At 52.1% G+C, this 61297-nt stretch overlaps 2 protein-coding genes across 3 annotated transcripts in view; one reads left to right on the top strand and one right to left on the bottom strand.

Annotated features, from left to right (window-relative positions):
• Nucleotides 1–1918: 1918 nt before the first annotated feature.
• LOC117876233 (integrin alpha-D-like) lies at nt 1919–40431 on the bottom strand. Its single transcript, XM_034768179.1, has 30 exons — nt 40218–40431; nt 26361–26475; nt 26113–26216; nt 25822–25886; nt 25035–25149; nt 24443–24573; nt 24046–24191; nt 23454–23607; nt 21724–21874; nt 21275–21348; nt 20769–20898; nt 20396–20544; nt 18808–18948; nt 15923–16129; nt 15428–15558; nt 10237–10394; nt 9917–10071; nt 9631–9762; nt 8962–9035; nt 6927–7068; nt 6493–6606; nt 5637–5716; nt 5317–5391; nt 5088–5166; nt 3996–4103; nt 3659–3742; nt 3371–3484; nt 3066–3158; nt 2779–2889; nt 1919–2316 (listed from the first exon to the last, which is right to left on the bottom strand). The coding sequence occupies exons 1-30, from the start codon at nt 40252–40254 to the stop codon at nt 2194–2196; spliced, it is 3492 nt and encodes a 1163-aa protein (XP_034624070.1). The 5' UTR covers nt 40255–40431; the 3' UTR covers nt 1919–2193.
• A 12569-nt stretch (nt 40432–53000) lies between these two features.
• Nucleotides 53001–61297, top strand: part of LOC117876234 (integrin alpha-D-like) — a 116145-nt gene continuing 107848 nt past the window's right edge. The window contains exons 1-8 of one of the 2 annotated variants that reach the window (XM_034768181.1): nt 53001–53509; nt 58783–58897; nt 59047–59150; nt 59359–59423; nt 60141–60255; nt 60552–60682; nt 60902–61047; nt 61144–61294. In XM_034768181.1, coding sequence (XP_034624072.1) covers nt 53473–53509; nt 58783–58897; nt 59047–59150; nt 59359–59423; nt 60141–60255; nt 60552–60682; nt 60902–61047; nt 61144–61294 — 864 coding nt within the window. In that variant the 5' untranslated portion in view covers nt 53001–53472. The remainder of the gene's footprint in view (nt 53510–58782; nt 58898–59046; nt 59151–59358; nt 59424–60140; nt 60256–60551; nt 60683–60901; nt 61048–61143; nt 61295–61297) is intronic. The other variant, XM_034768180.1, reaches the window with a different exon arrangement.

The raw sequence follows: 61297 nt of genomic DNA, 5'->3' as shown, positions 1-61297 counted from the left end.
TGATAAATGCAAAGTAATGCACATTGGAAAACATAATCCTAGCTATACATATACAACGATGGGGTCTAGATTAGCTATTACCACTCAAGAAAGACATCTTGGAGTCATTGTGGATAGTTCTCTGAAATCATCCACTCAATGTGCAGCGGCAGTAAAAAAACGAACAGAATGTTGGGAATCATCAAGAAAGGGATAGATAAGACAGAAAATATCATATTGCCTCTATATAAATCCATGGTACCTTGAATACTGTGTGCAGATGTGGTTGCCCCATCTAAAAAAAGATATTTTGGAATTGGAAAAGGTTCAGAAAAGGGCAACAAAAATGATTGGAGTATAGAACAGCTTCCGGATGAGGCGAGATTAATAAGACTGGGACTTTTCAGCTTGGAAAAGAGGCGACTAAGCGGGGATACGAAAGGTCTATAGTCAAGAAAGGGATAGATAAGACAGAAAAAAAAAAAAAAAAATTACTCCTTCTCATAGTACAAGAACAATGGGCCACCAAATGAAAGTAATAGGTAACAAGTATAAACAAACACAAGAAAGCATTTTTTCATGCAACGCACTGTCAACCTCTGGAACTCCTTGCCAGAGGATGTTGTGAAGGCCAAGACTATAACGGGGTTCAAAAGGGAGCTAGATAGATTCATGAAGGATAGATCCATCAATGGCTATTAGCCAGGATGGGCAGGAATGGTATCCCTAGCTTCTGTTGCCAGAAGCTGGGAATGGGCGACAGGGGATGGATCACTTGATGATTATCTGTTCTGTTCATTCCCTCTGGGGCACCTGCCATTGGCCACTGTCGGAGGACAGGATACTGGGCTAGATGGACCTTTGGCCTGACCCAGTAGGGCTGTTTTTATGTTCTTATGTTCTCTGAACCCTCTCCAAGATAGCAACATCTTTCTTGAACTTTAGGCACCAGAACTGGACACCGCATTCCAACAGCAGTCGCACCGGTGCCAAACACAGAGGGACTAGAACCTCTTTACTCCTCCTTGAGATTCCTGTTTATGCATCTGTGACAAACCAGGGTACAATCCAGGCTAATGAGCAGCCGTGTCACCCCTGCCCTGCAGCCTTGGGTGCCTCACAAAGCCTTGGTGAAACAGCTCCCACCTGGACCGCTCACAAACAACCTAAGAACATACAGTTCACACCCTGAGTGTCTGTGTGTAACTGCAGCCTGCCAGCCACACCTGGGTTACATCAGGCTCTCACCAGCCGTGGTTATACAGCAGGGTGACCCCAACACACCCCCAGTGTTAGATTTCAACTTACTCATTGAATCCATGGCGAGACGTGGTGATCAGGCACGATTCTCCCCTGGGATCCTATTCGTGACATCAGATGTTAGAAGAAAAAATCAGGTTGACCCAAAAGGCAGATTTGAGTATGAGCTTCTTTATTGCAATACTTGTTCCCCTCGACCCAATTGTCGAGTAAGCACCGAATTAGTTACAGTACATTCTTTTTGTCTAAGTTAGTATGTACATGCCTACATCCGCTACAACACCTCCAAAACCCTTATTAAGTAATAATTCTGTTATCTATTGTGCACAGCATTACTCATATTACACAGACATTTTTTACCTTGAAAATACATTTCTTTGCAACAATCTGTTGCCACAAATCTCCCTGGTCAGCAATTCTCAGGGGGGGGAGAAAGGGGTCATAAGCCAGGGCCGGTTTATATAGCTGGAAAAGGAAGGGACGGGGAAATAACACTTCTTTTACCTTCTTTACACAAAGGGCATTATTCGACTGCTACATTTCTCATGCAGCTGCATTCTTCTAAATTCTTACAAGCCCCGGGGAAAAAATGGCAACTTATTTATTAAACATAAAAACTACAGCCTACATGTGCCTTTGTTCCCTAATGCCATGTCAGCACATTAGCAGCTTCCCATGTCAGCACATTAGCAGCTTCCCATGTCTGTTAGTTAACCCTAACATAGCCCAACAAATGGAACTTCAACGTTCTCCATAAGAATTATAAAAATATCAAGAGAATTCTTCCAAGCCTAATTTGAATATCGACTGGCTCTAGTTGGCACTAGGACGTGTTTTGTTGGTGGGAGGGTGGCCAGTGACCAATTTTTCTGCATCTTGGAGGTGGCAACATAATGAGGTGGGGGTGAAGCAGCCCAGATGGAGGTGAAGCTGGGGGCGTTGGCGCATGGGGGGCTATTGTTTGGGGGCATCGGAAGCAGGGGGGTTTCCAGGGGCAGCGCTCTGGGTCGGGCCAGGCCCCTCACCCTCCACACCATCCTCCATCATCTGCTTGTACTGGCGCTTGAAGAAGCCGAGCTGGAAGGAGACAGAGGGGAGATGGTGAGAACCAGAAAGAGACAGGCTCATGGTGGTGGAGTGGGAGGGACGGGCTGTGGGAACCCACGAAGGAAAAACCGTTGTATCTCCACCACCAGCTGGGAGAGCCACAGGCCACGCCCCCAGGGTGATGGGCTGTGGAGGAGGGGTCCATTACCCAGGGGTGGCTCTAGCTTTTTTGCTGCCCCAAGCACGGCAGGCAGGCTGCCTTCGGCGGCATGCCTGCGGGTGGTCCCAGGTCCCATGGATTCGACGTACCCGCCGCCGAATTGCCACCAAATCAGCGGGACCGGTGGACCTCCCGCAGGCATGCCGACGAAGGCATTCTGACTGCCGCCCTCGCAGGGACCGTCAGGGCGCCCCCTATGGCTTGCTGCCCCAGGCACGCGCTTGGAGCACTGGTGCCTGGAGCCGCCGCTGCCATTACCCAGCCCCACTCACCTTGTAGAGGGCTGCGGTGATGAGAGCCAGCAGGACCAGGCCCCCCACGCTGCTCCCCACAATGATGGGCAGGTAATTATAGGCCTCATAGCGCTCCACCACCGTCTGCACCTGGGGGAGAGGAGCTGTGAGATGGGGACCCAGGAGTCCTGGCACCATCACCCTCCCCTGCTCTAACACACCAGACCCCACTTTTCCCAGAGCTGGGGCAGGACCCAGGAGTCCTGGCTCCCAGCTCTAACCACTGGCCGATGCTCTCTCTATCCCGGGCACAGTCACTCTGGTACCTGGCGCTGGACGAATCCCTCCTTCTGGGTGTATTTCTTCTCCTCGTATTCAATCCGGGCCTCACTCACCAGACTCACTTTCTGCTGCTGAGTCTAGAACAGAAAAATTCACTGTCCCTGACTGGAAACTACACAAACCAGCCTGGAGCGTCAGCCCAGAGGGACCCAGAGCAATTTACAGGCCATTCACACAGGGATCCCTTGCCTGGAACTGATATGCAGCCAGCTCTGGGGTGAGGCATGGGGGCAGTTCACATGGGAAGCATCTCTCGCCTGGTGCTGGGAGGCAGAGGCATCTCTCATACCTGGGAGACCCACTGGAAGCCGATCCCTCCTTTTATCATGAACTCCAGCGGCTGCTGCATTTCCAGGGAGGCGATTTTGCACTCGATCTTCTTACAGGTGGCCACGGAGCAGTCCTGGGGGTGGAAGGATATCGCCGGGTGAGGCAGGGGGCGTGCAGGGGCTCAGCATGGCCATGAGGGTCTGTGTCTGTCTATAGCAGGAGTCCCTTCCCCAGCCCAGCCCCCCACTCACTGTCTGTGTTAGTGGAGGGGAAGGGGCTGCTGGGATCCACACCAGCCTGTACTCACCAGCAGGGGGCGCTCGCTCATTTGTGTCACAAAGTTCTTTGAACCAGACATTTCAGCCTCACTGATGCACTGAGCCAGCTGGGGCTGGAGAGGGAGAGAGACACGGTATTAACGGGAGCGGGAAGGGGATACGGGGCCTTTCCCCTCTAGGGGGCACCGGATACAATCCAGCACCAGGGCAGGGGACAGGCTGGCTGTGGGGGAGGTCGGGGGAGAGGGTTGGGGGAACATGTGGCGTATCCCCCCCCAGGCAGCCTGTTCCAGCAGGGGGCGCTGTAGGGCAGAGCAGGTGTCACTGGGCCCATCTCACACACACAAGGGAGGGAGAGGCAGGTACCTTGGAGGGGACGACCTCAGAGGCGTCCCACACCCGGACCCCGCTCAGCTCTACGGGGAACTGGAACGTGACCGAGATGGGGACGCTTCGCTGCCGCAGGTTCTTGACCTGAAAGAAACAGACTCACCATAGGGCACTGCAGGAAGAGAACCCAGGAGCTCTGATCCCCAGATCCCGCTCTGACCCTCAGACCCACTTCCCTGCCAGAGCTGGGGATAGAACCCAGGAGTCCTGGCTCCCTGCCCATCCCCACCCCTCCTTGCTCTAACCCACTAGATCCCATTCAGGCAGTTCTGCCTCTGGGGAGGGGCTCTGGTGATGTACACATGGGGATCCCTCGCCTGGTGTTGGGTGGCGCTAGGGTTGCCAGGCTTCTGTTTTTTGGCTTAAATGCCTGGTCGAAAAGAGACCCTGGTAGTTTGGCAATGCAGTGGGGGACCAGGGCTAAGGCAGGCTCCCTGCCTGCCCTAGCTCTGTGCGGCTCCTGGAAGCGGCCGCCAGGTCCCTATAGCCCCTAAACACATGGATGGCCAGGGAGGCTCCATGCACTGCCTCCGCCCCAAGGTCCGCCTTCACAGCTCCCATTGGCCGGGAACAGTGACCAATGGGAGCTCCGGGGGTGGCACCTGTAGGCACGATGGCTGCACATGGAGTCTCCCTGGCTGCCCATTCATGTAGGAGCTGCAGAGAGCTGGTGGCCGCTTTTGAGAGCGCCGTTGGGATCCTGAACCCCTCTACACAACCCACCCCTCTGCCCCAGCCCTGAGCCCCCTCCGGTATCCCAAACACCTCATCCCCAGCTCTACCTCAGATCCTGCACCCCCCAGCCAGAGCCCTCATCCCCTCCCACACCCCAACCCCCTGACCCAGCCCAGTGAAAGAGAGTGAGGGTGGGGGAGAGCGAGTGATGGAGGGAAAGGGGATGGGATGAGTAGGGGCGGGGCCTCAGGGCTGGGCAGGGGTGTTCAGTTTTGTGCAAGTAGAAATTGGCAATCCTAGGGGGCTCTCGTACCTGGGAGACCCATTGGAAGCTGCTCTGAGACCCCTCCTTGTCCCTTCTCCCCCCCCCACACTATGTGCCACCTGCCTCACCTCGTACCGATGTGTCACTGGCACGCTTGTCCCTTCCTCCTTGGTGGAGAAGTTGACGTACTTGGTCGACTCCTCATGGCTGGGGGAGGAAAAGGATGGAAGGAAGGAGAGAGATGAGAGTGTGATGGATGGGGCTGGAGAGTGGCGGTGGGTGGGGGCACTGTGGTGCAGGGAGCGGGGATGGGGCCCAGTAGGGGACGCTCTCCCCTCTGTCTCCACACTGACCTACCTGGTGAGGATGATGAAGATGCCGTACTTGACTGGCAGGTGAATCATACGCTCGGTGATGGGGCCGCCATTGTCACTGGGGGGAGGGGAGGGCAAAGGAGAGAGATGTAAGGGGACGCAGGCAGATAACTGTGCAGGGAGGCTGCACCACAGGCCACAGCCCTGCTCCGTGCACAGCCCCCTCCCACTACCCCCATCCCAGTGGTGGATTAGCCAATGGGGCACATGCCCAGGGGCCCCAGCCAATTGGGGGCCCCCGGAAAAATGGGAGCCCCTGCGCCCTGACCTGCTCTGCCTGCCTGGCTCTCCCTGCACCCTCACCTGCCGGCGGTGGCCATGATCTGCAGCCTGTCCCCCAGGTCGGCCTCAGGGGAGACGTCGAAGGTGGCGACGAAGACGGCCTGGAAAACACAGGTGCGGTGAGAGTCAGGGTCTGCGGAACTGCCAGAGACTGCGGGGATGGGGCAGACACAGGGGATCAGAGGGACTGTTGTATGAACTTAGATGGAATAAATGGGTCCAGGGAGGCAAAGGTGTTAACACGACCCTGTCCCTGTCCACAGACAGCGCTCATCCGGTTTGGGATCCAGAGACCTCAACCCACTCTGTGCCATGGCAACACCCCATTATCCATCCTTTTAAGGACCCCAAAGGGGTGAGGGAACAGCCCCTCCCCTCTCTCCCCCAGTGAGGCCTGATTTCCAGCCCCGCAAGTCTGGCCCTTGGTTTGCAGCCCCGGAGTGACCTCAGGGCTCTGTTTGCACTGACTCGCTGGGCTCCCCGGGCGCTTTCCCCAGCACATCTCTTGTCATGGGCTGGGCTGACCCCAGGGAACTGTCCGTCTCTGCTCCCAGCTGGGCTCACACTAGGGTTACCAACTTTCTCATTCCACAAAAACCGAACACCCTTGCGCCGCCCCAGCTCCGAGGCCCCTCCCCTACCCCACCCCTTCTCTGAGGCCCCGCCCCCACTCACTCCATCCCCCCTCCCTCAGTGACTCGCTCTCCCCCACCCTCACTCAGTTTCACTGGGCTGGGGCACGGGGTTGGGTGAGGACACAAGCTGGGCATGTGGGCTCTGGGGTGGGGCTAGAAAAGAGGAGTTCAGGGTGTGGGAGAGGGCTCAGGGCTGGGGCATGGTCTTGAGTTGTGGGAGGATGTCCAAGGCCCATCCCTACCTCAGCTCCACTCCAGAAGATGGGGTGGTTGATGTGGCAGGTGCTGTTCCTTTGAGTCTGTTCCTCGGAGCTCACGGCCGAGCTGCACTTAATGGCCATGGCCCTCCTGTTAGACTGAGCACAGGGACCAGCCAATGAGAGACGCAGCCCACAGCACCCCTGCCAAGCCCCCATCCGTTCACCACAGCTTAGCACCCTGGCGAGCACCCTGCCTGCTCCCTGCAACTCAGCACCCCTGGCGAGTCCCCCACCTGCTCCCTGCAGCCCGGCGCCCCCACCAAGCCCTCTGCCCGCTCTCTAAAGATCAGCACCCCTCACGAGCCCCCAGCCCACTCCGTGTAGCAGAGCACCTCCTGCTTAGCTCCCTGTACACTCCCTGCAGCATGGCGCCCCCTGCAGAGCCTGCCCCTCATGCCCGGTGTACGTTGGGGTACCTGGAGCAGCAGGACCCGGCGGTAGGACAGCGCGGCCGGGTAGAAGAACTGCACCGTGGCGCTGTAGGAATTCTCCCCGCGGTTCTGGATGGAGACGGTGGTGCTGAGTTCAGGGGTGACCCCCACCACCAGGGTGCTCAAGCTAAGGGGGGAGAAAGGGGTGAGTTTCCTCAAGGCAGCTCCCTGGCCGCTCTGTGAACTTCTAGCAGTGCCCAGCCGGGGAGCCCAGCACTGTGACCTTCCAGGGGTGCATCTTCCTCACAGCAGTGCACCCTGTGACCCTACACTCCATATTCTTTATAAAGATAATGTTGTGATATGAATATGGCATAACTAAGTTGTATTTTATGCAAGATGGGTCATGTGCAGTATCATTGGAAAGGTGATGATTTACTGCATGTGATTGCCCTATTTGTATGCATGTATCATTTCTGTATCTGAAGTTAGGAATATTGACTATGTAACAATTACAAGTGGGTTTGCACCTGGGGAATGCCCACCAGCGAAAATGCAATCAGTCTGGCTGGTTAGTCAATGGGTCATTAGAGAGAATGTTACCGTAATATTGGGTTCACCTAGCTGAGAGCTAATAACAGCCAGCCAGGGATAAGGAAGAGTTGCTTTATTTTGCAGAAGAAAGGAGAGCTTTGCACCTTGGTACAAAGACTTTGTTTTACACATATTTTACAGATTTTTTACACACATTTAGACAAAGGCCCTTGCCGTGTTAACACTTGATTGGTGGTTGTCAGACCCGTGCTTTTGCTATCTGGTTAATGAAAACCGGCTTGGGACCAGCTTCAACTACCTTAAGGCCTTGAAAGGGAAGACAGTTGAAAAGTTCAGGCTACTGTGTACTTGAGGTGTTTGCTTCCCCCTGATGGCCGCTGGCTGACATAACGGCTGCTAGCTGTTAAGGGGGGGTCACTAGTAACTTTCACAAGAACAATAGGACTTTGAAGATGCTAATCTCCCACCTTCCTGGAAAGTCTTCTTGAGGATTTATGGCTGCTTTGACACTGCAGGGTCATGTGATCATGTCTCCTGGTACTGGACTCCATCTTGGACTGCTAGTATTTTTCCACAAATAGGGCATGGGGATCAAACAGAGAAACAAAGGATTCCCACCACATGTAAGTCCTATGTAAGGCAGGGAAGTGAGTTAATCAGGGCCAGATCTCCACTGAATCCTCGCTCAAGATGACTACTGAAAATATCTAAGACTGATTTGAGAAAGAAAGGACTGGACCCAGGCTAGGAGGTGTCTGGCCTGTGAAAGGAATATCTGGGGTTCTAAACTGCAAGCAAGAGCGGTTTGTCTACAAGAAACTCTGCAACCTGCTTAAAACAACGCTTAGGGTGAGAAATTACTACTTGTAGCCAGTTTCTTTCGTGTATTAAGCTTAGTCTGCATGTCTGTTTATTTGTTCAGTAATCTGCTTTGATCTGTTTGCTATCCTTTATAATCACTTAAAATCTATCCTTTGTAGTTGTTAAACTTGTGTTTGTTTTTTCTAAACCAGTTTGTGCAATTCATAACTGGGGGGCAAAAAGCTGTGCATATCATCCTCCCCATTGAGGGAGGGGGCGATTTTCATGAGCTTACGCTGTACAGTTTTCTGTGCAGTGCAAGACAATACCATTTTGGGTTTACACTTCTGAGGTTGTGTACTTGAGTGCTGGGCTATTCCTGAGCTGGGTCTTCCCAGGCAGAGCTGGTTTCAGTGTCTGTGTCTTTCTGCAGCTGGGTGTGTCCCCACCTGGGTGTGTGCTGGAGGAGGCTTGAGGGCCTGGCCCACCAGAACAGTATAAAGGAGCCCAAGCTGGTGGAACCAGCTGGCTCAGTGGTACCCCAGTACATCAGGGGAAAGCCCGGAGCGGGGGGAGGGGCAACCCTTCACACCCCCCCACCCAGGATCCATCAGAACTGGAAATCTGACAAGATCTCCAGCTGGATGTTGAAGATCCGAGGTGTGATCAAGCCAGACGCATCCCACCGTGGTAGGCGTTTTGGGGGCAGGATTCAGTCACTTACCCAGAGAAATTGAAGGAGATTTCTAACTGGTCATCACAGCGGCCATCCATGCCACAGTCCTTCTGAAACGGGAGCTGGGGGGGAGACGCAGGAGAGCAGGATCAGAGTGGGTGGGGAGGGGGCTGCAGCACCACCTGCCGAAGCGACACTGCAGGGACCCAGGGACCCTCCTGTTACCCCAGCACCTGCCAGTCCCTTGCACAGGGGGACAGCTAAGCCTATCATCAGTCCCCCCCACCCCCAGACAAACTCTTCCTCCTCACCCTCTGCCCAGCAGCGATTTCACACTTATAGTGGTGCCATGGCTGGAGGACTGGCTGGCTCAGGGGGATGGGGACCAGGACATGGAGTCTGTCCCCTCTAGGGGACCCTGGCCAAAATAAGTATTGAAAATTGTCCAGCAAAAATCATTTTTTTTAGCCAAAATATTTTGTGTTTTGGACAGAAATTTTGGGAGCTTTGAGGAGAGGTTGGAGTGTTCCCAGGGAGGACAGATGCCAAGGCAAACTCAGCATCCATCTTTGTTGCCCTCTAGTGGCTGCACTGAGTACAGGGGTTTGGGAGGCTGCTGTTGCCACTTAATTTTCCAGACTCTTGTTTTCAAACCCCGCGGTCACTGGTTCGATCCCTGCAGCAGACCCACTGCGGGGCCTGGCTCTGGCACCTTACCGAGCCTGCAGACACCGGCGCAGAGTCCTCGCTCAGGATGGGTCTGAGGCGGCTGGCAGCAGTGATGGGCTCCCCCGTCAGGCTGTAGTTGAGGTGCAGGGTGATGGGGGTCACGGTGTCCTCTGGGCAGAGCTGGGGAAACAGAGAGACACTTCGGTCCCCTGACGGAAAAGGGGGACTGGGGGTTGTGTGGGACCCAGAGAGAGATTTGTTCTCTGGGTGATTTGGGAGCAAGGGGCAGACACAGTGGGAGGGAAAAGAGCCAGGACCCCCCACACACACTCACAGGTAACGTTATCCGATACGTCTCACATCTCTTCTCGATGCCGAGCCGCAGCTCCCTGCTCAGGACGGGGCCGGTGGAGTCGAAGGCGGCTCGGATCTTCGTCCGCCCGGGGTCCAGGGCGAGGCTGTACTGGATGATGCTGGAGATCCTGTCGCCTACGGGGGAGGGGAAACGAGGGACAGAGAGACACTGAGACCGGGAACCTCAAGGGGAAATGGGACACGGGGCCTTTCCCCTCTTGGGGGCGCTGGTTCCGATCGATCCCCGGGGCAGGGGACTGGCTCGGGGGGGAGGCGAGCCAGTGGTGGGTTTGGTCTGACCTAGGCTGTCCATGGTGCTCTTAGTGACGGTGAAGCAGACCTCTGCCCTGCTGGCCTCTGTGTTGAGCTGCTCTTGCCCCTGGCAGTCGAAGGCCGAGGTGGGGATCGTGGAGGGCTGGAAGCTGATGGAGACCCCGACTCTGAGCACCGGCCGGGACCTGCCATGTGGGGAATAGAACCATCACCCAGCTGCTCTCTGCAATGGGGCCAGGCCCCCTCCCTCCCCAGAGCCTCCCACCCAGCCTGGATGTGCTCACAGCACCCTAGGGAGATTGGTTATGGACATGCAGCTCTGCTAGAGGAGATGCTGCGGGGCAGAGAAGGGAGCAGCAGAGTGGTCATTGTGCCATTCTCCAGCGGGGGCAGCAGTCACACTCAAACAGTATACTATGGTCTTGTCTACACTATAGTGTTTTTTTTTCTACAAAAGGCAGCTTTTGTCCACAAAACAGTGGAGGTTTACACAGTAGAATGCGACTTTTGGCGATAAAACTCTCCTGTTTTGCCAACAACATAAAACCACCTCAACGAGAGTCATGGTGCTTTTTGCGGCAAAGTTTTGTTGACAAAGTGCCAGTTTAAAGACTGTGTTTGGTTATGTCGCTATAATTTGCCTCCCGGAGGTTTCCCACAATGCCCTTCCTGATAGGGTGACCAGGTATCCAGTTTTTGACTGGAACAACTGGTGGAAAAAGGATCCTGGTGGCTCCGGTCAGCACTGCCGACCGGGCCGTTATAGTCCAGTTGGCAGTACTGCAGCTTTAAGGCAGGCTAGTCCCTACCTGTCCTAGGTGGGGGGCCACGGGGCTCTGTGCAGTGCCTCTGCCCCGAGCCCCAGCTCCAGCATTGCTGAGGGGGCAGTGCCTGCGGGCGAGAGCGGCATGGGGAGCCTGCTAGCCCCGCTCACCTAGGAACCAGACCTGCTTCTTGTTTCTGAGCAGGAGCTGCCCAAGGTAAGTCCACACCCCAGCCCCTGCCCCCCCCAACCCGGAACCACTGCTTGTACCCCAAACCCCTCATCAACAGCTCAACCCCAGAGCTAGCAAACTCAGCCCAGAGCCCTCATCCCCTCCTGCACGCCAACCCTCTGCCTCAACCCACAGACCCCTCCCTCACTCCTAATCCCTCGACCCAACCCCCCAGCCTGGAGCCCCCTCCTGCACCCCAAACCTCTCATCCCCAGCCCCACCTCAGAGCCCATACCTGAGCCACAGCCCTCACCCCTTAACCCCCTCACACAGCCCAACTCCCTGCCCCAGCCCGGAGCCCCCTTCTGCATCCTGAACCCCTCATTTCTGGCCCCACCCTGGAGCCCGCACTCCCAGTTAAAACCCTCACCCCCTCCCGCACCCCAACCCCTGCCCCACCCCAGTGAAAGTCAGTGAGGGTGGAGGAGAGTGAGACACTGAGGGAGGGGGAATGTAGTGATGGGTGGTGGGGGCTGCGGTGAAGGTGCAGGTGTTTGGTTCCGTGCGACTAGAAAGTTGTGAACTCTACGTCCTGACTGCTCTAATCAGCAGTTCGAACCCCGCTGCTCTGCGGCCACCTAAACAAGCATCCACCCTCCTCCTTTAAAGGCCCAGGAATTTTTGAAGTTCCACTTGCTGTTTGCTCAGTGTGGAGAGCTCACATGGCATCTCCCCAGCTGACCATGGCAGTTCCACGTGGCAGACACTCTCCCACTTGGACCACTGTGGAGCTGTAGGATCTGCTGAGTATATTGTGAGAGGAGACTGTCCAGTCCTAGCTCCGCTACAGCCATAGGAACTTCAAGACCTAGGGGCACATTTCTCATGGCTTCTGTGAGAAGGGCTACAAATCTGGACACGGTGCAGTGCAGAGCGAAGATAAAGGAGCTGAGGCAAGTGTACCAGAAGGCAAGAGAGGCAAACCCTCACTCTGGTGTTGCGCCCAAGAGCTGCTGCTTCTACAAGGAGTTGGACACCATCCTCGGTGATGACCCCACCTCCACTGCTAAGAGCCCCATGGACACATTGGTGGGGTGGGAGAAAACGGAAAGTGGATCTAACCCTGAGGACAAAGTCGTGGATGAGGAGGTCAAGTTGCAGGATATTGTGGACCCCACGTTAGGGTCCAGTACCATGGTGAGTCAGGAGCTCTTTTCCACTCAGGAGGGGTGTAGACAGTCCAGGCAGTCCGTCTCTGGTGAGAACGATGCAGGAAAAGAGATCCCTGGTAAGTGATCCTTTTGAGCAGCTACTGCTCGATTACATGGCGAACAGCTGTCCTTTGCTCTGAATACTATTGTAGTCAGCAAAGAAAGAGATAGAAATGTGCAAGACTTGCTGTGTTCTGTGTGCTGCACATTTCCCTGTGCAGCTTAGCAGTGCAGCAGAACAGGGTGTTGGGAATCCTCCAGAGAGATCTCTAGCAAACTACCCTGGAGGTACGGCAATTGGAAAAAAAAAAGCCGCGATTGGCGGCGGCAGTTCAGCGGCAAGTCCTTCGCTCCTAGAGGGAGTGAGGGACCTGCCGCCCCCGAATTGCCGCAGGTGCCACCCCTCTCCCTTGGCCGCCCCTTGTTAAGCTGGTGCCTGGAGCCAGCCCTGACTCTTATCTCCCTTCCCACCAAGCCTTTTGTGTGTTAATTGGCATTTAATAAAAACAAACTCTCTGAAAGATAACCGCACTTTATTTGTGTCCTACAGACATGGGCAGCGGGTATCAAGGCTGGGGAAGGCTGAGCCTCCCCAAGCAGCCCTGCATGGCCCTGCCCACGCTTCACCCGCAGGTCCCCTCTTGCCGCACTCTGCTGTGACTCTTCCCCCTTGGCCGGGGCCCAGCCTGGGGCTGGGGCAAGTGGGGGCGGCCTCCGGCCAGAGATGCCAGGCAGCTGGAGCTGGTGCTTGTATCACCCGCCCAGTGCTCAGGGGCTGGGAGCTGCACTGCCCGCCAGGTGCTCTGGGATGGGGGGGGGACACATTGCCCACCCACCTGGTGCTCCGGGGATAGGGGGCGGAAAGCACTGCCTGTCCACCTGGTGCTCCAGGGCTTAGGAGGGGAACCCACTGCCCACCCGCATGGTGCTCCGGTGGGGCTCTCTACCCATTCACCTGCTGCTCCAGGCCTGGGGGTGCTCATTCGCCTATTACTCCTGGTCTGGGGAGGGGACGTGTTGGCTGCTCATCTGCTGCTCCTGGGCTGGGCGGCCGGGGATGTGCTGTCCACCCGCCCAGTGCTCCAAGGGGCGCACTGCCCACCCGTCCAGTGTTCTGAGGTTTGGGGGGGGGTTCCACCCGGTGTTCCGGGTCTGGAGGCAGTCAGGCAGACCAGGGCTTGTGGGGGGAGGGAGGGGTGGGCCTCTGGGCTCTGTTGGGGATGGGAGGGGTAGGGCCCTGAGCAGACGGGGCAGGCTGGGCAGGGGCTAGCCCCCCCAACCGCCCATGCCTATACACAGTGATTGTTGCTGCTAGTAATGTATATATGCATTCTAATCATTTGCTTACTACAAATCCCAGTCAGGAATCACAAGTGCGAGGCCAAATAAGATAACTGAGTTAAATGAAGCATGGCATATTGCTGTATAGAAATACACATTACTGGTTCGCAGTCTCAAAATCTTGCCTCAAAGCCTCCCTGATTGAAATTGACCCCCTGACCCCATAGTGCCCCTCTAATAGCCCTGGTACCAGGCTTCTCAAAATCAACAGCCAGGTGATCTGCTTCAGCAATCCACCCCAGGGGAAAATTTTCACCCTTAGCCTCACAAAGATTATGGAGGGTGCAGTAGTGCAGCAGTCAGCTATGACCATTGAAATGGTCATCTCACTTAGATCTAACCTGCCATAAAGGCATCGCCAGCACACTTTTAATCTGCCAAAGCACATTCCAGGGTCATTCTCCATCTACTCAGCCAATTGTTGAAGCACTCCTTGCTGCTGTCCAGGTTTCCCCGTGTAAGGCTTCATGAGCCATGGGAGTAAGGGGTGAGCTGGGTCTCCCAGGATCACTATGGGTATTTCAAGATCCCCCACTGGAATCTTCTGGTGTGGAAAGGAAGTCCCTGCTTGCAGCTTTCTGTACAGACCAGTGTTCTTCAAGATGTGTGCATCATGCACGTTCCTGGAGTGAAATGCCTGCAGTGATCAACAAGTGCCCGCAATACCATGGAGAAGTGCCCTTTTCTATTGATATACTCCATCGCGAGATGGTCCTGGGCCAAACTGGAATATGCGCCGCGCTGCAGTTTGGGAATCCCACATCCATAAAGCCATCCACTATTTCACCCACATGGCCAAGAGTGACGGTTCTTCATAGCAGGATGCGATTAATGACCCTGCACACTTGGGTTAACACAACACCCATGGTCGACTTCCTGACTCCAAACTGATTCGCGAGTGAGTGGTTGCAGCCTGGAGTCGTCAGTTTCCACACAGCAATCACCATGCGCTTCTCCACTGAGAGGGCTGCTCTCATTTTGGTGTCCTTGCACCACAGTGCTTGGGCAAGCTCTGCCCACAGTTCCAGGAAGGGGATTTCTGCATCTGGAAGTTCTGCAGCCACTGCTCGTCAACCCAGATTTGTATAACAATGTGATCCCACCACTCAGTGCTTCTTTCCTGAGCCCCAAAGCGATGATCCACCTTGTTCAGCTGCTCCATGAATGCCAAAAGTAACCTGGTGTTGCTTCTTTCCATGGCACACAGCAGGTCAGGCAACACTGATTCCTGTTCAGATTAAGTGCTCATGATATACTGCATGACCAGCTGTGATGTGTTCACAACAGTGACCACAACAGTAGAGAGCATTGCAGGATCCATACTTTCACACAGAGATGGCAGGGACACAATCAACAAGGGGTGTTAAAAATGCCGCTAAAAGTGGTTGGAAGACCATGGAATGCTGGGACAGAAAATAATGCATCATGGGACATTGAGCTAGCACCCATGAGGTGCTGCGATCCACTCCGCCTTCCCATAACTTCTAGCAGCAGTATGTGGCGAGTCGCATACTAGGATAGATACCCACACAGTGCACTACTCTCACTGTCAATCCTAGAGCACCAAGTGTGGACGTGCTCTGCCGACACTAGGAGCATAGTGTGAACATGGAATAGCGATGAAATTATAGCGCTTCTTGCTCATTGACATAACTTCTCTCAAAACAACTCTGTAGTGTAGACAAGGCCTGAGACTGTCATGTGGAGCAGTGCAACAACAGAGTAACTCACCTCAGCAGCAGGACCTGCCCTTGTGCTCCCACCGCGATGTCTGGCAGTCCATCCCCTGTGAGGTCTGTCCCGCCACTGATGGCCTGGCCAAAGTAGTGCAGCCCGCTGGGAAACAGCGACCCCTCTATACGCTGTGGAGCAGAGAGAGCAGTAAGGGATGGGGAAGGGGCGGCTGTACTGTATAATGGGGATTAGGGGGCAGCGGAGGGTGAGGGATGGGAAAGGGGTGGCTGTACTGTATAATGGGCACTAGGGGACAGTGGAGGGTGAGGGATGGGAAAGGGGAGGCTGTACCGTATAACGGGAACTAGGGGGCAGCGGAGGGTGAGGGATGGGAAAGGGGCGGCTGTACTGTATAATGGGCACTAGGGGGCAGTGGAGGGTGAGGGATGGGAAAGCAGCAGCTATGGGCTAATAGGTACTAGGGGGCTCTGGGGCCCCATTATGTCTCTTCGGGGCTCTGTGGTGACCCCTCCCCGCAGGAGCTGGGCTCACCTGTCTGTAATGGGGACTGAGGCCTCCCTTTTCCCCATGGAAGATGTACAAGGCCCCATGATTGCTGTTCTCCAGTGGGGCCCCGATGGCCACATCTGTCCGTCCTTCCCCACTGATGTCCCCGATTTCGGACATGCTGGCCCCGAAGCGACCGAACGCCTCCCCTGTCTGTCCTTGCAGTGTCTTGCTGCAGTTCAGTGTCATCCCCTGCAGGCCCCATCCAAAGAGACACATGGGGAAAGGATCAGCATTGATGCCCAGCAGAGAGTATCCCTGCCCCTACTGACCCCCGCTTCCCTCTCTCCAGCACAGAGTTCCTTGGTGCCGCTCTGGGGCATTGGGGCCAGCACTGAGTAGCAGGGAAGAGTGTCCCCTAAGGATCCTCCCCACGCCTGCTACTCCCATGCTAATTTTCCCAGCATCACAACCCCATGGCTACACACTCAACCCAGCAGAACAGTCTGTCCTATCTCGGGGACTCTCTTTTTGCCCCAGCACCCCCACGAACCTGATACAGTTCTGTGGTGATCTGGAAGCCTACTTTCGCCGCCTCTGACTCAAAGAATACTTTCAACATAACACTGAACAGTGCACTGATACACAGATACCCTCCCACCAACAACACAGGAAGAAGAACTCCACGTGGACTCTTCCTGAGGGTCGAAATGACAGTCTGGACCTATACATAGAATGCTTCCGCCGACGTGCACAGGCAGAAATTGTGGAAAAACAACACCGCTTGCCTTATAACCTAAGTCGTGCAGAACGCAATGCCATCCACAGCCTCAGAAACCACCCTGACATTATCATCAAAGAGGCTGATAAAGGAGGTGGTGTTGTCATCATGAGCAGGTCTGACTACCAGAAGGAGGCTGCCAGACAACTCTCCAATACCAAATTCTACAGGCCACTTTCCTCAGATCCCACTGAGGAATACACTAAGAAACTGCACCATCCACTCCCTACACTAACACAGTAACAAATCAACATACCCTTAGAGCCCCAACCGGGGTTATTCTATCTATTACCCAAGATCCACAAACCTGGAAACCCTGGACGCCCCATCATTTCGGGCATTGGCACTCTCACTGAAGGACTATCTGGATATGTGGACTCCCTACTCAGACCCTACGCCACCAGCACTCCCAGTTATCTCCATGACACCACAGATTTCCTGAGAAAACTACAATGCATTGGTGACCTCCCAGAAAACACCATCCTAGCCACCATGGATGTAGAGGCTCTCTACACAAACATCCCACACACAGATGGAATACAAGCCGTCAGGAACAGTATCCCTGATGATGACACAGCACAGCTTGTTGCTGAGCTCTGTGACTTTATCCTCACGCACAAATATATACCTCCAGACCAGTGGCACCGCTATGGGTACCCACATGGCCCCACAATATGCCAACATTTTTATGGCTGACCTGGAACAACGCTTCCTCAGCTCTCGTCCACTGACGCCCCTTCTCTACCTACGCTACATTGATGACATCTTCATCATCTGGACCCATGGGAAGGAGACCCTGGAAGAATTCCACCATGATTTCAACAGCTTCCACCCCACCATCAACCTCAGCCTGGCCCAATCTACATGGGAGGTCCACTTCCTAGACACCACAATACAAATAAGCGATGGCCACGTTAACACCACCATATACCGAAAACCCACCGACCGTTACGCCTACCTTCATGCCTCCAGCTTCCACCCCGGACACACCACACGATCCATCGTCTACAGCCAAGCGCTGAGGTACAACCGCATCTGCTCCAACCCCTCAGACAGAGACCAACATCTACAAGATCTTCACCAAGCATTCTCAAAACTATGATACCCACACAAGGAAATAAAGAAACAAATCAACAGAGCCAGACGTGTACCGAGAAGCCTCCTGCTACAAGACAGGCCCCAAAAAGAAACCAACAGAACTCCACTGGCCATCATCTACAGTCCTCAGCTTAAACCTCTCCAACGCATCATCAGTGATCTACAACTGGACAATGATCCCTCACTTTCACAGACCTTGGGAGGCAAGCCAGTCCTCGCCCACAGACAACCCGCCAACCTTAAGCATATTCTCACCAGCAACCACACACCGCACCATAACAATTCTAACTCAGGAACCAACCCATGCAACAAACCTCAATGCCAACTCTGCCCACATATCTACACCAGCAACACCATCACAGGACCTAATCAGATCAGCTACAACATCACCGGCTCATTCACCTGCACGTCCACCAATGTTATATATGCCATCATGTGCCAGCAATGCCCCTCTACTATGTACATTGGCCAAACTGGACAGTCACTACGCAAGAGGATAAATGGACACAAGTCAGATATCAGGAAGGACAATATACAAAAACCTGTTGGAGAACACTTCAACCTCCCTGGCCACACAATAGCAGATTTAAAGGTAGCCATCTTACAGCAAAAAAACTTCAGGACCAGAGTCCAAAGAGAAACTGCTGAGCTCCAGTTCATTTGCAAATTTGACACCATCAGATCAGGATTAAACAAAGACTGTGAATGGCTATCCAACTACAGAAGCAGTTTCTCCTCCCGTGGTATTCACACCTCAACTGCTAGCAGAGCACCTCACCCTCCCTGATTGAACTAACCTCGTTATCTCCATACTGATTTATACCTGCCTCTGGAAATTTCCATTACTTGCGTCTGATGAAGTGGGCATTCGCCCATGAAAGCTTATGCTCCAATACTTCTGTTAGTCTTAAACGTGCCACAGGACCCTCTGTTGCTTTTTACAAATTCAGACTAACACGGCTACCCCTCTGATACTTAACCCCATGGCAGTGCAGGAAAAGTAGAACCCCCAGGCCATCCATCTTCCCCCTGGCTCCATCCTGTTTCTTACCGGCCAGTTAATCAGGCAGATGTAGACTCGTCCTCCATTCAGGGGTGTATAGTACATGGGGGCTCCGATTAGAACCAGGTCCGTGTTCCCATCTCTGTTGAGGTCCACAGCACACAGTGTACCCCCAAAATATGAGCCAATCTGAAGAGGCAGATAAGTCACCCCTTCAATTTAAGCACCTCCTGCTTCTTCTCCCACTGGGACCCTTCTCACCTTATGGGGATAAGAATTCAGTCCCAATACTCATTCCATCCTTAGACTCACCCTCCTGATGCACAGCAGGTGGCGCTATCGCTGTAAGTGTTCTTGAACATATAGGCAGTTATATCATGGAGAGATGCTGAATGCTAATTGTGGTGCAATTCTTTTTAGAGATTGTACTAACACGAGTAAAGTTTATTCACTGACTGAGTCACTGTTATAAGTTCTGTTCAGCTGGAATGTATAGGCAGTTAGATCTTGGAGAAATTCACTTTGTTACTGTAGAGTGATCCTTTTCAGACACTGTTAATATCACTAGTAATATTATTTTCCTTGCCCGAGTATCTCTAGCCCAGATCCACAAAGGTGCTTATGTGCCTAACCCCCAGATTTAGGTGCCACTGTGATCCATAAAACCTGTGCATGGCTGCTGCTGACCCCTATAGGTGCCTAACCTGACTTAGCACCTACATTTTTGCAGTACAAGCTCCTTATGTTGCTGCCTCAAGGGCAGGGCATGTGCACTGCTGTCTTACTCTAAGCAGCCAGTTGCCCGTTTCACACCACACCCCAGCATGATCCACAAACTGGGGGAAGACAGGTGCTCCTCCACCTGCAGGGCACCATCTAGTATGTGTGGTCAGAGGAGAACTTGAACAGGGATCTCCTATTTCTTAGGTCAGTACTCTAATCCCTCAGCTGTGGGCTCCCTCAGTCACTCCTGTTTAAGTTGTTCCACTTTAATTGACTAATTAAATATCAGTTGGGCTGCAGAATGTGTGCAAATCACAACCAGCCTACAGCCCATCAGTCAGGGCACTCCCTGAGAGATGGCGGAGCCCTGGTTAAAGCTTTCTTCCTCATCAGGCAAAGCAGGGATTCAAACTAGGGGTTGCTCTATGTCCTAGGTGAAGACTCTAACCCCCAGGCTACAAGGGAGGGCCTCCCTTTTCTTCTATGGCTGGTTTGTGAAGACCTTGGTGGCTCTGAGCGTGCCTACTGGATGAGGTCTGACATGTGGGATAGGTGGAAGAGCACCTATTTTCCCCCCCTTCATGGATCACTGGCAGGGATAGGAGCCTCCCTACAGCATCACAACACCCAAGTCCCTTGGTGGGTCTGGGCCTCTGTCTGTATCAGTCTCATGAGTTCTATCTAGACTGTAAGTGAAGGTAACAGCAGTGTGATATTGGAGAGATGCTGAATGTCAGCTGTGGTGCAATTCCCTAAACCAGTCAAGTTTTTCCCCTGCCTGAGGCTCTCTGACTGAATCGTTCCTGAAGATGAATCCAAACACAAATATTACACGATGTCAAAATCTTACAGGCTTCCTCCAGCCCCCTCTCTCTCACATCAACACGGCACTTTACCTGTAACATCCCCATACCTGCTCTCCCAAATGCTCCGATCTGCGTTTCCATTTTCTGCCCTTGGTATCTCGGCTGAACAGGATGACTTTGCCGGTGTGTTGGTAGCGAGGGGCCCCGACCACGTAGCTGCTCTGCCCATTGGCTGTGATGACCTGAGATGAATAACCTCAAAAGAAGAGAGGGAAGTGGGGAGGTGAGATGGGAAACAGCCATACAACAGTGCTGCACAGAACTTTCAGAGAACTGAGATGCAGCCACCTCTGGGGTCAGTTGTGGGGACTGTTTATACTGGGATTACTCATCTTGCACTGACATACAGCCACCTCTGGGGTGGGACGGGGAGGGAGGGCTGTTTAAATAGGTAAGGGAAGCTCGGTGGGTTGTTCTTACCGAGGTAAGCATCATTCATGTCAGTGGAGGTTCTGGATACGTTGATGAAACTCGGCTCCCCGCCGCTCCCGTACAGGTATATCCCACCGGACCAGTCATAGGCTCCCACCGCTCCCAGCACAGGCCCTGCCTAAACCGACACACACGGCAAAGGGGACTGATTACAGGAAATGCAGCACAGAATGTAATTACTAGACAAGGCCACCACCTGCAGCACAGCGCCACCTAGAATCGTGCTGGGACACTGAGGTCAGTGCTGATGGCCAGGGGAGTGAGCATCCCCTACTGGGTCCCCACACCACATGCTGCAGCATAGAGCCCCCTAGTGCCCGCCCTGAGTGGGAGGGGAGGGTGCCCCCTGCATAGCTCCCGCAGCATTCTGGGCTAGTAAAGGGTTGTCTCTCCTGCAAGCACTAAGCCAACCAGCTCCTTCTTAGCTTGAAAGCGCTGTCAGGGCCCCAGCGCATAGCAGCATGGGACATGCCCTGGGGCCCGGTATCACTCACAGGGGACAGCAGGGAGCTGAATCCTTCCTGAGACATCTCCAGCTGGAAGGAGCTGCCGCTCTGGGACTGGGTGCCTGGGGGGAGAGACAGACAGACAGACACGGGAGAGACCATCATAGACGGTAAAGGCCCCGTGTCCCATTCCCTGAGCCAGCCCTTCTCCCCACCTCGAGGCTGGATTGGATCCAGCGCCCCCTAGAGAAAAGGCCCCGTATCCCATTCCTCAACCCCTGGAGCCAGCAAGTCCCCTGCTCATGGGCTCCTGGATGAGAAAAGCATTTGGGGGATATATGGAGGTAGATCAGTAGATAGATGTTGGATGGGGAAAGAGAGAATATTTGGGGCCTATTTGAGCTCTAGATTCCCAGCTGCTCCCCGTCCCATCTCGGCCTTGAAAACCCATTTCTAGAGCCCCGGGGCCAGTGCAGCCCCTCCCCCGGCTCTGGTACCTTCAATGGCAAAGATCTTCTTCTGCAGCTGGTTCTGGATGCCCTTGAGGGCGTCGAAATTGTCCACCCGGAAGACATGCTCGTTGCTGGGCTTAGAGGCGATCACATGGAGCTCCTGTTGGGCAGCAGCACTGAAGAAGGCCTGGCCGACCTTCACGGAGTAGAGGGAGGAGACCCGGGCATTGGCGTCAGTCACAGCCGAGAGCCCTGGACCAGCATACACCCGCACCAAGCCCTGCTGGGCCCTAGAGAGGCACGGCTCAGCCAGCGCCATGTGCCGCTCCGGTGAGTGGGGGTTGGGGGGCCACTGGAGCCTGGAGTTATGGAGCCTGCCTTATTTCAGCACTGAGTTGTGTCGGTTGTATCAGCAGTGGGGCACAGGGGGCTTCTTGCCATGGGGATTGTCAGCACTCTGGGGCCCTTCATGACTCAATTTCCAGGGTGTAGTGAGGGTGAGTGTGGGCAATGTCTCTGGGGGATGCTTCAGGGCGAGAGGTGAAGGGCTGGGACCACCGCGCTAGTCTGGGTGGGTTGCGTGAAGTCGGTTCAGAGGTGGAGTCAGGCACCTCCCGGTCGCTGGACCCGACACAAGCGGCAGACAAAGGTCAAATAAGGTCCAGTGGCTGGAAGCGGAATTTACACCCATTCAGATTGGAAAGAAGGTGTCAGGTTTAACCATGAGGGGAATTAAGCATTGGAGCAGCTCACCACGGGCCGCAGTGGATTCTCCATCCCTGGCAATATTTAACACAGGACCGGCTGGTTTTCTAAGAGATCTGCTCTGGTTCCAAACTTCCAGCAGGGATTATTTGGGGCAGTTCTCTGGCCTGTGCTGCACAGGAGCTGAGACTAGATGATTGCAAAAGTCCCTTCTGGCCTGGGAATCTATGACTCTAAACCCGAGTTTGTTGATGTAGGCTTAAGTCGACCTAACTCTGTAAGTGGCCTCGCTAAAATGTAGCTCCCACCCATGTAACTCATCCACCACACGGACTTCATAACTCCACTTCTGTAAGAGCTGGTGCACTTAGCTGACTGGAGACAGGTCGGTGTAGTGTCCGTATAGGCACTGCGTTGCTTATATTGCCTTCAGCTGTCAGTGCCCCACCATGCTCCACACTGACAGTTAAGTCGGTACAAGCGCTCCTGGTGAGGACACGCACCACCGACAGAAGGAGGAGAGTGTGGACATGAAAAAACGATTTAATTACTGTGGTGGCTGTCTGACAATGTAACTTAAGTCAACTTAAGTTTGCTGCATAGACTTGCCCTTTATCTTCCTGCTGATGCTCATTTCAATCTGTTCAGCTCAGCAGTTTCACAGAGATAAATGTCAAGTGACCTACACCAGTTTGGGGAGGATCAGAACCGTTGTTTGAGCCCCAGGTGTGTGCAGAAAAGACTGCCCGGGTAATTTTGCTGTTTAACTGGGGGGCTGTATCTCAGGAACCCCTTGTTCAAGTAACCCCAAATTTGGACCACTAATCCTAACCACAAGGAATACTAAATTTCATGGCAATATGAGTCAGCACGTGGACCATAGAGCAGGCAGAAAACCCAACCTTTAACTAGAGAGATCTGCTCAACCTGAACAACAGAAGAGATCCAGCTCTCCTATAATGTCACACGTTGACCCAGTTACAACCCTGGGTCAGTTCTTCTCCCTTATCTGATGGGAACCTAGACACTGGCTCAGATCCAAACTAGTTCTTCGCACGGCCGCGGCTCACCCCGATGGCGTAGCGGATGATTCCAGCTCTCTCAGCCTCGGGGATGGCCTCTAAATAAGAAAGTGGGTCATTGTATTTCTGCCCATCTGTGATCACAATGAGAACCTTGGTGGCTTCATCCCGAGCGCCTCTCCCAGAGGTGAACAGCTCCCGCCTGGAAAAGGGGGGTGGGGAAGGCATGGGAGGGTTATTGATACGTAACAACACCTAGTGCTCATCCACTGCTTTGGCATTGCCGATCTCAAAGTCATTTACAAAGGAGGTCACTGTCACATCCCCGTTTTACCAACGGGGAAACTGAGGCACGGGGAGCGGACATTCCTTGCTTAAAGTCACACAGCAACAGAGGCTCAGAGCTTTCAATAGAGTCCTGGCTCCCAGCATCCCCACCCCACTTTAACCTGCTAGTGCCCACTCCCCTCCCAGAGGTGGGGACAGAGCCCAGGAGTCCTGATGCTCCCTGCTCTATCCACTAGTCCCCTCCCACAGCAGAAGATATAACCCAGGAGTCCTGAGGTCCCTATCCCTTAGCTTGTATGTCCTTACAGCCCATTCCCTGTGGAGTCAGCACGGGGAGCAGGGCAATACCTACACCACTTTCCGGATGGCTGTGGCCGTGTACGTCGTTCCATGAACCTGCTCAACCCCCTGGAGAAGGTGATCGGGGTCACGACTCCCCCTGTACTTCATGAAGTCGAAGTGCAATTCAAATTTATTGGAGTACTGCATGAGGGCGAACTGCAGGAGGAGGTAGGGGAGAAGAGAGAAAAACAACCCAAGGGGTGCAGGGTAAGAAAAGCAGGAATCAGACTCAGTTAAGGGCTGAGGATGTAGCTGGTTCTGTTGGAATTTTTTCCTGGTTTTGGATGCAAAATCCTTTACTGCTCCCCCTGCAGCACAGCGCCCCCTAGCACCGCACTGGGGTATGGGGGTCAGCACTGACTGCGAGGGGCAGGGTAAGTAGTCAGGGTTCAGCCTCTGCCTGTTACCTGCGTGTCAGCGCTGTGCAAACACTTCATGATCTCAGAGAGAAACGTCTTCATCTTTCCAAAGTCCACAGGTGCGATGCTGCCCGAGCCGTCGATGAGGAGCACTATGTCTGTGACATGTTTGGGGCACTCTGACAGGGACAGGAAAGAAATACGTCCGACTCCTGACTCAACACCACAAACATGGAGAAAACCCAGTAGAAAGAGCTAGACCAGACCAATGGGTCCATCTAACCTGGTATCCTGCCCCCTCCCTGCAACCCCAGATCAGAGCAGTGGGCCCCTCTGTCGCAATATCATCCCATCCCTGCCACTGAGGGGTCCTGAGCATAGACCATGACATGCACTGGGATGAAAAAAATACTCCCCACCCCGCTTCCCCAGAGCTGTGACAGAACCCAGGAGTCCTGACTCCCAGCTCCTACTGACATCCTGAATCAAACCAATGGGCCCACCTAGCCTGCTATCTGAGCCCCTATCAGGCCCATGGGCCCATCTAGACCCATCTCCCCTCCACCTTCCTATGGCCCTTGTACGCACCCATGACCCCATGGTATAGGTCCCCCACACACACCCCTGTGTCACCCCTCACCTGGCTGGGTGTCTGGGATGCGCTGGTGCTGCCGGAGGCTCTGGTCCAGGAGGAAGCAGTAGCCATTGATGTACATGTTCTCCCCACAGGCCCGGTGCACCGTGGGGCCGCACACCTGGGGCACGAGAAGGCACGGGTTCAGTAGATGCCCCTCTGAACAGAGCACTGAGGGTGGGGGATAGATCCAGGGGTCTGCTCCTCCCATGGATATGCAGGGAAAGGCCCTGCCAGGGCGGAGGACCCCCTTGGGATAGACGGGACCCACATGGGGGCATCCTCTGGTTCCCACACTCTCTGTTATGGCAGCACCCAGTCACTGTTGCCTTTTCAATGTTACCCGGTTGTCACACTCCCTGCTACATTCACTCACAGTCACGGTCGCCATGGCGACAACCCAGTTACACTGATTCCTGATACATCAGCTTCCTGCTTCCTTCCAGTCACTGTCACCATGGCAACATCAGTCAGTTGCCTCCATCCCTCACAACATCATCTCACGGTCACTGTTGCCAAAGCGAGGATACCTGGCTACCACCATTCTCCAGTGCATCCTTGTGCCCCCCCTCCAGTTACAGGAGTTACCAACAGCCCTCGCACAATTATCCTATAGTCATGATGACATCACCCAAATGCCCCTCTGCACCATTGCTCCAGTCACAGTGACACTGACAAGTCACTATCATCCATGAGAAGTGGGGTTTGTGGGGGGAGCTGTCCCCTGGAATGATGAGGGAGCAAATGTCAAATCCCAGTCCCAGAACCCATTTCCTCTGGGTGTGATACCTACCAGGAACTCGGAGCCTCGGGCAGCCAGAGACAAACCGAGGGACATGTTCATGGCATCAAGGGGCCCTGAGAGGGGAGAGATGCAAACCAGGCTGAGCAAATAAACTCCACTCCTGTCCCAGAGCGGAGGATAGAACTGAGAATTCCTGACTCCCAGCTCCCCCTGCTCTAACCACTAGAGCCCACCCCATCCCAACACCCCCACTCCCTCCCAGAGCTGGGGACAGAACCCAGGAGTCCTGGCTCCCACCCCAATCCTATTGCTGCACCCCATAGCACAGGGTGCCCCTACTCTGGATGGGGATCTCCTGGCAGCGTCTGGAGCCCGGGTCGCACGTGTAGATTTTGCCGGTTTCATTCACGTCTCCCATCTGCAGCGGGGCCCCAACGATCAGCCTGCAGGGAGAGAGAAGAGGGGGGCTTAGGGGATGCCCCATCACACCGAGAGGAGTGGGTCCCAGGAGGGGCAGCCCAGCCAGACAAGCCCCTCAGCGTTGGGCAGGAGTCCTATGGGGCCCTGAGCCCACATTCAGCCCTTACCTCCCAGAGCTGGCACTCCCGAACTGCACCACACTCTGCCCAAAGCCCGCTGCTGCTTCCTGGAAGGTGATGGGTCCCTCCACCTCCACACTGAATCCACGGCTCGGTGCCAGCACTGCAGGGGTTATACAGTCACCAGTTAGAGCTTCCCCTATGGAGAACGGGCCAGTGGTTGGGTCTGAAGGGCCAGCTCCTTTTGGCTACGGGACTGAATTCCACACACACACACCCCGCCCGATTTAACCCACCAAATCCCACTCCTCTCCCAAAGCCAGTGATAGAACCCAGGCATCCTGACTCCCAGCTCCTCACCACCTGCTCCCTGTTCGTTAGCCCTCAAGGGCTATATTATGCAAATCATTCCCTGTATTTGCATAGAGCCAGACTAAAAATAAATATCTTAAAAATCACTTAAAAATAAATATCATAAGTGGAGCTAGCGCTGGTAAATGAAGCCCTAGATTTATCTCCATCTGCTTTTCTGATGCTGATCCGTAGCGGGTGCACTTCCTGTAGGGGTAGAAGGGTCTGATCAGACTTCATAGACTGACAGATTCCAAGGCCAGAAGGGACCATTGTGATTGTCTAGTCTGACCTCCTGGATAACACAGGCCGGAGAACTTCCCTGCATTAACATTCCTGATTGAACTATGGCAGATCTTTCAGAAAAACGTCCAATAACGATTTAAAATGTCTAGTGATGGAGAATCCACCACAACTCTTGGCAAACTGTTTCAATGGTGAATTAGGCTTCCTGTTAAAAATGTAGGCTTTATTTGCAGTCACAGGCCATGTCTGCACTACCACTTATGGAGGCAAAACTTATGTCACTCAGGGGTATGAAAAAACCACACCCCTGAGCGACATAAGTTTCGCTGGCATAAGTGGTATTGTGCAGAATGCTATGTCGGCTGGAGAGCTTCTCCCACTGACATAGCTACCACCGCTCACTGAGGTTGTTTGATTACGTTGACTGGAGAGCTCTTTCCTGTCGGCATAGAGTAGCTACAAGAGTGATCTTACATCAGTACATCTGCATCGGTAGAGCTGTGCCGCTGTATGCTCCCTAGTGTAGACACGGCCTTTGTTTGTCTAGCATCAACTTTCAGCCATTGGATCGTTTTAGCCTTTTATCTGCTAGACTGAAGAGACCAATATTAAATACTTGTCCTCCTCATAAGTACTCATAGACTGGGGTCAAGTCACCCCTTAACCTTCCCTTAACTAGATTGATCTCCTTGAGTCTATCACTATGAGGCAGGTTTTCCAATCCTTTTATTAGTCTCATGGCTTTTCTCTGACCCCTCTCCAATTTATCAACATCCTTGGTGAATTGTGGGCACCAGAACTGGACTCACTATTCCAGCAGGGGTCGCACCAGGGCCAAATACAGAGGTAAAATGCAATAGAATCTCAGAGTTATGAACACCTTGGGAATGGAGGTTGTTCGTAACTCTGAAATGTTCGTAACTCGAACAAAATATGATGGTTGTTCTTTCAAAAGTTTACAACTGAACATTGACACAATACAGCTTTGAAACTTTACTATTGTGACAAAGTTCCTCCTCTGCCTTGGTGGGTCCTGCGCTTTTTGGCGGATTTGCTCGCCTCAGAGGTTCACGGCAGCCCTCAGTTTGGCCACTTCTGCTAGAGTCTCAAACCTGCCATTCACTCAGCTCATCTCATCACTGACCAGCATGGGGGAAATGGAGAACAATCCCCGCAGTCTCTGTGTCCCACCTAGTGGGTCTGGGACAGGACAGGTCCCTTTCCAAATTAGACCTTCCCTTCTGGTGTGTCTCACAGAGCAGGTCAACTCCTCCTGTGTCCGATCAGGAGTTGGGGGGGATGGGGGAACCCGGGCCCACCCTCTACACCGGGTTCCAGCCCAGGGCCCTGTGGATAGAAGCTGTCTACAATGTCCCCTGTATCAGCTGAGTGACAGCTACAACTCCCTGGGCTACTTCCCCTTGGCCTCCTCCCAGCACCTTCTTTATCCTCACCGCAGGATCTTCCTCCTGAAGCCTGATCATGCTTATACTCCTCAGTCCTCCAGCAGCAAATCCCCTCACTCCCTGCTCCTTGCACACACCCCACTAACTGAGGGGAGGTCCTTTTTAAACCAAGTGTCCTGATTAGCCTGCCTGCCATAACTGATTCTAGTATGTTCTTAATTGGCTCCATGTGTCTTAATTAGCTTGCCTGGCTTAATTGATTCTAGCAGGTTCCTGATTACTCTAGGGCAGCCCCTGCTCTGGTCACTCAGGGAACAGAAAACTACTCATCCAGTGGCCAGTATATTTGTCTTCTACCAGACTCCTGTACCCCACTGGTCTGGGTCTGTTACGCTATGCAGAAGAAAAATGCAGCTTCCCCTTCATATTTTTAGTAGTTTACTTTTAACACAGCACTGTACGATAGTTGATTTTTTTCGGTCTCTGCTGCTGCCTGGGTGTGTACTTCTGATTTAAATGAGGTGTGTGGTTGACTGGTCAGTTCGTAACTTTGAGGTTCAACTGTAACCTCACGATTCCTGCTTGAGATTCCCTTAACTCATGTCACACAAGAAACAGGCAGTGGATGGCAACACTGAATCCCTAATGCATAGGGGAGCTAACTAACTCCCCACCTCCGCCCGCGGGACTGGCTGAGGGAAATGGGTGAGTGGGAAAACCCACTCTCCAATTGGATGATCTTCCCCACCTCCTCCACCTCCTGGGGTAGGGTAGCCAATCAGGGCTGCCACAGGAGGCAAGCAGGGCTGAGAGGAATTGTGGGAGAGAATTAGGGAATGTAATAATCTCTCAGGGTGGCTCTGTTCTCCTCTCCATCACTGCAAGCCCAGACCTGGGAAGGAGAGTCCCCTTGGAGCTGTCCCCTCCAGGCTGGGAGGAGGTAAAGACCCTCCAGATTTGCAGGAGGAGCAGATGTGGGGCAAGGTGAGGTGCAGAATTGTGGGGCTGGAGGGTGGTGTTGGAAAATTGTGGGGATCGTTGGACAAAGGGGGTGCTGAGAGGGCGGGGGCAGGCTCCCCCAGTCTTTCCTTCATCCCTTTTTCGGACCCGTTTCCAAATGTGCCTCAAACTCCACAGTCCCATGCTCAAGTCTGTCAACCTTATTCTCAGCTACCACAACGTGTGACCTCTCCCCATGCCCTCAGAGGTCACAGCTTCACAGACAGAGGAGACATGATTTTGAATCAGGAAGAAGCTGTGATGGCTTTACAGCAGGACTGTGCCAACCATGTCCACTTCCTGCTCACCAACCCCAGCCCCAGCCCACATCTTACCAAGCCCACGTGCCTCACAGAGAGGGAGTCACACCTCCCCCCATCCCCTCCCTGAGTCACCCAACAAGTGGCCACATCTCAGTGCTGGGTGAGGGAATTCTTGTACAAACAGCACCCAGGCCCCACCCCATAGGTGGCTGCATCTCAGTGCCGGGCAAATAACTTCAGGGATTCCATGCCTGCAAAATATGGATTTCATGTGCATTATAACATGTTTTTGGTGCAGTATTTTCAAATAAAACAACTCCCAGAGAATGATAGTTATAATCCAGTGTAAAAACAGAGCCCTCACCTGTGTATGCAAATTGATTCACACCAACTTTAGATAATGCCCTTAACTGTTCATTGCTTACCAACATAGCCTCTTTTACTCTGTTTAGGTTGGCACTGGGGGCCTGTTGCACACATTTTAACAATTTTGCTATCTCATTGTTCATTTGTGGCCACTACAGTCTCTTTCCGGCTCTGCATTGACATTTCTCCAGGTCCAAGCGCCCTTCATGTCCTCCGCTGAGCATGTCAGCTTGTAACATCTTCGGCGCTACTATTCTATTTCCTCTAAACAATACGCCACCACTAGCAGACAGTTCTGCTTTGAACTGAAAATGTGGAGCTGATCTGGAACGTCCTGACCATTGCTAGGCAGAGACAGGCTCCACATAACGAAGAGAGGGAAGAGCATCTTCGCAAGCAGGCTGGCTAACCTAGAGAGGAGGCTTTAAACTAGGTTCACCGGGGGAAGGAGACCAAAGCCCTGAGGTAAGTGGGGAAATGGGATATCAGGAGGAAGCACGAACAGGAGAGCGCAAGAGGGGAGGACTCCTGTCTGAGACTGAGAAAGCGGGACAATCAGTGAGTTATCTTAAGTGCCTATACACAAATGCAAGAAGCCTGGGAAACAAGCAGGGAGAACTGGAAGTCCTGGCACAGTCAAGGAACTATGATGTGATTGGAATAATAGAGACTTGGTGGGATAACTCGCATGACCGCAGTACTGTCACGGATGGATATAAACTGTTCAGGAAGGACAGGCAGGGCAGAAAAGGTGGGGGAGTTGCGTTGTATGTAAGAGAGGAGTATAACTGCTCAGAGCTCCAGTATGAAACTGCAGAAAAACCTGAGAGTCTCTGGATTAAGTTTAGAAGTGTGAGCAACAAGGGTGATGTCGTGGTGGGAGTCTGCTATAGATCACCAGACCAGGGGGATGAGGTGGACGAGGCTTTCTTCAGACAACTAACAGAAGTTACTAGATCACAGGCCCTGGTTCTCAGGGGGGACTTCAATCACCCTGATATCTGCTGGGAGAGCAATACAGCGGTGCACAGACAATCCAGGAGGTTTTTGGAAAGTGTAGGGGACAATTTCCTGGTGTAAGTGCTGAAGGAACCAACCAAGCAGCACTGTTCTCGACCTGTTGCTCACAAACAGGGAAGAATTGATAGGGGAAGCAAAAGTGGATGGGAACCTGGGAGGCAGTGACCATGAGATGGTCGAGTTCAGGATCCTGACACAAGGAAGAAAGGAGAGCAGCAAAATACGGACCCTGGACTTCAGAAAAGCAGACTTTGACTCCCTCAGGGAACTGATGGGCAGGATCTCCTGGGAGAATAACATGAGGGGGAAAGGAGTCCAGGAGAGCTGGCTGTATTTTAAAGAATCCTTATTGAGGTTGCAGGAAAAAAACATCCCAATGTGTAGAAAGAATAGTAAATATGGCAGGCGACCAACTTGGCTTAACAGTGAAATCCTTGCTGATCTTAAACACAAGAAGTGGAAGATTGGACAAATGATCAAAGAGGAGTATACAAATATTGCTCAGGCATGCAGGAGTGAAATCAGGAAGGCCAAATCACACTTGGAGTTGCAGCTAGCAAGGGATGTTAAGAGTAACAAGAAGGGTTTCTACAGGTATGTTAGCAACAAGAAGGTCAGGGAAAGTGTGGACCCCCTTACTGAATGGGGGAGGCAACCCAGTGACAGAGGGTGTGGAAAAAGCTAATGTACTCAATGCCTTTTCGCCTCTGTCTTCACGAACGAGGTCAACTCCCAGACTGCTGCACTGGGCAGCACAGCATGGGTAGGAGGTGACCAGCCTCTGTGGAGAAAGAAGTGGTTCGGGACTATTTAGAAAAACTGGACTTGCACAAGTCCATGGGGCCGGATGCGCTGCATCTGAGGGTGCTAAAGGAGTTGGTGGATGTGACTGCAGAGCCATTGGCCATTATCTTTGAAAACTCATGGCAATCGGGGGAGGTCCCGGATGACTGGAAAAAGGCTAATGTGGTGCCCATCTTTAGAAAAAGGAAGGAGGAGGATCCGGGGAACTACAGGCCAGTCAGCCTCACCTCAGTCCCTGGAAAAATCATGGAGCAGGTCCTCAAGGAATCAATTTTGAAGCACTTAGAGGAAAGTGATCAGGAACAGTCAGCAGGGATTCACCAAGGGCAAGTCATGCCTGACTAACCTAATTGCCTTCTGTGATGAGATAACTGGCTCTGTGAATGAGGGATGTGAGCAGTGGACATGATATAGCTTGACTTTAGCAAAGCTTTTGATACGGTCTCGTACAGTATTCTTGCCAGCAAGTTAAAGAAGTATGGGCTGGATGATTGGACTATAAGGTGGATAGAAAGCTGGCTAAATCGTTGGGCTCAATGGGTAGTGATCAATGGCTCCATGGCTAGTTGGTAGCCGGTATCAAGCGAAGTGCCCGAAGGGTCGGTCCTGGGGCCGGTTTTATTCAATATCTTCATTAATGATCTGGAAGATGGCGTAGATTGCACCCTCAGCAAGTTTGCAGATGACACTAAACTGGGAGGAGTGGTAGATATGCTGGAGGGTAGAGATAGGATACAAAGGGACCTAGACAAATTAGAGGATTGGGCCAAAAGAAACCTGATGAGGTTCAACAAGGACAAGTGCAGAGTCCTGCACTTAGGAAGGAAGAACCCCATGCACTGCTACAGACTAGGGACCGAGTCACTAGGCAGCAGTTCTGCAGAAAAGGACCTAGGGGTTATGGTGGAAGAGAAGCTGGATATGAGTCAACAGTGTGTCCTTGTTGCCGAGAAGGCTAACAGCATTTTGGGCTGTATAAGTGGGAGCATTGCCAGCAGATCGAGGGAGGTGATCGTTCCCCTCTATTCGGCATTGGTGAGGCCTCATCTGGAGTACTGTATCCAGTTTTGGGCCCCACACTACAATGAGGATGTGGAAAAATTGGAAAGAGTCCAGCTGAGGGCAGCAGAAATCATTAGGGGGCTGGAGCACCTGACTTACGAGGAGAGGCTGAGGGAACTGGGATTGTTTAGTCTCCAGAAGAGAAGAATGAGGGGGGATTTGATAGCTGGTTTCAACTACCTGAAGGGGGGTTCCAAAGAGGATGGAGCTAGGTTGTTCTCAGACTAGATGACCTCCTGAGGTCCCTTCCAACCCTGATATTCTATGACCACCCAACAGTAACAGCCTTAATTACCCTCTGTAAAGTCTCATCATTAGCTGTAGCCTCAGCAAGTTCATTCCAACTAATCAGGAAAGAGATCTTGGAGTCATCGTGGATAGTTCTCTGAAGACGTCCATGCAGTGTGCAGCCCAGTCAAAAAAAGCAAACATGATGTTAGGAATCATTAAAAAATGGATAGAGAATAAGACAGAGAATATCTTATTGCCATGGTACACCCATATCTTGAATACTGCATACATCTCAAAAAAGATATACTGGCATTAGAAAAGGTTCGGAGAAGGGCAACTAAAATGATTAGGGGTTTGGAACAGGTCCCATATGAGGAAAGATTAAAGAGGCTAGGACTTTTCAGCTTGGAATGAGGAGACTAAGGGTACGTCTACACTACCCGCCAGATCGGCAGGTAGCGACTGATCTATCGTGGATTGATTTATCTCATGTAGTGTAGACACGATAAATTGATCCCCAATCCCTCTCCTGTTGACTGCTGAACTCTAGCTCGGCGAGAGGCAGAAGCAAAGTTGACAGGGGAGCCGCAACAATCGACCCCGCACCGTGAGGATGTGAGGTAAGTCGAACTAAGATACATCGACTTCAGCTACGCTATTCTCATAGCTGAAGTTGCATGTCTTAGGTTGATCGCCCCCTCCCCCCAGCGTAGACCAGGCCTAAGGGGGGATATGATAGAGGTATATAAAATCATGAGTGGTGTGGAGAAATTGAATAAGGAAAAGTTATTTACTTGTTCCCATAATATAAAAACTAGGGGCCATGAAATGAAATTAATAGGCAGCAGGTTTAAAACAAATAAGAGGAAGTTCTTCTTCATACAGCGCACAGTCAACCTGTGGAACTCCTTGCCTGAGGAAGTTGTGAAGGCTAGGACTATAACAGGGTTTAAAAGAGAACTGGATAAATTCATGGAGGTTAAGTCCATTAATGGCTATTAGCCAGGATGGGTAAGGAATGGTGTCCCTAGCCTCTGTTTGTCAGAGGGTGGAGATGGACGGCAGGAGAGAGATCACTTGATCATTGCCTGTTAGATTCACTCCCTCTGGGGCACCTGGCATTGGCCACTGTCGGCAGACAGGATACTGGGCTGGATGGACCTTTGAGCTGACCCAGTATGGCCGTTCTGATGTTCTTATGTTCAGGGCCGGCTCTAGGGCTGGGGCAGCAGGGGGGTGCCCCAAGCAAAAAACATTTTGGCTGCCCCCCACTGCACCCTCCTGCCGCCCCAGCCCTGGGTCACTGGTAACTTGCTCCCAGGGCTGGTCATTCAGCAGGAATTTTGGATGTGCACAGAACACAGACAGGATTGGTTCCCATATGGTTACAGAACTGCAGTAAAGTGGAACAATTTTCAGCGTGTGTGACTGGAGGATATCTGGATGCATATTATAAGACTGTCCTACATAAATGAGGAAAAGTTGAGGTGTCTTTATTATTCTTTTGTTCCACTCTTTGTTTCTATGGGGAATTTGCCAATGCAATATTACTGTCTTCCTTTTAAACAAATAAAACTAAAACTTAATAATAATAATAAAAGCAATGGCTGTTGAAAATAGCAATTCCAGTCCTAATAACCACTAGGAAGCATTTCTTGCTCAATTTATTCTACTTTTTCTACAGCAAGTTACAGTGGATCAGTATCTTTGATTTGGGAGAAATGAAGTAACAGCTGCCCAAATTGAGCTTGAGCGCTCCTGAATTTTGAGGGTGTTCAAATCTGGAAGGCAGATGCTAGATTCCCTTTCTGAATATTAGCTAAATCTGGAAAGGAAAAGTCAATTTCTGCTTCCATGGCTCAGAAGTGGAAATCCTCCTACGTGCCTGGTACTGTATCTAAAGCTGCCCAGTCTAGTAGAGCCTCCCCTCCCTTACTTTTCATTTTAAATTCTAGTGGGATCCACGTACCTGCCTTGCTAGGCTTCAGATAGAGAGGGGCACTGTCCATTTAGTCCACCCAATTTTTTCTTTGGGGGAGAGCTCAGGGCTGGGGCGGCAGGAGGTGCAGGGGGGGGNGCTTCCTGGAAGGTGATGGGTCCCTCCACCTCCACACTGAATCCACGGCTCGGTGCCAGCACTGCAGGGGTTATACAGTCACCAGTTAGAGCTTCCCCTATGGAGAACGGGCCAGTGGTTGGGTCTGAAGGGCCAGCTCCTTTTGGCTATGGGACTGAATTCCACACACACACACCCCGCCCGCTCTAACCCACCAAATCCCACTCCTCTCCCAAAGCCAGGGATAGAACCCAGGCATCCTGACTCCCAGCTCCTCACCACCTGCTCCCTGTTCGTTAGCCCTCAAGGGCTATATTATGCAAATCATTCCCTGTATTCATTTGCATAGCTCCAGACACACCCACTTAAAAATAAATATCATGAGTGGAGCTAGCGCTGGTGAATGAAGCCCTAGATTTATCTCCATCCGCTTTTCTGATGCTGATCTGTAGCGGGTGCACTTCCTGTAGGGGTAGAAGGGTCAGATCAGACTTCATAGACTGAGAGATTCCAAGGCCAGAAGGGACCATTGTGATTGTCTAGTCTGACCTCCTGGATAACACAAGCCAGAGAACTTCCCTGTATTAATTCCTGATTGAACTACGGCAGATCTTTCAGAAAAACGTCCAATCACGATTTAAAATATCCAGTGATGGAGAATCCACAACTCTTGGCAAACTGTATGTGGTTGGTCAATGTTGAATTAGGCTTCCTGTTAAAAATGGAGGCTTTATTTGCAGTCACAGGCCATGTCTGCACTACCACTTACGGTGGCAAAACTTATGTCACTCAAGGGTCTGAAAAAACCACACCCCTGAGTGACATAAGTTTCACTGGCATAAGTGGTATTGTGCAGAACGCTATGTCGGTAGAGAGCTTCTCCCACCAACAGAGCTACCACTACTCGTTGAGGTTGTTTAATTACATTGACTGGAGAGCTCTTTCCTGTCGACATAGAGTAGCTACATAAGTGATCTTCTATTGGTGCAGCTGCATCGGCACAGTTGTGCCGCTGTACACTCGCTAGTGTAGACATGGCCTTTGCTTGTCTAACATCAACTTTCAGCCATTGGATCGTGTTAGCCCTTTATCTGCTAGATTGAAGAAACCAATATTAAATATTTGTCCTCCTCATAAGTACTCATAGACTGGGAACAAGTCACCCCTTAACCTTCCCTTAACTAGACTGATCTCCTTGAGTCTATCACTATGAGGCAGGTTTTCCAATCCTTTCCTTAGTCTCATGGCTCTTCTCTGACCCCTCTCCAATTTATCAACATCCTTTGCGAACTGTGGGCACCAGAACTGGACTCACTATTCCAGCAGGGGTCGCACCAGGGCCAAATACAGAGGTAAAATGCAATAAAACCTCAAAGTTATGAACACCCTGGGAATGGAGGTTGTTCGTAACTCTGAAATGTTCGTAACTCGAACAAAACATGATGGTTGTTCTTTCAAAAGTTTACAACTGAATATTGACATAATACAGCTTTGAAACTTTACTATGCAGAAGAAAAATGCAGCTTCCCCTTTATATTTTTTGAAGTTTATGTTTAACACAGCACTGTGCTGTATTAGCTTTTCATTATTGGTCTCTGATGCTGTGTGGGTGCGTACTTCTGGTTTAAATGAGGTGTGTGGTTGACTGATCAGTTCGTAACTCTGGTGTTCATAAATCTGAGGTTCTACTGTAACCTCTCTCTTCCTGCCCAAGATTCCCTTGTTCCTGCAAGCTGAGACCCCCAAACTCATGTCACACAAGAAACAGGCAATGCATGGCAACACTGAATCCCTAATGCATAGGGTAGCTAACTAACTCCCCACCTCCGGCCGCGGGACTGGCTGGGAGAAGTGGGTGAGTGGGGAAACCCCCCTACAATTCACTGATCTTCCCCACATCTTCCACCTCCTGGTCGCCAATCAGGGCTGCCGCAGGAGGCAAGCTGGTCTGAGAGGAATTGTGGGAGAGAAGTAGGGAGTGTAATAATCTCTCAGGGTGGCTCTGCTCTCCTCTCCCCTGGCCCTTCTGCCCTCTCCATTCCTGCAAGCCCAGACCTGGGAAGGAGAGTACCCTTGGAGCTGCCCCCTTCAGGCTGGGAGGAGGTAAAGACCCTCCAGATTTGCAGGAGGAGCAGATGTGGGGCAAGGTGGGGTGTAGAATTCTGGGGCTGGGGGATGAGGTTGGAAAATTGTGGGACTGGTTGGACAAAGGGGGTGCTCAGAGAGCAGGGGCAGGCTCCCCCTATCTTCCCTTCATCCCTTTTTAGGACCCATCTCCCAATGTGCCTCAAACTCCCCAGTTCCAGCCTCAAGTCTGTCAACCTTATTCTCAGCCACCACAATGTGTGACCTCCCCCCATGCCCTGAGAGGTCCCAGCTTCACAGACAGTGGAGATGTGACTTTGAATCAGGAAGAAGCTGTGGTGGCTTTACAGCAGGACTGTGCCAACCATGTCCACTTCCTGCTCACCAACCCCAGCCCCAGCCCACATCTTACCAAGCACATGTGCCCCACGGAGAGGGAGAGCCACACCTCCCCCATCCCCTCCCAGAGAGACCCAACAAGTGGCCACATCTCAGTGCCGGTGGGTGAGGGAATCCTTGTACAAACAGCTCCCATGCCCCACCTCATAGGTGGCTGCATCTCAGTGCCAGGCAAATAACTTCAGGGATTTTATGCCTGCAAAATATCGATTTCATGTGTATTATACCATGTTTTTGGTGTAGTATTTTTTAATATTCTCCAGAGAATGAGAATTATAATCCAGTGTCAAAACAGAGCCCTCACCTGCATATGCAAATAGATTCACACCAACTTTAGATTATGCCCTTAACTGTTCATTGCTTATCAACATAGCCTCTTTTACCCTGTTTAGGTTGGCATTGGGGACCTGTTGCACACATTTTAACAATTTCGCTATCTCACTGTTCATTTGTGGCCATTACTGTCTCTCTCCGGCTCTGCATTGACCTTTCTCCAGATCCAAGTGTCCTTCATGTCCTCCTGTGAGCATGTCAGCTTGTAACATCTTCAGCACTACTATTCTATTTCCTCCGCCATCGCCAACAGACAGTTCTGCCTTGAACTGAAAATATGGAAATGATCTGGAATGTCCTGACCACCCAACAGTAATAGCCTTAATTATCCTCTGTAAAGTCTCATCATTACTGTAGCCTCAGCAAGTTCATTCCAAAACCTTTCTGAGACTGAACACCAGACCCCACTCCCATCCCAGCGCTGGGGATAGAACCCAGGAGTCCTGACTCCCAGCCCCTCCCCACCAGCTCATTCAAGTTTCCCTTGTGTCTAGCCCTGGAGGGCCATTTTATGCAAAACATTTCATGCATTCATATGCATAGCAGCAGAAACTTCCATGTGAAGAATAAATATAATGAGTGCATTTAGCACTGGTGAATGAAGCCCTTGATTTATCTCTTGCCGATCCGGATTCATAGGGGGAGGGGGAGTTTCTGTAGGGTCGCAGGGGCAGATCGGCCTTCATAGAATTAGAGACCATAAGAAGGAACCGCTGTGTTCATCTAGCCTGACTTCCTGTGTAACACGAGCAAGGGAGCGCCTCTGAATTAATCCCTGTTTGAACTAGACTGGAACATTTAGAAAAAGATCCAAACTCGATGTAAAATTGCCAGTGACGGGGAATCCACCACGACCCCTGGTAAATTGTTCCAGTGGTTAATTCTTCTCACTGTTAGAAATGTTACACCTCATTTCCAGTCTGAATTTGTCTAGCTTCAGCTTCCAGCCATTGGATCATGTTAGACCTTCCTCTGCTAGACTGAAGAGCCCATCATCAAATATTTGTTCCCCACGCAGGTACATATAGACCGAGATCATCTCCCCTTGGCCTTCGCTTTGTTAATCTAAATAGTGATAGACTCAAGGAGCTCAATCTATCAGGCAGGTTTTCTAATGCTTTGATCATTCCCATGGTTGTTCTCCGAGCCCTCTCCAATTTATCAACATCCTTCTTCAACTGTGGGCACCAGAGCTGGCCACAGGAGTCCAGCAGCACTCGCACCACTGGCAAATACAGAGGTAAAATAACCTCTCTGCTCCTACTCCAGTTTCCCCTTCTTACGCATCCAAGGATTGGCTGCAGCATCGCACTGGGAGCTCCTTGGCCCAGGCAGTTCTTGGTCTCTCTGCCGAGTCTATCAGTTAATGCAGGGTGGCATAGTAAGCTTGTGTTGTGGGAGCCATAGCTGAGACCCACCAAATTCATGTCACACAAGAAACACCAAACAGCCCATCAGTGGCAACAGTGAATCCCTAACACACCATGGCCATCTCTCCCCGAGAATCCCCAGGGAGCTGCCCCCTCCAGGCCTGGGAGGTACTAAAGATCCCCCAGAGCTGTAGGAGGAGCAGATATGGGGCAAAGTGGGGTGCAGAATTGTGGAGCTGGGGGGATGGGGCTTGGGGACCAAGGAGCTGAGGTTGGGGAAGGAGCTGAGGTTGCCTCCCCCATTCTTCCCTTCATCCCTTTTCAGACCCCATCTTCCTGTCTGTCCCCCCTTCCCAGCCCATCCCCCTCACTCTCAGCCACCCCAAAGTCAGCCCCCCTCCATTCCCTGATGGGTCCAGGCCACACAGACAGGAGAGACGTGACATTGAAGCAGGAGAAAGCGGCTGTGGTTTTACAGCAGGATTGTACAATTGCAAACACTGCATCCACTTCACACCTGCCGGACCCTCCCCCCGCATCCTACCGAGCACACACACCCCACAGAGAAGGGGAGTCGCATCTGTGACCCACTCCCATCCCAGAGAGTCTGGGGGAACAGAACACAGAGGGAACAGAACCCAGGAGTCCTGATTATCAGCCCCCCCATCCCTCCTCTAAGCTCCTAGAGCCCCATTCCCCTCCCATATCTGGGGAGAGAACCTAGGACTCCTAATGCAGAGGCCCCTGATGTAACTCACTAGACCCCAATCTCCCCCCTACCCCCCAGGCCAGCCAGAGATAGGACCCAGGAGTCCCGACCATGCAGCTGTTCCCATCCCCCTGCCAGAGGGGTACTCGCTGGGCACCCATGTGGAGGAGCCCAGCTTTTCCCAGTCCCTCTGGCTGGCACTTACCTGCGCACAGGTAGAGGAGCAGAGGCAGGGGGTCCATCCTGTGCTGGGTGAGGGGTGTGTGTGGAGCGGGGAGTGAGAGGTTCAAGGACGCTGCCTGGAGAGGAGGCAGCAGAGTGCAGAGGAAAGAGAAGTGATACCGAAAAGAGAGAAACACTAATGGGAGGGACAGGGGGGACTCAGAGGTGTTATAGGGAGGGAGCAGAATGGAGAAAAGAAAAAGTCAAGAACACTGAGACACCCAACTAGTCAGACACACACGCAGCTACATGGAGACTGACGAAAAAACAAAAAAGACCAACCATGTACACCCTGAACTCCTCTTCTCCACTCCTGTCAGTGGTCAACTAGTTACATGTGATGTTGCTAATTTAGTCATTTTCCATCCCCCCGCACACTTTGTAAATTCAAACACCCCTCTAATTTCAATTCTTGGGGAAAATACTGCAAACACACCTACCCTGAGACAAACAGACACACAACCAGACAGACAAACACCCCTTCTCTGAGACAGACAGACACACAACTACACTGAGATAGACAGATACACAATTAGACACACAACTGCAGTGAGAGACACACACAGCTAAACAGACAGACAGACACACACACAGACTACTCTGAGACAGAGACAGACACGGTGACAATATTGAGACACACAAATCACACACACAAAACAACACTAAGTCACCCAAACACACACACACAATATGACACTGAAACAACCAGACAGGGACAGTCACAATCCAGTGCTCCACAGACAGACACACAAAAACACCACACAGACACCAACTCACACACCACTGCACTGACACAATGACACACTTTTCTTACTCCCAGTGGTGACCACTGGACAAATGTTCCCTCACAGCCATTCCCACAGGAGCGAACCCCGGTGAGCTCCCAACTCGCCTGCACCAGTGGGGAGCTCATACCCCAGCCCCGTGGCAGCTGTACCCTCTGGTAGCTCACAGGAGTGAAGCAGGGCTCTGAAAGGCCAGGGCCATGATGGAGGAAACTCAGGGAGTGGGATGGGTTTACACTAGTGTCAGCTTCTCTTCTTCTAAGTTGCATTGCTGGATGACAGCTAACCAGTCCCTGTACCCACCCTGGAGGTGGCTGCATCTCAGCGCCAGGCAAGGAATCCCTGTATAAACAGCCCCTGTGCCCCACCCCAGAGGCAGCTGCATCTCAGCACCAGGCTAGTGAGCTTGTATAAACAGCCCCGGGTCCCACTACAGAGACGGCTGATGCCCATTCACTCTGTGGTCCAGAGGAAAGCAGACAGGAGAGTCAACGAGGCTTCTAATTTCTCCAATTCTTACCAGCAGTGACGGCCTTGTGGTTGGGTGACCGCCCAGGGTGCCGTGATTGGGGAGGGTGGGTGCCGTCCGAGTGTCACAAGCTGGCAGGCCTGGGCTGCCAGAGAGAGGATGCGTGCGGGTGAGCCCAGGGCTGGAGCCTCTGGTCAGCCGGGCGGGGGGTGGGTGGAGCACAGGCGACAGAGCTGACCCCTGTGGAGCGAGCGGGCTGGCCCGTGTCCCTCTTTCCCGTGGGGACGCGTGATGCCGCACAACCGCTCTCCTCAGACTAGATGGTCGGGGCGAATGGCCGGGGGATCCCCCGGGCTCAGTAACTCCTCCCTTTGCAGCCCGGCTGGGATCTGGGGCCGGAAGCTGGCCCTCGCGCCCTGCGCCCCACGCTGCTGTTCTCCAACTGCACTCAAGTACGAGTTCGCCCAGGGCACCATTTTCTCTGAAGCTGGCCCTGCTTACCTGGACCCCATCCCCACAGGCCTTTGGCCCCCCAGCCTGTGACGTGTGATCCAGCACCAGTCACGGCAGAAGGAGAACTGGAAAAACCACACACAGAGCCAGGACCCTGTTCCCCATTCGAGAAACACACAACGGGACCCTTATGCATTTCCTAGTGCCCCTAAACCCGCACAACAACAACAATGCACTTTCCAGGCTGAGCATTTGTACAGGGATCCCTCCCCCGGAGCTCGTTCAGCCACCTTTGGGGTGGGACACGGTATTGGGGGAAATCCCCCAAAGCAGGCAATGTGCAGGGAAAACATTTAGGTCAGGCACAGTTCAAATCCATCTTTTCTTGTGCATGGGGCTGTCTACATTGTCTCAGACCATCTGTCAAAGATACAATCCAAAACCTGGGCGCATGGTGTTTGAAGAGCAGGACACAGGCCTGAATGGGAAAGGGTCACTGTCCTGTGGGCATGTTTGGGTCCATCCTAGAGCAACAGAGAATTCTCTTCCTGCACCAGAATCCTATATGGTGTTTCCAGATACCCCTATAAAAACGGCATCATCCCCTACTGACCACCGTAGCTGCATATTTCTGTTGCTTGTGTCTCGATTACATTTGACAGACCAGCGAGCCCACTACAGAGACAGGCTGGGCTTGTGGTTCAGGAATTAAACTGGACTCCGGAACCTAGGTCCTGCTACAGACTCCCTGTATGAGATCGCACAAGTTACTGAATCTCTCTGGGGCTCAGTTTGCCCCAACTAAGGATAAAAAGCCTTCCTTTGTCTACTTCGACTGAATTCTTTAGGGCAATGGTTGTCTCTCACTGTGCGTCTGCGCAGCACCCACACAGTTTGGACCCGGACCTTGGTCGGGCTCTATGCAGCACCCCAGCCCCACGGGGGTCCCCAGCAGTCAGCCAGGGCTCCATGCAGCACCCCAGCCCCACGGGGTTCCCCAGTTCTCGGCCAGGCTCCCTGCTGCGCCTGGCCCCACAGGGGTCCCCAGCTCTCGGCCGGGCTCCGTGTAGCGCCTGGCATCAGGAGCGGCGCCAGGGTTTTTGCTGCCCTAGGCGGCAGTATCCTTCTCTGAGCAGTCAGCGGTGGGGGTCCTTCCGCTCTGCGTCTTCGGGGCACTTCAGCGGCGGGCCCCAGAGCGAGTGAAGGACCTGCCGCCGAATTTCCACCAAAGACCCGGAGCGGAAGGACCCCCACTGCTGAATTTCCGCCGAGGACGGCAAAATGCCACCCCCAAATCCTGCTGCCCTAGGAGACCGCCTAGGGTCGCCTAGTGGAAGCGCCAGCCCTGCCTGGCATGACAGGGGGCCACTTTGACCCAGGAGAGAGGCACAAAGTGGTTTCAAGACAGCAGGAGACAACTTGGAGCGGGGTGGGGGAAGATTATTAAGGTTTATAGTGAGGACCCACAAAGACCTATTGCTAACTGGTGTATCTCTAGCTCTCCATGTCTCTCTCTCTAAACAGAAGTCATATCTGTCCTCAATCTAATTAAAAACCTAGCTTCCTCATGCCCAGCCTTTGAGTGAGGGGGCTGAGCTGAGAAATTCACACATCAATTTCACATCCTTTTTAGGCTGTAGATTTGCAAGATGTGCAGGACCGACAACTTTCTGAGATCAATTCCTCCCTCCCCTTCACCCTGACAGATCTAAAAATCTATATGTACATGGTGCCCTGTTTACACAAAACTGGAGTTCGGGTGAGACAGCTCTGTAAAGCACAGACAGGCCGGAAAGGGTTTTCAGGGTAAGGGATCACATGGACACTGACCCAGCTGGGATAAAGGCAGTGCCATAGAAAGAGGTAGGAACACAGGACTCCCCAGACCAGAGCACCCTGAGGTCCATTTACCCAGTGCTGGAGTGTTAAAGAAAGAAGTGCTGGAACACCAGGTAGGGGGAGGCCCCAGGAAAGGAGCTAGGGTAGTGGGGTTGCTGGGAGGAAAATGGCTCCTGGTGGCTCTGGCCCCCGCATTTCCCTGCATGGTCCCAGCTGCAGCGGCCTCAGAGGAGACCCTGCCCAGCCCAGAGGACACTGTGCAGCCAGGAAGGGAAAGGAGCCACCTGTCCTGGGACTGACAGGAGTTGTGGAACAGCTGTAAGACAGAGACACCCAGGCACCTATATTACCCCTAGGGTGACCAGACAGCAAGTGTGAAAAATCAGGACACTTTTGGGGGGACGGGGACTGGGGGTATACTTGCATATATAAGACAAAGCCCCTGATGTCCCATGTCAGAACATCTCACCGAAAGGGGTCTTGGAGGTCTCTGCCGAAAGGTAAGAATTTGTCAATTGTTGTGAGATGTTTGTATAGGAAGCAATTTTAGAGCTATGGGATAGCTAAGCTATTGTGTCCCCAATCTACCTGGCGTGAAACCCCCCACAGGAGATGGGAGAGGCTGAGAGCGGATCCAATCAACATGAGAACAATGGACGCCTGTGGCAACAGACGATGTTTACTATCTGGACTAGATGCAAGCTGGAGAATTCCAAAGACAAACACACACACACACCGGGAGAGCACTCAGAAGAGAGCCCCTCCCCCCCGCCCCGGCTAAGAGACTGAGACTGTGACTGCATAAAAGCAGAAGAAATGGTCCAAATAGTTAACCAATATGGAAGAAAGACTCTATCAGTCTCATGACAGTTGGATCCCAGCCTTTTGAACTGGACAAGAGCTGCAAGATCTAACCAGTGGGCAAGAGCTACCTTATTCGATGGGAAAGTAACTTGTCAATAAGCACAGGCTATTGTCACCTTCTGGGCTGCAATTCAGACCTGCGAGAAGTTGTGTCATCGCTTTTTCTGCTTCTTGGAGAGCCTTAAAATGCTCGACTGCCGTAGCTCCCTGTCTGGATGCATCCAGCCAGCAACTCTGACTCTAGCCCTCTGCGTGTTACAATACAGCCACACTCTGATCTCCACCAGCCTTGGTTACCGTTAACCAAGTGACCCCAACATACCCCCAGTCCCGAATTTCCCAAAAACCTTCTGCCTTGAAATGTCCAGCACTGCCCTGGGACAGGCAGAGGAGTAATACAGACCACGGGTGCCGACTTTCTTCTTCCCAGACGGGTGCTCCACCCCACCCCACCTTTTCCCACCCCCTCCCCCAACCATGCCCCAGCCTCACTTCGCCCCCTGCCACAGAACAGATGATCGGTGGATGGGTGCTGAGCACCCACTTTTTTTTTTAGCACCCGTGGAGTTGGCACCTATGATACAGACCATGGCTTCTTTAAAGAGACAAAAGCCCAACAGTTTGTTTCTTTAACTGGACTGAATATTCACTTATAGGCAAACACAGCACATGGCTGATTTAGACTAAAAGCAAAACAAGTTTATTTCATCAAAATGAGCAAGGTTTCAAGTGAGTTCAGGGGTCAGGGATAAAGGCAGAAACAGTCACAAGCAAATGAAGTGAAACCCCCTTTCTAGTGACTCAAGTTTAACAAAACTACAGTCTTGGTTCAAAGTAAGATTCTTACCACACATCCTTTCAGCTAGACGGCTGCCCACCCCCTAGTCAGGATCTCCCACAAAGTCAAACGTGCTCAACTCCTTTGGCATCTTAGTAATCCCTTGGGGATTTGCCCCTCTCCTTTATAGTCTAGGGTAGTTTTGAGATGTATCCTCCTGAGAGACTGATGCCCCAGCTGTGGGGGCAGGTGCCAGGGAGTCTGATGGAGAACTTTCCAGCCTCCTCTCTTCCCTGCAGGTGCTTTCCACAATGCAAAGTGGACTGATCCGTCCCCGCAGCCTCAGGTATGCTAATGAGTGGCCACTTGACTGGGATCTCACCCGGATCTCATGGATATCCTTCACCTAGGCAACGGAGCATCCTGAAGATAAAAACCTGAGGTCTCAAACTTGAGTCTATTGTCAGGGAAGCCAGTGTAGAGAGCACAGGATGGGTTAAATTCAGACGTAGTATCCCATACTGGGGAAGTGATGTTCTGCAGTGTTCTGGACTAGTTGGGTTTTCCTAAACACCTATGGCTTCATGCCCAGGTGACGGTCCATCACATTACTGTAATGCAGCCGAGAGATGGTGAATAGATGTATAACAGAGGCCAGGTTTCTGTCCACCAGGATGGGACGGAGTGTTCTAGCCAGCCAGAGATGGTAGAAAAGGTGACTCACCAATGCTGCTATGTGACAGATCAGCATCAACGGGGAACCCAAGAGTAATCCTAGACTATGGACTGAACTGACCGATTGTGAGTGCACTTGTCCAACTGGAGGAGACTGCACCAGGGCTGTGAACTCTTCACAGTACTTTCCTCTGCCCACCAGCAACACCCCTGGTCTTGCTTGGGTTCAGCTTCAGCCAGCTGTTCTTAACCATGAGTTGATCTCGTCCAAGCACGGGCCATTTTTGGTGGTAGTGGTGTGTTGGTGTGTGGGCAAAAGTTTGTAGAGCTGTATCTCATCTGCATATTGCTTGCACTTGAGTCCATCTGATCATTTCACCTAGCAGTTGCATGTAGATATTGAAAAGGACTAGACAGAATTGATCCTTGTGGGACTTCAGTATCTTTCTGGGTATTAAAGTCCCTCAGTCCTCATGGTTTAAACTTCTGAGTGGCCTTCCCTTGTCGCTTACTGGCTTCGGCAGTGGCTTCCCATTTCCAGCTCTCACTACATAAAGGGACATTTAATTGCTCCTTGAATTTAATCTGAAAGAAAGGTGCTTAACACTCCTATCAGCTTTTCCAATAAATCAAAGACCCACTTGATGGCAGCTATTAGCCCTTCCTTAGGGCACGTTTGTAAATAGCNCCAGCCTTTAAGCCTGTGACACCACTCTGAGCACACTGGTGGGTCTTCTGCTGTCTGCTCAGGATAGCAGGTTGGGTGACTGGGGGCATATACTCATATCCAGTATTGCCAGGATCCCAACAAGAGCAGTCAGGGCCAGGGGTCAGAGCAGGGACAAACCTGAGGCTAGGTGTAGCCGAGGAGTCCATAGTCAGGTCCAGACCAGTTTGGAGACCTTCAATATGGAGGGTCAGATTTCAGGATCTGAGTCTAAGTCCAAATCAAGCCAGGAGTTGAAGAGCATGGGCCAGGGGCAGTCATGGCAGCTACTGAAGACCCACACTGCTGCCTGGGTGGAGACTGAACTGCCCCTTGGGTTTATATGGGACAGGGAGCCAATCAGGAGCCATGGGGCTGCTGCCTGTCAAACCCATGAGGCGGAACTTCCCATGGTCTTTGTCCACAATATAACCTTATACCATGGGGTATAGGTATTTCAGTGAGATCAATGCCTGCAGCAACTTACACAAGCATTTCATAAAGTCTAAACATTACACACATTTTTCAAAATCTAATACCTAATTTAACAGGTGAGCCAGACTGGTTCCCAGCTGTGCATGTGTCAGTGTGCCATGCCTTGGCATGAGCTGACAGCTGGTCTGCCAGAGTCACAGATGTGTTTTAACGCGGTCCACTGCAAAGCTGTCCATCCAGAACAACGAGAATATCTTTCACATTTCCTGGATGGGGGCCTGTAGCCTGGAAAGCAGTGACTCTGGAAAGCTCGTAGGGGGTGTTGTTAGGGCTGTGGGCATGTCATGGTACTAAAACAATCTGCTGCGGTGGAGCAGACGTCACCGGTGTGGTGCTCTGCTCTGTTCAGTGTTGATAACAGTCGGCTGCGTGCGTGTGTTCCCTTTGTGTGCTGCCCCAGCTCTGCAGATCGCTGCTACAGCAGACCCCGAGAGAACCCCCAATGACCACAGACTCTGATAAGGTATGAAGGCACCCGGCCAGGTTTATTGTCAAATGAAGCACAGTAATAGTTCCCCGCAGACTCTACAGGACGTACTATGAATTTGTGCCCCCGACAATGGACCGGCTCAGTCAGTGGCGGGACTTTCCACTGCCCCCTAGGCCGGACAGAGACATCCACTCAGGGATGCATTCTTATACCCAGGTACAAACAGCTTACGCATCACTCCTGACGTATTGAGGTACCACCTCTCTATGCATTAGGATGCTGCCTCTCCCCTGGTACAGGTTGGTTCGAACAAACAAGTCCATCCATCATATTGTCCTTTTGACCCTGTCTTTAGGATGGGTCTGCCTGTTCCTTGTTATCTCCGTGGGATTTGTTCGTACCGGGATGTTCTGGTGCCATCCTGGCACACGTTCATCTTATTAGTGCTTATATGTGTGTACGTGCAATTAGCAGCCAACTTCTGGGAGCAGGACCTGCCTCTGGCTCACAGCTTAACTTTACTTTTTATGTTAGCAAAGTCTTGAGCATTACTTTTAGTTCAGGCCTCATGTCTCATACCAGGCCTCAGGGCCTCATCTTACCACACCTGACGCGCAAAGAATATGTCATGTAAATTGCACCTATTAAGGAAAATATAGTAGCAGATGCCCTGTCCTGGAATGAGGGTTCTGAGCCAATGCCTACAGATCAGCCAGTGGCTGACCCTCTGCAGCCTTGCAAGCAGCGGCGGCTCCAGGCACCAGCGCCCCAAGCGCGTGCCTGGGGCGGCAAGCCATGCGGGGCGCCCTGCCAGTCCCTGCGAGGGCGTCAGTCAGGCTGCCTTTGGCGGCATGCCTGAGGGAGGTCCGCCGGTCCCGCGGCTTCCGTGGCAATTTGGCGGCAGGTACACCGAAGGACCTCCCGCAGGCATGCCACCGAATCCGTGGGACCGGGGACCTCCCGCAGGCAAGCCGCCAAAGGCAGCCTGCCTGCCATGCTTGGGGCGACGGAATAGCTAGAATAGCTCATACCAGGCCTGATGCACTCACTGCCCCCAACACACTGTCATAATATGGACCTACACAGTCTCATGTAAGGTATGGAGGGAAGAGCTTAGTGAGCTCACCACAGGACAGAGTCTGGCACTCCTGGGAATCTTCCTGGCTCTGGAGGCAGAGACAATGGGCTTTGGGGAAGTATAAGGGGACCCAAAAGACATTTTAGTTTCCAGCACATTGGGCAGAGCACCCTCTGATTCTGTGACCGCTGGGACCCTGGGGCTGGGGAGAGCTAGAGATGCTGGTAACTGGGCATAAGTGAAAAAACGACTCAAGCAAAGATTGTAACTCACTAAGATTAAGTTTTAGGCCCTTGAAAGTGTGTTTGGTTCGTAGCAGGCCTGTCCCTTTTTCTCTTGCTTAGTATCACTTAAATCTCTGTTCTTTGTAAAATAACTTAGTTTTACTATAAACCATCTCTGTGCTGTTGTATTGACGTATGAAGAGAGTCCTCAACTAAGCTAACAGGCTAGTGTGTGCACTCTGTATCTTCGGAGGCAGCAAAGAAAAATGTCTGTGAGTGTCCAGGGAGAGGGACCGGACACTGCAAAGAAACGTCTCTGGGGAACTCGGGAACTGGGGCCGCTGACTGTTACCTGCAAGGCAAGGTAAAGACTGGCAGAGCTTTGAGGAGTTGGCTGGAGAGATGGACAGACAGGTGGCAGGGAGCTGCCAACCAGTCTAATCTCCAGTAAAGCTCACTCCTTCTAGGACAGAGGGGTGCCACAGTGGCGCACAGTTGTGGGTGTCCTGTAAAGAACATCACACTCTGTGCCCCACCCGGAGGCCACTACATCTCTGTGCTGGGCAAGGGATCCCTGTGTAAATGCTCAGCCTGGAAAGCATGTCTTTGTTCTGCAGGTTTGAAGACACAAGGAGATGAACGAGGATCCCGCTGTCTATTTTTGCATGGGGAACTGTGTCCTGGCTCTCGGTGTGGTTTTGCCGTTTCCCCTTCTGTCGTGCGATCAGATGCCACATTCTGGTACGCGATAAGAATTGGGGAAATTAGAAGTCAGGTTGCCTCAGTAGTTCCCCATTTTTCTGAAATGACCAACCCCCCTCCGTGTTTTTCTTTCCATTTCTGCATGTTGAGACAAAATATGTCAGACAAAAAAGAAAGTTCAAAGACGGTGGGGGTCCACTGCTCAGTGGAGAAGCTGAGCTGGTAACGGAAGACGATAAGAAGGCAATGAATTCAAATCAGCAGAGCCGGATGCTATTCACTGGAGGGTACTGATGCGATATTGCCAACTCCAACTGTTCAAAAATCATGAGGCAGGCTCACGAAAAATCATGAGATTGTTTTTTAAAATCATGAGATTAGCTAAAAACAGGAAATTTGGAGTTCTTTTTATTTGCCTTCTGCATTTTGAGCCTTTTGGCTGCACTGGGGTCACATTTTGAAGCTTTCTCCACAGCCACAAGAGCTAGAAACTTAATTTTTTTGTTAAGAATGAAGGCTGAAATCATCACCTCTCCACTTGACTCCAGGAGCTGGGGCTATAAGGAAAACAATAATTATCATGAACCTCATGACAAAGTCATGAGAGTTGGCAATTCTGCTGAAGGAATTAGCTGAAGAAACCTCAGTGCCACTAGCAATAATATTTACAAATTCATGGATGACAGGAGAGGTCCTGGAAGACTTGGGAAGGGCTAATGTGGTGCCCATCCTTAAAGAGGGGAAAAGGGAGGAGCTGGGAAACCATAGACCAGTCAGCCTAACTTCGATACCTGGGAAGGTACTAGAGCAACGTATAAAACATTCAATTTACGAATACCTGGAGGATGAAGGGGTAATCGATAGCAGCCAGCATGGAGTTACCAAGCACAAATCATGCCAAACCAGCTTGATTTCCTTCTTTGATAGGGTAGCTGATTTGGTGGATAGGGGGAATGTGGTAGACCTAATATATTTGGATTTCAGCAAGGCTTTGACACAGTCCCACATGACATTCTCATAAGTAAGCTGGAGAAACGCAGGCTCGGCGGAACTACCATTAAATGGATACAAAATTGGTTAAACAACCACAAACGAAGAGTAGCTATTAATGGAATGATGTCAGATTGGAGGGAGGTCTCAAGTGGGGTTCCACAAGGATCTGTTCTGGACCCGGTGTTGTTTAACATCTTTATTAATGACCTGGAAGTACGAATAGAGAGCTTACTGATCAAGTCTGCAGATGACACAAAGCTTGGAGTCGGAAGATGCCAATACTTCGAAGGGTAGAGCTAAAATTCAGAGGGATCTTGATAAATTGGAGAACTGGGCTATAGACAACCAAATGAAATTCAACAAAGACAAATATAAGGTGCTACACATAGGAAAAAAAAGCCAAATGCACAAATACAGAATGGGGGATAACTGGCTTGGCAGCAGCACTGCTGAGAAGGATCTGGGAGTTGCGGTGGATCACAACCTCAACATGAGTCGGCAAAGCGATGCTGTTGCAAAAAAAGCAAATGCTATTTGAGGTTGCATTAATAGTGGCATAGCATGCAAGTCACAGGCAGTGATAGTACCACTCTACTCAGCGCTGATTAGGCCTCAGCTGAAGAACTGCGTCCAATATTGGTCACTGCTGTATAGAATGGATGTAGAGAAACTGGAAAGGATCCAGAGACTAGCAAGAAAGATGATATAAGGGGTGCAATGCAAGTTATATGAGCAAAGGCTGAAGGAACTGGGTATGTTTAAGCTTGGAGAAGAGGAGATTAAGGGGGGACATGATGACAGTCTTCAAATTCTTGAAAGGCTGCCATAAAAATATGGAGAAAAGTTGTTCTCTCTTGCCACAGAGGGCAGGACAAGAGGCAATGGGTTCAAACTACAGCACAGTAGGTTTAGATTAAATCTCAGGAAAAACTTCCTAACTGTAAGAACAGTGCGACAATGGAACGGCCCTGCCTAGGGAGGCCATGGGAGCTCCTTCACAGGAGTTTTTCAAAAGGAGGCTGAACAGCCATCTGTCCTAGATGGTTTAGACACAACAAATCTTGCATCTTTTCAGGGGGGTTAGACTAGATGGCCGTTGTGGTCCCTGCTAACCCTATGGTTCTATGTTCCTCGGGACCGCAGAGTGAATGGGAATCAACCACATCTGGGATGGGGCGCGGGAACTGTTTATATAGTGATCACTTGACTGGCGCTGAGATGCAGCCACTGGGAGAGTGGACCACAGGGGCTGGTTAGCCGTCACCCAACAACGCAACTTAGAAGAAGTGAAACCCAGTGTGCTGTTGAAACCCACCCTGCCCCCCCGAGTTTCCTCCATCATGGCCATGACCTAGCAGAGCCCTGATCCACTCCTGTGAGTTGCAACAGGGTGCAGCTGCTAAGGGGCTCAGGTACGAGCTCCCCACTGGTGCAGATCAGGTGGGAGCCCTCTGGCTTTCTCACGCTGAGCAGCTCACACAGCCAAAGGGGAGGCACCGGCCCAGAAAGGTTTGCTTCTTCAGGAATGGCTGGGAGGGAATGTTTGTCCAGTGGTCGTCACTGGGTGTAAGAAAAGTGTGTGTGGTTGTGTCAGTGCAGGAGTGTGTGTGGTTGTGACTATCTGTGTCTGGTTGTTTCTGTCATATTGTGTGTATGATTATGATGGTGTCTAACTGTGCATGTTTTTGGGTGACAGTGTTTTGTGTGTGTGATTTGTGTGTCTCAGTATTGTTGTGTGTCTAGCTCTGGCTCAGTGTAGTTGTGTATATGTGTCTGTGTGTTTAGCTGTGTGTGTGTGTCTCACTACAGTTGTGTGTCTCTGTCTAATTGTGCATGTGTCTGTCTATCTCTGTGTAGTTGTGTGTCTCTCTCTCAGTGTAGGGGTATTTCTCTGTCTAGTTGTCTCTGTGTATCTAGTGTTTTTGTGTCTGTTAGTTGCGTGCCTCTCTCTGTGTGTGTATGTTTGCCTTGTGTGTGCGTCTCTCTCTCACTCAATATAGAGATGTGTGTGTATATCTCAGTGTAGTTGTGTGCATCTGTGTAGTTGTGTGTGTGTTTCAGTGTAGGTATGTTGGTTGGTCTGTGTTTTTGTGTGTGTTTTTTGTCTCTTGGTGTGGTGTGTGTGTGTGTGTGTGTGTGTGTGTGTGTGTGTGTGTGTGTGTGTGTGTGTGTGTGTGTAACAGAGTGCTGCCTAGGAGAAACAAGCCAGGCCCCTGTTAGCGCTGTTCCAGAGGAAGAAGGCTATTAGTTGGGCTGGCGGAGGGGCCACACCTAATTAACAGAGTGGATCCAGTTGCAGGCCTGAGTAGCCAGCCTGCCTTATAAAGCTGGCTAAGAGATGGGAAGCAGGGGGAGTCAGGAAAGGGAGGAGTGTGGGCTCTCGATCCTTGCTGGCTGGGAAGTTAGTAGTCGCCCAGAGTGTTGGTCTCTGTAAATATCTGTAAATAATAGGTGGTGAGAACAGACACAAACAATAAAAAGACACGGGTGCTGCACTTCAATTGGTCTCTGACAGCATTTGTGGAGGGGCTGAGAGCAGGCACTGCTAGAGTGTGTCTGACTAGTTGTGTGTCTGTCTCACAGTCGCTTTCTTTCTTTCTGCCGCCTCCTCCTAACACACTCTCCTTCCTCTGGTCAGTGTTTCTCTCTTTTCGGTATCACTTCTCTTTCCTCTGCACCCTCCTCTCCAGGCAGCGTCCTTGAACCTCTCACTCCCCGCTCCACACACACCCCTCACCCAGCACAGGATGGACCCCCTGCCTCTGCTCCTCTACCTGTGCGCAGGTAAGTGCCAGCCAAAGGGACTGGGAAAAGCTGGGATCCTCCACATGGGTGCCCAGTGAGTACCCCCTGGCAGGCAGATGGGAACAGCTGGACAGTCAGGAGTCAGGACTCCTGGGTCCTATTCCTGGTTGGCTCTGGGGAGGGGTCTGGTGGGTTACAGCAAGGGCCCTGTGTATCAAGACTCCTAGGTTCTCTCCACAGATTTGGGAGAGGAATGGGGCTGTAGTGCCTGAGAGGGTGGGGGGCAGAGCCGGCTCTAACTCCCTCCCCCGCCCAAGCAAAAAAAAAAAAACCCCCCCGCCGCCGAACACCCCCCCCCGCCGAGCGCTGCACTGCCGCCCTCCCCTGCCCCCCCGCGGAGCGCCATGCTGACAAACCCCCCTGCCGAGCGCCCCATCGCCACACACACCCCGCTGAGCGCCGCGCGGCCGAGTGCCCCGCCGCCGAAACTAAAACAACCCACCACACCCCCAGCACCGCCTGACCGAACCAAAAAAAAAAAAACCAAAAAACCCTGAGCGCCCCCCTGCCACCCCAAGATTGGCCGCCCCTTACCAGGTGCCGCCCCAAGCATGTGCTTGGTCGGCTGGTGCCTGGAGCCGGTCTGGGTGGGGGGCTGATAATCAGGACTCCTGGGTTCCGTTCCCTCTGTGTTCTTTTCCCCCAGACTCTCTGGGATGGGAGTGGGTCACAGTGGGACTCCCCTTCTCTGTGGTGTGTGTGCTCGGTAGGATGTGGGGGGAGGGTCCGGCAGGTGTGAGGTGGATGCAGTGTTTGCAATTGCGCAAACCTGCTGTAAAACCACAGATGCTTCCTCCTGCTTCAATGTCACGTCTCTTTTGTCTGTGAGGCCTGGACCCGTCAGGGAATGGAGGGGGGCTGACTTTGGGGTGGCTGAGAGTGAGGGGGATGGACTGGGAAGGGGGGACAGACTGGGAGATGGGGTCTGAAAAGGGAAGAATGGGGGAGGCCAGCTCAGCTTCTCCCACCCTCCTAGAACCATCTCAGTCCTTGTCCTTCCCCTTTACCCCCCAGCCCCACCCACCTGCCCCATAATTCTGCACCCACTGTGCCCCATATCTGCTCCTCCTACAGCTCTGCAGGGTCTTTACCATGTCTCAGGGTTGGTGGGGGCCGCTCTAAGGGGATTCTTCTTCCCAGGCCTGGGCTTGCAGGGATGGAGAGGGCAGAAGGGAGGAGAGCTGTGCATAGGGGGAGTTGGCTACGCTGTGCATTAGGGATTCACCAATTGGCTGTTGGGTCTTTCTTGTATGACATGAGTTTGGTGGGTCTCAGCTCTGGCTCCCATGGCACAAGCTTACCAGGCCACCCTGCACTCATTGATAGACTCGATAGAGAGACCGAGAACTGCTTGGGCCCAGGAGCTCCCAGTGCAATGCTGTGGCCAACCCTTGGATGCATGAGTGAGGGAAACTCAAGTAGGAGTAAAGAGGGCCTACTCCCTCTGTATTTGCCAGTGGTGCGAGTGCTGCTGGAATCCTGTGTCCAGTTCTGGTGCCCACACTTCATGAAGGATGTTGATACATTGGAGAAGGGTCAGAGAAGAGGCATGAGAATGATTAGAAGATTAGAAAACCTGCCTGATAGTGATAAGGAACAAATATTTCATGATGGTGTTACCGAAATATTGGGTCCGCCTAGCTGAGAGCCAATAACAGCCGGACAGGGATAAGGAAAGCTTGCTTTATTTTGCAGAAGAAAGGAGAGATTTGCACCTTGGTACAAAAAACTTTGTTTTACACGCATTTTACAGATTTTTTTATACACATTCCCACAAAGGCCCTTGCCGTGTTAACACTTGATTGGTGGTTGCCAGGCCCATGCTTCTGCTATCTGCAGGGCCGGCACCAGGCAACCAAGCACATGCTTGGGGCGGCACCTGGTAAGGGGCGGCCAATGTTGGGGTGGCGGGGGGGGCAGAGCGGCGCGGCATTCCGCGGTCGGGGGGAGCTCCGACGATGTGGCGCTCGGCGGGGGGTGCTCTGACGGTGCAGCGCGCAGCGCTCGGGGGGGGGGTTTCCGGTGGGGCGGCGCGGGGCGGGGGGGCGGCGCGCGGGGGGGGGGGTCCAGCGGCGCGCCGCTCGGTTGCGGGGGGAGAGGGGGGTATGTAGAAGCCAGGTAATACCTAGGGCCTTAACAATGCGTTGAATAACCTGGGGGTTAAATGAGTTCCTTGATTAGAGTTAATAGACCTAGGAGGGCCAAACCTAGGGATGACATGGTTTAATAAGTTTTTTTTTTTACATTTAAGGCAGTTGCTTGTTTAGTTGGGAATGCTTTGGTCCAGCCAGTTAGTTGGCATACAATTACAAGAAGGTACTTGTAGCCTTGGTACTTAGGCATTTTTGAGTGGTTAATTTGAAGTTGCTTGAAGGGTGTGTATGCCCATAACCTGGCTTCGGGGGGGCCTTTAGGTTCCCCCCTTGGATTGAATTTTGCACAGATGTCACAAGTGGCAAGGACTTGTTTGGCTTTCTGGAATACTTTAGGGGCATATTAAAGTTTATTTACAGTAGCTGCTATGGCTTTTGCTTTACCGTGTGTTTTTTGTGTGTAGCTTAAATAGGGCAGGTCGCAGAGCAGCTCGGGACAGGGCTTTTTTTCCATTAGGTAGTTGCCATTTCCCTTTTGGCATTTTGGTGGCCCCCATGCTTTTTCAACGTTTGACCTTTAATGGCTTAGGGGTAAAAGGGGCTGGGACTGGAGTTGGTGGGGTGGAGGATGTGAGAACCATCTGGTTGGTAATATAAGGCTGTAGGGAGGCTGCTTTTAAAGCTGAATCAGCCAGCCGGTTCCCACAGATGGTGGGATTGTTTCCCTTCTGATGGGCCCGAACATGGATGATGGCAATTTCGGATGGCAGGTGTATGGCTTTTAATAATTTTAGGATTAAGGGCCCATGTGCTATTTTAGTGCCACTGGAGGTAAAAATAAACCCACACTTTGCCCAGAGTTGGCCTGTGGCATGGCAAACGCCAAAGAAAAATTTTGAGTCAGTATATATATTTACAGACTGACCTGCTGCCAGCTTATATGCTTGGGTGAGGGCTATTAATTCTGCCACCTTAGTGGTTAGTTTTTGGGTCCGTTTATGTAAATGCAAAGATATTTTAGCTGTTTTTATTTAGAGGAATATTAAAAAAAGCATTACATAAGTTTATTACCGAATAACAAGCAGTACCTGCTGGAATGGCAGTCAGGATTGTGTGGGGGTTAGGTACCACATTGTCTTTAGCTTGAACAACCTTATTTACTGCACGTAAGTTCTGGACAAATCGGTATTCCAGGGTTTTTTTTTTAGTTTGTCAGGTTTTTTGACTGGCAGAATGGGAGTATTGAAAGGAAACTTGGTGTGAACCAGCACTTCCAACCGCAGGAATGTGGTGATAAGACTTCAGAGGCCAAACAGAGCTTTTCGGGGGATGGGATACTGACGAATTTGAGGAATGTTAATGCCTGGCCTCAGGGGTATTCGTACCGTCTCTGTCCGGAGAGTGCCCAAGTTCGCTTTTGAAGTGCCCCATAGGGAGGCTTGTACCTTCTGTCTGACTTGCTTGGGTAGGATCAGGCCCGCAGGCAGGATCGAGTTTTTTGAATTCTGGGTTAATACAGCACATAGCTGGGGAAGTTGGTTTTGAGGTAACTGGAGGATGATTTTGTTATTTGAAAAGAAAATTTGAGCACGCAGTTTACACAACAGGTCTTTGCCCAAGAGATTAACTGGGGAATCAGGAGCTAGCAGAAAGGCATGGGAGATGGAGACTTCAGAGATTTTTACAGTAGCTTTTTGTAACACAGAACAGTCAAATGGCTTTCCACCTATACCCATTACCAGAATACTTTTAAACACCGGGTAAAGGCCATTTACTTAACATATAATTCAAAGGGCTATCCTTAGAGGGTTTTATCAGAGACCCACCCATTTGCCTGCTGATACTTTAACAGAGAATTACACAGAGATCAGAGGGAATTATGGCCTAATAGGATTTTATTACAGGAATTTTTACTAATACTGACCGCTACAGGGGACAGGACAGAACGATCCCAATTCGACCTCAGAGCTTTATTGCACGCAATGGCTTTTCCTCTGAGGAATTATGAATGAGAGGCTCAGTTTCGTTTACACACCTAACGCCCAAATGTATAAGACAGAAATTTATTAACCAGTTAACCAGACCAGACCCAGATAGTGTCTTCTTATTTTATTAGGACTCACCTTATCGGAGCACGAATCCCAGGGGCTGCGGTGAAATGAGGAAAGGGGGCTAAGCACCCCGTTGGCGCTGTTTTCAGTTCGCCGCAGCCATCCGGAGTCCAATGTCTGAGCTAGGAGAGTCCCGGCGGAGTCGCCAGAAACTGTCACCGAAATATCGGGTCCGCCTAGCTGAGAGCCAATAACAGCCAGACAGGGATAAGGAAAGTTTGCTTTATTCTGCAGAAGAAAGGAGAGCTTTGCACCTTGGTACAAAAAACTCTCTTACACACATTTTACAGATCCTTTATACACATTCAGACAAAGGCCCTTGCCGTGTTAACACTTGATTGGTGGTTGCCAGACCCGTGCTTCTGCTATCTGGTCAGTGAAAACCAGTTTGGGACCAGCTCCAACTACCTCAAGGCCTTGAAGGGAAGACAGTTGAAAAGTTCAGGCTACTGTGTATTTGAGGTGTCTGCTTCCCCCTAATGGCTGCCGGCTGCTAGCTATTAAGGTGGGGGGACGCTGCTGACTGTCACAATGGGCTCTTCAATCTAGCAGAGAAAGGTCTAACGTGCTCCCATGGCTGGAAGTTGAAGATAGACAAATTCAGACTGGAAATAAGGTGCAACATTTTTAACAGTGAGAGGAATTAACCCCCAGAACAATTTACCAAGGGTTGTGGTGGATTCTCCACCACTGGATGTTTCTCTAAATGTTCTGGTCTGGTTCAGTTCAGGGAAGTTTGCTGGCTCGTGTTACACAGGAAGTCAGGCTAGATGATCACAGTGGTTCCAGCTGGCGGTACAGTCCATAAATCTATGAAGGCTGATTTGCATGGAATGATTTGGAAGAAAAGGCCTTCAAGGGCTAGACATAAGGGAAGTTTAAATGAGCTGCTGGGAGTCAGGACTCCTGGGTTCTATACTCAGCTTTGGGAGGGGAGTGGGGCCTCAGAGTCAGTCCTAGAAACAGGAGGGGCTGGTCCCTGAGCCCCCACCACTGGCCCCACTCTGCATAGGGGAAGCTCTAACAGATGGCTGTTTAACCCCTGCAGTGCTGGCACCGAGCCATGGATTCAGCGTGGACATGGAGGGACCCATCACCTTCCAGGAGGCTGCTGCAGGGTTCGGACAGAGCGTGGTGCAGTTTGGGAGTGCCAGTGCTGGGGGGTAAGGGCTGAGCGGGGTTCAGGACCCCATAGCTATGTGCCTCACACCCATCCCCGAGGGGCCCGTCTGGTTGGGCTGCCCCTCCTGGGCCCCACTCCTCTGGGTGTGATGGGGTATCCCCTGAGCCCCCCTCTGCTCTCTCCCCACAGGCTGCTCGTCGGGGCCCCGCTGCAGACAGGAAACGTGAATGAAACCGGCAAAGTCTACAAGTGCGGCCCGGGCTCCGGACGCTGCCAGGAGATCCCCATCCAGAGTAGGGGCACCCTGTGCTGTGGGGTCCAGTGGGTTAGAGCAAGGGGGTCTGGGAGTCAGGACTCCTGGGTTCTATCTCCAGCGCTGTGAGATCTAGTGGGTTGGAGCTGGGGTGTGATGGGAGGCAGGGCTGAGAGTCAGGACTCCTGGGTTCTATCCAGGGGGTGGGGTTTATTTGCTCATTCTGGTGTGCATTTTTCCACCCTCAGGGCCCTCTGATGCTGTGAAGATGTCCCTTGGTTTGTCTCTGGCTGCCCAGGGCTCCCAGCTCCTGGTAGGTACCGTGCATGGGGGGGATGGGTGCTGGGACTGGGGTCTGACACTTGCTCCCTGGGAATGTCATGGGGCAGCTCCCCCCAAACCCCACTCCTCACAGCTGGTAGTAACGGCTGTGTCAGCGCGACTGGGGTACTTGGGCAGAGTTCATGACTGGGTGACATAATTGTGATGTAACTCTATGGGGGTCTTTGGTAACTCCCGTAATTAGTGGGGAAAGGTGGTCGCCGGGTGATGTCACCAAGGCAACAGTGACTATGAACTGACTTAGCAGTGAGCATGGTGACCAGCTGACATCGCCATGGAGACAGTTGTCATGAGATGATGTTGTAAGAGATGGAGGTAACAAGGTGATGTCGCCATGGTGACATCGATTGTGCACTGCCATAGCAGGGCGTGTGGCAACTGGATGACTTCACCGTGGCAACCTTGACTGTGCACTGCCATAGCAGGGAGGGGTGTAACTGGTTGATGTAGACATGGCACCAATGATTGGGCGTTGCCATAGCAGGGAGTGTGGTAACTAGGTGATGTCCCTGTGTCACTCTCCTGTCCCCTCTGGGAAACGAGTGCTGGGTCCTGGGGTCCCATCTGCCCTATGGGAGTCCCCTCTCCTGGCAGGAACTTGCATATCCATGGAGAGAAGGCCCTGGCTCTCCCGCACTGGGGCTCTACTCACGAGAGCCCAGTGACCCCGTCCCTCTCTTGTGCCCAGGTGTGCGGCCCCACGGTGCACCAGGCCTGCGGGGAGAACATGTACGTCAAAGGCTACTGCTTCCTCCTGGACCAGAGACTCCAGCAGCTCCGGCGCATCCCGGACAGTCTGCCAGGTGAGGGGCAGTCCACGGGGTGGGGAACCAGCACCCAGGGGACAAGTGGGGGGGTGGAATATGGGCCAGCAGGGGAGGAGGAGGAGGAATGAGGCTAGATGGGTCCTTGGTCTGATCTGGGGCAGCAGGGACAGGACCCGGCTAGATGGGTCCATGGGCCTGTACGACGGTGGCGGGGAGGGGGTGGGATACCAGGCTAGATGGGCAGATGTCTTGGCAGTTTCACTGCCATTTGGTGTCTCTTGGCCCATCTAGCTGAATTTCTCTGGGTAACCCCCACCCTCTCCATTCCCCAGAGTGTCCCAAACACCCCACAGACATCGTGTTCCTTATTGACGGCTCAGGCAGCATTGGTGACAGTGACTTTGAAACGATGAAGACGTTTGTCATCGAGGTCATAAGGCGTTTCCGTGGCACCGACACGCTGGTAACTGGCAGCCGCTGATTCCAGACCCTTGAGCCGCCAGCATCCCTTGCCCCTGGCAGGCAGGGCAGCATCAAAGGGTGCTGAGATGCAGGGAGCGGGCTGGGGGCTCATACAGGGCCCTTTCCCCTCACAGTTGTGTTGACCCCCAATGCCCCAGCATCTCTGCTATTCTGACCCACTCTTACTCCACCCTGCCCTGTTCCCCCTCTTGTCTCCCAGTTTGCCCTCATGCAGTTCTCCAGCACTTTTAAGGAACACTTTGACTTCAATAAGTTCAAGAGCACCCACGACATAGATTCACTCGTCCGTCAAGTTAGTCAGCTCGGAGACTATACCCACACGGCCACTGCTATCCAGAAAGTGGTGTAGGTACCTCCTCTTCCCCTACAAGTGCTTTCCTTCCCACCCCACAGACATGGAGGCTGAAAGAACTAACCCCTCTGCCTGTGCCACATTTCCAGGAGGGAGCTGTTTATCTCACAGAAAGGATCCCGGGTTGGAGCTGCCAGGATTCTCATTGTGGTAACAGACGGCATGAAAAATGATCAACTTCGATACTCAGACGTGATTCCAAAGGCAGAGAGAGCTGGGATCATTCGCTACGCCATCGGGGTG

This window comes from Trachemys scripta, chromosome 4, assembly GCF_013100865.1.
Source record: "Trachemys scripta elegans isolate TJP31775 chromosome 4, CAS_Tse_1.0, whole genome shotgun sequence".
Taxonomy (NCBI): Eukaryota; Metazoa; Chordata; order Testudines; family Emydidae; genus Trachemys; species Trachemys scripta.
This window is presented reverse-complemented; position numbering and strand designations above follow the sequence as displayed.

Coding starts and splice junctions, on each gene's coding strand:
- LOC117876233 (XM_034768179.1), bottom strand. CDS start 40,254: ATGGACCCCCTGCCTCTGCTCCTCTACCTGTGCGCAG. Junction 10,395..15,427: donor GGGCAGGTCCTGCTGCTGAG/GTGAGTTACTCT, acceptor CCCACATGGCAG/GTCCCGGCCGGTGCTCAGAG. Junction 2,890..3,065: donor AGGGATTCGTCCAGCGCCAG/GTACCAGAGTGA, acceptor CCTCTCCCCCAG/GTGCAGACGGTGGTGGAGCG.